At 48.0% G+C, this 64,528-nt stretch overlaps 1 protein-coding gene and 1 long non-coding RNA gene across 2 annotated transcripts; one reads left to right on the forward strand and one right to left on the reverse strand.

The window, feature by feature from the left end:
- The first annotated feature begins 1,022 nt into the window (after positions 1-1,022).
- LOC119976295 (cytochrome P450 2K1-like) lies at positions 1,023-32,276 on the forward strand. The gene is made up of 9 exons (XM_038816722.1): positions 1,023-1,262; positions 10,859-11,021; positions 15,169-15,318; positions 17,805-17,965; positions 18,978-19,151; positions 21,499-21,640; positions 24,549-24,736; positions 25,149-25,290; positions 31,876-32,276. The coding sequence occupies exons 1-9, from the start codon at positions 1,062-1,064 to the stop codon at positions 32,067-32,069; spliced, it is 1,515 nt and encodes a 504-aa protein (XP_038672650.1). The 5' UTR covers positions 1,023-1,061; the 3' UTR covers positions 32,070-32,276.
- Positions 32,277-56,020: 23,744 nt separating this feature from the next.
- LOC119976305 lies at positions 56,021-60,071 on the reverse strand. Its single transcript, XR_005462906.1, has 2 exons — positions 59,855-60,071; positions 56,021-56,707 (listed from the first exon to the last, which is right to left on the reverse strand). It is a non-coding gene; the product is annotated as an uncharacterized LOC119976305 (long non-coding RNA).
- Positions 60,072-64,528: the final 4,457 nt, after the last annotated feature.

A 64,528-nucleotide genomic window follows, 5' to 3' on the forward strand; every position in this document is an offset into this window, starting at 1 on the left:
CACTGCAATGCAGTTACTGTAAAAATCCCCTAGTCACCACATTCCGGTGCCTGTTCGGGTCACAGAGGGAGAATTCAGAATGTCCAATTCACCTTACGTCTTTGGGCACTTGAGAGCCGGAGGAAACCCACGCAGACACGGGGAGAATGTGCAGACTCCGCACAGACAGTGATCCAAGCTGGGAATCGAACCTGGGACCCACTGTGAAACAACAGTGGTAACCACTGTGCGACCATGCCACCCCATTCAGAGGGGCTGTTACGAGTCAACAAGGTGATTTTTTTTTTAACGCTTAACGATAGCTTCACGTTCATGTGACTGGCTTCATAATTCCAGATTTTTTTTACGAATTGAATTTAAATTCCACCAGCTGCCAATGTGGGATTTGAACCCATGTCGCCAGAGCATTAACCTGGGCTGCTACATTCCTAGTCCAGTGACAATATCACTCTGCCACCATCTTCCCTTACCTTTTGCCAGCTGCATCAGCTGGTAGGGCTGTGCAACATCAAGGCTGCTGTTCCTTCTTTGTCGCACGCTCCCCCCCCCCCCCCCTCTCTCTCACCATACACCATGCGGGCAACAACTAGCATGCCCAGGAGGAGGTGCTAGAGTTCCATCTGGCCTCTGGAGGTGGTGCGGTGAAGATAGAATCTTGTTTCACCTCATGTTTCAACGATTCATTTGTTGGCCTGTTCTGTGAGGGGTTAATTGAGCTTAAAGGTTTTTTTCTCACAATTCTATGGCAAAACTCCTGTGTCCTGGTTGTTATGAGATGGGCTGCCGTCCATTTGAGGGTTACTGAATGAGCGTGAATGACAGTGCAGTCAAAAGTCCAATGAACCTGCTTTGATAAGGCACTGAGGCAGTCTGAGGCAGTCCAGAGGGCAGGTACAAATTATACTTGGAATGTGACTGTTTCAGGATAGATGTTAGGGACCAATCAGGTCAGGTAGGAGCGTCAAATGCTTGCGTAAAGTCAACAGAAATCGATACCTACACAGGGAAAACATAAAGTAAAAGTATCGGACTGGTTAGTTTTCACAGACGATCAACTTGCAATGGTGCCGTTCAACTTGCTTCCATCCAGCCTCACCACCATTTTGCTGCTTTCTTCCCTACTTGTGATTTTCCTGATTTACCTCCTCGCCGGTTCAGGAGGCAGCCCTCAGACCAACTATCCCCCCGGTCCCAGACCCCTCCCCATAATTGGCAACCTGCACCAGTTGGATCTGAAGAGACTTTACAAATCCCTGGTCGAGGTAAGAAGGTTAACCAGCAACCAGGCACGGTGGACGGTGGTTCGCAGTGGGTGTTGAGGGTCTTCTGGAGCTAATTTATTTATTTAGAATGTGTTAGTTTAAATCCTCATCGTGCACAGGTACGTTTCAGTCCTTTAAGGAAAACCTTGACACGTTCCGGAGAGGAGAGGATATTTAAGGTTCAGATTATGGGCCTAGTTCACTTTATTCACCCACAATACTAACTATGGGCTGGTGGGACTGTTGGTTTGTGATCTTAGAACATAGAACAGTACAGCACAGAACAGGCCCTTCGGCCCTCAATGTTGTGCCGAGCCATGATCACCCTACTCAAACTCACGTATCCACCCTATACCCGTAACCCAACAACCCCCCCCCCCTTAACCTTACTTTTATTAGGACACTACGGGCAATTTAGCATGGCCAATCCACCTAACCCGCACATCTTTGGACTGTGGGAGGAAACCGGAGCACCCGGAGGAAACCCACGCACACAGGGGGAGGACGTGCAGACTCCACACAGACAGTGACCCAGCCGGGAATCGAACCTGGGACCCTGGAGCTGTGAAGCATTTATGCTAACCACCATGCTACCCTGCTGCCCCTTGTGGAATATTGCCAGCATTTATCCCAACGTTGGTCTCACGCTTTCTTTCCTCTCTGTTATTTTTTTTCTTTTTTGGAGTCAGTATGAATTATGGTTGGTGTTGGTAAATGTAAAGAATTTGTATTCCTCTGATGTCTTCAGAACCTCCCGTGGCCACAACAATTAATTAAGTACATTTAAAAAAAATAAATTTAGAGTATCCAATTTTTTTTTTTCCCAATTAAGGGGCAATTTAGCCTGGCCAATCCACCTAACCTGCACATCTTTGGGTTGTGGGGGCGAAACGCACGCAGACACGGGGAGAATGTGCAAACTCCACACAGACAGTGACCCAGGGCCGGGATTCGAACCTGGGACCTCGGCGCCGTAGTCCCAGTGCTAACCACTGCGCCACCGTGCCGTCCCTAATTAGGTACTTTTGAAGTGTATTCACTGTCATGATGTGGGAACGCTGCTGCCGATTTATGCAAAGTAAGCTGCCATAAACAGCCAAGAATGGACGATTCGATAATCTCCCTCGTTGGTTAAGCAAAGAAAGTATTATCCTGGACATTGGGGCTGGTTTAGCTCAAATTGGGGCTAGTTTAGCTCACTGGGCTAAATCGCTGGCTTTTAAAGCAGACCAAGGCAGGCCAGCAGCACGGTTCGATTCCCGTACCAGCCCCCCCCGGACAGGCGCCGGAATGTGGCGACTAGGGGCTTTTCACAGTAACTTCATTGAAGCCTACTCGTGACAATAAAGCAATTTTCTTTTTTTCATTTCATTTTCATTGTCCTCTTCATTGATGTAGCGCATTTACCTGAGGTGCAAACAGAGTCTTGGGTTAAATCTCACACCTCGGTACTGCAGTACCCCCACACCCATGGAGGTAGCTGGAGCCCATGACTTGCTGGCTCAGTGGTGGGAGTGCTACCATTGAGCCAAGGGTGGGGGGCAGTGTACGAGGTTGTACCATCCGATGGTTAGAGTGAGTATTGATAAGCTCCTGGCTTCTTCCTCACTTTTCTTTGTCCCGATTTAGTAAGCTGAGAGTTGGAAATCACCCATGGATCCAACATTTTACTCGGTTTTCTCTGACAAATGACTGCAATAGAAATTGTTCAATTTAAGACGGGTTCCAATTTAAGTCTTCCACTTGTGCCAAGCGTTTGTTACAGGGATTGCCCGCTGGGAGTGGGCTTCCAATGCTGTTAAACACAGAATGGTTAAGCTCCCTTGCTTTGCGTAATCTTTCCAGTGTCACTAGTTTGGTTTGCTCCAGTTGAGCTTTTCCTCACCTCAAGGGGTTGGCCCATGTTGTTGCAAGGATATTCGATGTCCGTCAGTACCCCACCTGCCTCTCAGGTGAGGCCAGAGGGTGAGGCTACCCAACAGGCATCACAGCTGAGCTCAATGCTACCTCCACCTGATGCCACCGCAGACACATGAACAAACAAAAATAGGAGCTGAAGTAGGCCATTCAGCCCCTCAAGCCTCCTCCGCCATTCAATAAGATCATGGATGATCTGTTTGTGTTGTGAGTTCTACATTCATCATCTACCCCAATTCCCTTGCCTGACAAGAATCTACTTACACCTTAAAAATATTCAGTGACACTGACTTCTGAGGCAGAGTTTTAAGATCGCACAGCTTTTTGAGGGAAACAAATTCTCCTCAGCTCTGTCCGAAAAGAGCGACACCTAATTTTAAGAGTTCTGGACTCACCCACAAGAGGAAACATCCTTTCCATGGCTATCTTATTGAGACCATTCAGCATATTTTATACTTCAATCAAGTCACGGTAGCATGGTGGTTAGCATCAATGCTTCACAGCTCCAGGGTCCCAGGTTCGATTCCCGGCTGGGTCACTGTCTGTGCGGAGTCTGCACGTCCTCCCCGTGTGTGCGTGGGTTTCCTCCGGGTGCTCCGGTTTCCTCCCACAGTCCAAAGATGTGCGGGTTAGGTGGATTGGCCAGGCTAAATTGCCCTTAGTGCCCTAAAAAAAAAATAATGTTAATGGGGGTTGTTGGGTTACTGGTATAGGGTGGATACGTGGGCTTGAGTAGGGTGATCATTGCTCGGCACAACATTGAGGGCCGAAGGGCCTGTTCTGTGCTGTACTGTTCTAAAAAAAAAAGAAAAGTCACCCCCTCACTCATAGAACATAACACAGAACAGGCGCTGGAGCCCTCGATGTTGTGCCGAGCCTTGTCCGAAACCAAGATCAAGCTATCCCACTCCCTGTCATTCCGGTATGCTCCATGTGCCTATCCAATAACCACTTGAAAGTTCCTAAAGTGTCCGACTCCACTATCACAGCAGGCAGTCCATTCCACACCCTAACTACTCTCAGAGTAAAGAACCTACCTCGGACATCGCTCGGCATGGTAGCATTGTGGATAGCACAATTGCTTCACAGCTCCAGAATCCCAGGTTCAATTCCGACTTGGGTCACTGTCTGTGCGGAGTCTGCACATCCTCGCCATGTGTGCGTGGGTTTGCTCCGGTTTCCTCCCACAGTCCAAAGATGTGCAGGTTAGGTGGATTGGCCATGATAAATTGCCCTTAGTGTCCAAAATTGCCCTTAGTGTTGGGTGGGGTTACTGGGTTATGGGGATAGGGTGGAGGTGTTGACCTTGGGTAGGGTGGCCTTTCCAGGGGCCGGGGCAGACTCGATGGGCCGAATGGCGTCCTTCTGCACTGTAAATTCTATGATAATCTATGAGTAAAGAACCTACCTCGGACATCCCTCCTATATCTCCCACCCTGAATCTTATAGTTATGCTCCCTTGTAACAGCTACATCCACCCCAGGAAATAGTCTCTGAACGTCCACTCTATCTATCCCCCTCGTCATCTTATAAACCTCTATTAAGTCGCCTCTCAGCTTTTCCAAACTCGAGCGGAAACAAGCCCATAAGGCAATCTGCCCAACTAGGTATCAATCCAGTAAACCTCCCCTGAACTGCTTGCGACACATTTACACCCTTCCTTAAATAAGAGGCTGGATTCTCCACTTCGCCAACTGTACATTGCTTGGTGCCGGCATTCCCTCTTCCCACCGCTTATCAATGGGTTCTCCCATTGAAACCAGCCCACACCACCTGGAGACCCACCTGGAATCCAAGTTGAGAGTCTGAATGGCCTTCAGACAATGACCAGGCTGGTTGACCATCCTCCAGATCAGCAGAGCGTCATTCGGTTAGTTGAATTCTGGCCAAGGAGAGCAAAACTGCACGAGATGTGCCCTGCATAACTGAAGCATAACATCCTTATTTTTATGTTCAGTTCCTTGTTTATCTGTAGATGCCAATTATGTCTTGGATCATCCGCAGTTCAACTCTCTAAGGCAGCGATCCTTAAGCAATCACCAGTCTCCAAACCATATTAACACATACCAGAGGTTGAACTCTGGAATAAACCATTTGATTCGGAATTCAAGTTGACTTCTTTTTGAGGAGATCACACTTCTGACTAAAATTAAATATTACCAGAGGACAGTAAAGGGGAACTTGGCCTAAGAATATCGTCACCAATCACCAAATTAACCCAGGACAGATTATTCCCTTATGGAAATGACGGCCAGATTAGCAATGGATGTGATGTGATTAAAATGGGAGGAAGGACCTAGAAGTGAGTGAAGGTGCAGTGGGTTAGACTTACCCTTCACCTCTGGCACTTGTGCTCAATCCCAGCCAGGAACTGAGAGTCTGAATGGCCTTCAGACAATGACTAGGCTGGTTGATCATCCTCCAGATCAGCAGAGCGTCATTCGGTTAGTTGAGTGCCATTGTGAGATCTACGGTTTAGATGCTCACTGCTTGAACTAGCTGAGCCACCAGTTCGACAGGAAGAACTCATTACGCTTAATCCAAACTGTATCTGACTCAGAAATACCCCAGGTAAATGCCCACAATGTGAAAGTCCTTCATTTCCCAACAGTGACATCACTCACATTTGAAGGCAATAAAATTAATAGTAATTCGAAAAAGAACTGTTCACTCTACCTTTGATGCCTGTGTTTCCTGCAAAGCCTTTAATCATCCATTCTTCTTTTGAATCACACATCAGACTGAGCCCCGCTGCCCTTTCTATACATGTACAGATCAAAGAAGAACAGCGGCATTCTTTGTAGTGTCCTCATCAATATTTATCCCTCACCAATATCAGCACAAAATATTCATTTCCATTTGGTGGTATAGAACTTGAATATTGCTGAAAAAAAGAGACATGTCGAAATTTTCTGTCTTTCACTCATCAGGACACTTCATAAGAATATCAGTATAAGGGGAAAACAACAATTTATACTGCGTGATAAGAGTGTTCTGGTTTGTTGGCAGGTGGACTCTGATTGGTAGGACCGTTCACATGGAGACTGCACCAACTGATGGTGACTGACAGTTAACTGTCAAGCATTGTTTGAAATTAAATGATTTTTTTTGATTGGGTGATTATTTGCGGCTCATTCAAATATCTATCCAATAATTTGTCTTGTTGTTGTTTGAGTGGCCTTGCTGTGCACAAATTGGCTCCTGCATTTCCCTACATTATGGCAGTGATTATATTTGGAAAGTGCTTTGTTGGCTTTGACAACACCTCGGGCTGTGAAAGGCACCATAGAAATGCAATTTATTCTCTTTTTATATCATCCATGATATGCACATCTGTTCTCCTTAACCAGATAAACTGCTGACCAACCAACTTCCCTTTCTTTTCCCATTTTACTTCACACTGTAGCTGGTTCCTTCTGTTCAGGTATGGTTCCTCGCCTTTCAAAGAAGCATTATCACCCCCACTCTCAAAAAACACCTTCAATCTCTTGTTACCGACAGGAACGGGGTGAATTTAAACAGCACTAATTTCTCCTCTCACCACCTGTACACAAACAGAAAGATGTTTTGACCTGTTACCCTCTTTATAAGCAGCCGCATATTTCCCAACCCCCTTGGTTACCTCACAAATTGGCTCCTACAAACTTGAAGTAGGATGAACTTAAAGGGTTAGTTTATTTTCCCACGTTAAAATTGAAAAAGGAGGGTTGCCATGTCACCTTCACACTCTAAGTAAAGAGAGGGATATGGAACTGAAATATTTACAATGTAGAGACCTGAAATGTTGTTCCACATGGAATCCAGAGACTGAATCAAAGTGCAATGAGGTGTTCCTTCATAGAGATTAGCAGGATGAAAAACAATGTTGTACAATTTCTTTTTCAGGTGGTATTGAACTCACAAGATGAGATAGGCGAACAGAGATGAATCAATCTTGTAAATGATTGCACCAAGCAGAAGTAGTGTCTATGGTGCTAGATACTCAACCTGGGCCAGAGCTCCTTTGGTGTGCCCTGCTAGCCAAATAGAACATACAGTGCAGAAGGAGGCCATTCGGCCCATCGAGTCTGCACCGACTCACTTAAGCCCTCGCCCCTTAACCCAATAACCCCTCCTAATCCTTTTTGGTCACTAAGGGCAATTTATCATGGCCAATCCACCTAACCTGCACGTCTTTGGGCTGTGGGAGGAAACCAGAGCACCCGGAGGAAACCCACGGAGACACGGGGAGAACGTGCAGACTCTGCACAGACAGTAACCCAGCAGGAAATCGAGCCTGGGACCCTGGCGCTGTGAAGCCACAGTGCTAATCACTTGTGCTACCGTGCTGCCCAAACAGCCGACTGAGATTTTCAGTTCAGTAAGGCAGCAATCCTAGTTCCACAAGCCAGAGGCTCATGTAACATGATTTCCACTTCTCCACCACCTTTAACAAAAAGATGTGTATCCAGGGGCTGGAATACAGTTTGGTCTTCAGGGCTACTATTAGGCATTAAAATGGATATTCGAGAGGCCATTGTCCTAGTAGACAGTCTGTCCCCACTGGCAAGCCTAGCTTATCAAATACAAGAGGCCTTTGATGTTGGAGATCCCTTTGACATTGGGCTGTGCAGTCCCTGGGTAATTATTAGGGGCTCCTCAGAGATAACGAGGTATGAGATTTCTGAAACAGCAAGTGACTTCTTTTGTTCTGGGGTCACAGACAGACACTGTTTCAGCTATTTTAAAGATCATTTACAGTTTTTACATGTGTATTTTATAAAAAGTACACAGGGTGAGGTCTTCATCATTCACAGGCTCCACTTTTCAAACTACTGTCTCAATGGCACAGGTTGGGCCTATTGGCATCAGCTGTGCTCTATTATTTTATGATTTCCAGTACACTTTGTGCTCTCCACAGTTCTCGATTGTGCTGTTGCTTCCCAAATTCATGACGATATTTTATATAATTCCACGTTTGAATATGTCCAAATTCAGCATTGAAATGGAGCAGTAACCAAAGATACAAATGGCACCCAGTCTGATCACAGACCATTCTTCCAGTATCCTAGCCCAAAACCAAGTTCTTGTTGACCAATGAGGTGCTTGATGCCTCAGTACCTCAAATTTAAAATGTTCCCTGAATGGTCTCCTGTTTCCGTACCTGTGCATCCTCTTCCGAGGATCCAACCCACTCCCACTGCACTCCAGGGGCGGAATTCCGGCCCCCCACGGCACGGTCCCGCCACGCCACCGCGGCACCCGCATGCAATTCTCCCCCCCCCCCCCCCCCCCCCAAACCAGCGCGGCGAGAATCACAGCTGGACGCTCGGAGAATCGCCGCTCGCCGTTTGCAAAAGGCGAGCGGCGATTCTCGGGCACGGATGGGCCGAGTGGCCGCCCCAGCACGACAGGTTCCCGCCGGCGCCGTCCACACCTGGTCGCTGCCGGCGGGAACTAAGCGGGAACGCTGGGAGGGGGCGGCCTGTGGGAGGGTGAGGGGGGTTCCTGCACCGGGGGGGGGGCCTCCGTTGGGGTCTAGCCCGCGATCGGTGCCCACCAATCGGTGGGCCGGGCCTCTCTAAGGGAGGACATCCTTTCCTCCGCCGCCCCGCTAAATTCAGTGGCCATCTTCTTGTGGAGCGGTCTCGGGGAGGACGGCAACCGCGCATGCACAGGTGACTTAATTTACGCGACGCCGGCCGCTTCATTTACGCAGCGCCACTTTTTACGCGGGGCCATGGCCCAGGGCATGTAGCCCCCCCCCCCCCCCCCCCCCCCCCCCCCCCGGGGTAGGAGAATAGGAGGCTGGGAGCAGGCTCCGACGCTGGAGTGAAACTCTCCGGTTTTCACTCCGGCGTCGGGACGTCGTCTCCATTTTGGAGAATCGCGCCCCACATCTCTGAATCTGGTCTCATGTGCATCCCCTCCCTTTGCCTCACCTTCAGGTACCTACAATTGCCTCTACTCCATGTTCTGGGTTTCTTCCCTAAACCTTTCCCTCCCTGTGGTTTTTAAGAACTTCCTTAAGATTTGGGCCTTTTGGCCAAGCTTTTTATCTCCTCCACTGAATGGTTATTCTTTTGGCTTTATGATCATATTTTCATTGTATCTTGGAAACTCTCGAGCCTGCTCCGCCATTCAATAGGATCATGGCTGATCCGACATTCCTCATGTCCACATTCCTGCCCTTTCCCCATAATCCTTGATTCCCTCAGCCTTAAATATACACAAGGACTCTGCCCCCACAACTCTCCATGACAAGGAGTTCTAAAGACTCACAACCCTTGCCCCATACCCTCGTAAATTTTAATTTCCCAACTCCCCCCCCCCACCCCCCGCCTATTATTTCTTGTTGGACATTTCATTCCTGAACAGGCCCCTACACAAAAAAAATACATATTTTGATCTCTCCCTCTGGAAGAACAAAAGAATTGAGTTAAGAAAAATATTGCTCATGTCATTCCATGGGACGACTATTGATCTCCAGGCACAGGAGCACCAGGGGCAGTGGGTGGGTGGGGGGGGGGGGGGGGGGGGCTGGAATCGTAGAGAATATGAAATCTGTAGCTACAAGTGAGAGATTCGAGGAAGCCCTGTGGAACATCAGGTCTGCCTTCCTGAGTTTGATTTTGGCTTTTAGCCCAGTATGAATCACAAGTTTTAACTCAATCTTTTGCTGATTCCTATAATAATTGGAATGCCTCAGTTCACAGATCCTCTCTTGACAATTGAGCAGAGCAATGAAAATATTAGGAATCACAGGTTAAATCCAGCAATCCTACACTTCCACCAAGGTGCACATTCAAAGGGATCGATAGGTTGGTGATGGGAGTAGAATAATAATTAATAATTCTAGAATCCAAGTTCTCTCAGGCATGGCGTCTGAACAAAGGGCTTCATGGTTCATGGCAGTCATCTATTAAGTCAGCGGTAAGGTAAAATATTTATCCTTACATATAACTGGATAGAGTAGAGAAACAAGCCTTTCAGCCCAATTGGTGAATGTAAAGTAAAAACCTCCTCTCACCTCTCTTCCTCTAACCCTATATGCTAATCCATAGAATCTATCGAATCCTTATAGTGCACAGAGTCTGCGCCAACCCCAGGTAACAGCACTTTAACCAGGCCCACTTCCCCGCCTATCCTAGTAACCCCACACATCCATCATGACCAATCCACCTAAACTGCACATCTTTGGACACTAAGTCTAAACGATGTGCAGGTTAAGTGGATTGGCCATGCTAAATTGCCCCTTAGTGTCCAAAAGGTTAGTGGGGATAGGAGAGGGGCGTGGGCCGAGGTAGGGTGGCGAGGTGGATTGGCTGTGTCAAATTTCCCCATTAGTGTTCAGGGATATGTTGGGTGGGGTTTTGGGGTGTACGTCAGGGGGCTAGGGCTGGGGTTGGTGGGCCGGGTGGCCTCCTTCTGCACAGTAGGGATTCTAAGGGGCAGTTTAGCATGGCTAATCCACCTAACCTGCACATTTTTGGATTGTGGGAGGAAACCGGCGCACCCGGAGGAAACCCACGCACACACGGGGAGAACGTGCAAACTCTACACAGACAGTCAGCCGAGGCTGGAATTGAACCCGGGTGCTGGCGCTCTGAGGCACCAGTGCTAACCACTGTGCCACTGCGCTGCGAATGCGACAAACTACCTGCTAAGTGGTGGACTCTGCTTGTTTCCTGTCTTTGCAGCTGTCAGAGAAGTACGGCTCGGTGTATTCGGTGAGGCTGGGTCCAGAGAAAGTGGTGGTGCTAGCCGGCTATGAGACAGTGAAGAATGCGCTCATCAATCACGCTGACGTATTCCTCGGCAGACCTGATGTGCCGATCATGAACGTGCTGAAAGAAGGATCCGGTAAATTCCTGCTATCTGCTCTTGACCATGTGACAGGAACCTCCCTTGACATTGAGGTGCAAGGGAATAGTCCCCCTACCGGCTCCTCATTTTCCCAATTGAATTTCCCCATTACTTTGGAAATACTTAACCAAATACTTAACCAAATTAATCACTTCCAACTTGCAGATTAGCTGGAGAAGTAAACAGGGAAAGTGATTTATTGCAACAGTAATACAGTGCAGCCTGATTATGAGACCATTAGCTGGCTAGTCAACGACACCTGTCTTCTCAGTAAATCATAATCTTCACTAAGTGGAAAAAAGATACAATAACACCAACATGTCTGTGTTAGTCATCAGGAAGTGTGAATAACATTGTGATCAGAGCGCAGCATGCAAATCCCAAGTTTTATCAAAGTGGAACCAAGTGTACTTTGCGTAAATATGAAGGCAATAACAGCTGCAGAGAAACTACCAGCTCAATTTCCAGGGGTCAGTGAATGTGACCTCCTTGACAAGATGCGTGATAACAGCAAATTACTGCGGATGCTGGAATCTGAAACCAAAAGAGAAAATGCTGGAAAATCTCAGCAGGTCTGGCAGCATCTGTAGGGAGAGAAAAGAGCTAACGTTTCGAATCCAGATGACTCTTTGTCAAAGGTGATTGGTTTGGGAACTGATGGGTGGAAGTTAAAAGTAGCATGATGGTGGGGACCGTGCGGGGCAGCACGGTAGCATGGTGGTTAGCATAAATGCTTCACAGCTCCAGGGTCCCAGGTTCGATTCCGGCTTGGGTCACTGTCTGTGCAGAGTCTGCACGTCCTCCCCGTGTGTGCGTGGGTTTCCTCCGGGTGCTCCGGTTTCCTCCCACAGTCCAAAGATGTGCGGGTTAGGTGGATTGGCCAGGCTAAATTGCCCTTAGTGTCCTAAAAAATATGGTTAATGGGGGTTGTTGGGTTACAGGTATAGGGTGGATACGTGGGCTTGAGTAGGGTGATCATTGCTCGGCACAGCATCGAGGGCCGAAGGGCCTGTTCTGTGCTGTACTATTCTAAATCTAATTCTAATATGTGGAGTGTAGGCTTTTCACAGTAACTTCATTGCCGCATTAATGGAAGCCGACTTGTGACAATAATAAGGATTATTATTACCAGAAATTGAGATTCATGGCCAGGAATGAATAATCCTGAAGAATAATAAAAAAAAAAAACAGCCCTAAAAATAAAGAGACTTGTAATTTTATAGGAATTTATCATGTACACGTTTGAATCGTTCTTGTCTTGACGGAAAGCTTGGCCGTTTCATTTGTGCCCAGCAAGATCCTACAGCCAACCATCCAACTGGATGGAGAATCTGCTTTAGATCTGCTTTGTTGAGAGAGGTTTATTGACCAGGGCACCAGATGAACTCCTGAGATATTTAACCTCTGGCTGAACCAAAGGACAAGTCAGACAGGATCTCGGTTTTGATGACTCATGCAAATGACGGAAATTATGCTGCACGGCCGAAATTGTTTCCAAGGAGCTTCCAGCTCGGGGGTGGAGAGGCCATGAGCAGGACCAAGTCAAACTTGAGGGAATTTCGACATTCCATTGAGTTCCCTCCTCTTCCAAGCATCCGCAGTAAGAAGAAAAATGAGTAAAATAGATCAAAACGTCCTTGATAGAGGATGTAATAATAGAGCATTTAGAAATACATATTATAAGCAAGCAGAGACAGCATGGCGTCATGAAGTGGAAATCACGCCGAACAAATTAATCAGATATCTTTGAGGTGGTAACAAGCAGGATAAATAAAGGGAGCCAGTAGATGCATTATACTTGGATTTTCAAAAGGCAATTGATAAGGTACCACACAAAAGGCTATTTAATAAGAGCAGAGCTCATGGTGTTGGGGACAGTATGTGAGCATCGATAGAGGATTTGCTAACTGGTAAAAGGCAGAGAGTGTTGGGATAAGGGGGACATTTGAGGATGGCAAACTGTAACTGATGGAGGGCCACAGGAATCAGTGTTAGGCCCACAATTATTTACAATGTTTCATAATGACTTGGACCAGGGAAGCAAAGTACGATTGGCAAGTTTGCAGATGACACAAAAATAGGAAGGCAGGTGGTGAGGATAACAGAAAGGGTTTACAGAGAAATATAGGCAAATTAGGTGAGTCAGCAAAAACGTAGCAGACGGACGTAATGTAGGAAAATTGAAGTTATACGCTTTGGTAGGAAAAATAAAGGAGCTGAATATTATTTCAATGGAGACAGTCAGCAGAAAATGCAGCACAGAGGGGTTTGGGAGTCCTCGTACATAAATCAAAAAAGGTAGCATGCAAGTTCAGCAGGTTATAGGTGTTAGCTTTCATTTCAAAGGACTGGAGTATAAAAATAAGGAAATCTTGCTAAAACTATACAAGGTCACACCTGGAATACTGTTAAGAATTGTGGTCTCCTAACCTAAGGAAATATATACTGACGTTGGAGGCAGCCCAGAGAAGGTTCACTAGTTGATCCTGTGTATGGAGTGATTTTCCTATGAGGAGAGGTAGAGTAGATTGGACCTGTACTTATTGGAGTTTAGAAGAATGAGAGCTAACCTTATTGAGAGATATACAATTCTCAGGAGGTTTGACAGGGTCGATGCTGAGAGGTTGTTTCCTCTTGCAAGAGAGTCTTGGACCAGAGGGCATAATCTCAGAGTAAGGCATCGCCCATTTAAGACAGAGGTGAGGAGGGATGTCCTCTCTCAGAGGGTAGTGAATCTATGGAATTCTTTACCAGAGAGCTGTAGATGCTGGGTCATTAAGTATGTTCAAGGCTGAGATAGACATTTTTAAACAAGGCAATCAAGGGTTATGGGGATAAGGCGGGAAAGTGCAGTTGAGTAAATGTTGAAAGTGGCGAATTGGGTGTCAATAAAGCGGGTTAATGGCGTTCAGCTTCTTAAGTGTTGTTGGAGTTGCATTCATCCAGGCAAGTGGAGAGTATTCCATCACACTCCAGACTTGCGCCTTGTGCAATAATAATAATCTTTATTGTCACAAGTAGGCTTACATTAATACTGCAATAAAGTTACTGTGAAAACCCCTAATCGCCACATTCCGGCACCTGGGTACACTGAGGGGGAATTCAGAATGTCCAATTTACCTAACAGCATGTATTTTGGGACTTCTGGGAGGAAACGGGAGCAACCGGAGGAAATCCACACAGACACGGGGAGAACGTGCAGACTCCGCATAGACAGTGACCCAAGCAGGGAATCGAACCTGGGACCCTGGCGCTGTGAAGCAACAGTGATAACCACTGTGCTGCCTTCAGGTGGCTGACAGGCTTTGGGAAGTCAGGAAGTGAGTTACTCGCCACAGAATTTTGCGACCTGCTCTTGTAACCTGATTCCCATTGACTCCACTTTAGCTAGGGCCCCTTGATGCCTTGATGTCAAGGGTAGACACTCTCACCACAAAGGTGAACAGCACAGAAAAGGGGCATTTGCCCCAAAATATATTGCTGAGCCACACACAAGTTTCCCCTGAGGACATTGGGCTAGTTAGAGTTTTTATTTGTATCCATTTGAAGGTGATGCAATGCGATATATCCCACACATTGGACTTCCTTCGAAAATGCCCAAAAAAGTGATTTAGTTTCTCTTTTATGATGAGGATAACTGACGTGACTTAGCTTACAAATGGGAAAACTGCGAGGGAAGAGATTATAATGTAAACGGATAAAATATAGAAACAGCGGAGAACTGGCATGCAATGTGGGAGGACTCTGCGGGGGGAGGGAGGGGGGGTTGTGTTCAAGATTACATTTTTTTTACTCAGTGAGTGGTCAGTTGTGCGACCTGGTACACTTTGCCTGAAAGAATGGTGGAAACAGATTCAATGGCAACTTCCGATAGCAAATTGGAAATATTTGAAAAGAATAAATGTGCTTGGCTAGAGGTAAAGTGCAGGGGAGTGGGACACATTGGACAGCTCTTCAAAGAACCATCACAGAATGATGGACAGAATGTGCCCCCTTTCCCGCTCCATACAATTCTGTAGGTGATAATGGGAGTGTTCCTGTCACACCAGTACACAAAACTTGGCATCCGCTGCCCTTTGACCTCTCCAGCTCACTCAGCAAGGACGCACACCGGTGATGAGCTATCTTTTGGGTTGTCCTCTAGGTGTCGTATGGTCCAATGGGGAACCGTGGAAACAAATGCGGAGGTTCATGTTAACGACCCTGCGAGATTTTGGAATGGGAAAGAAATCTATCGAGGAAAAGATCATCGAGGAGGCTGGATTTCTGGTGAGAAAGATTGAATCATACGAAGGTGAGCCTGCGTGTTAGCTCAGCAATACAGTACGACCGTTCAATGTCATCACACTTCAGACACTTTAAAGTTCCTGCCATACTCTCATGCTCATGCCAAATCTGGGAAATAAAAAAAACTCTAGTAAAAAAAGGACATGTTTTTCTCTCTGTGGTAGTTAGGAAGGGTCAAGTGACCTGATTGCCCAATGGGGAATGACCGCGGTGACATGAGGGAGGCACGGTGGCACAGTGGTTAGCACTGCTGCTTCACAGCGGCAGGGACCTGCCTTTCATTCTGGGTTACTGTCTGCGTGGAGTCTGCACCTTCTCCCTGTGTCTGCGTGGGTTTCCTCCGGGTGCTCCGGTTTCCTCCCATAGTCCAAAGATGTGCAGATTAGAGGGATTGGCCATGATCAATCCGCAGGGTTAAGAAGATAGGGCGGGGAGTGGGCCGAGGTAATGTGCTCTTTTGGAGGGTTGGTGCAGACTCAATGGGCTGAATGGCCTCCTTCTGCACTGTAGAGATTCTATGGACTCCTCGTACTGAGAATGAAGATATCGATTATAGTGCTTTTACATAGTTTGAATTTATAATGAACCCATCATCGTTAGCTAACTAACTTTTTTATGAAGTCACAGAGAGTCCACACCGAGTTATATCAAAGAAACTTAGGTTTACTTCCAACATGCAGATCCCGGTAGTTCACAACCAGGCCAGTGATGAACTAGCTGACTTTATATACAACATAGATTGAGTTTCCCCCGCCCCCTAATGGGGAGTTTGTAATCCACAAGGAAGACGGGGAAGATAATCATTACCATCCCAGTTATTGCATTTACTACACTTTCCCTGCGTCTAAAACCATTGAATCAACTAGTCAGCCAGGAAGGACTCTGTGCCTGGAAGATCAAGCCTATCCGATTTTAATAATCGTTTAAATTGATGAATATAAATCATGTGAGTTCCACTCAGGGATAAACCCCTCTGCCCACATTTGTTCTTTCCTTGCTCTGGCTGGATCTGTGTGACTCAGTCATTCGAGGTGGAGAAAGGGGAGATAGGCCACTCTGTAAGAAACCATTCAACAGGAAACAATTCACGTTTTATGTGGAGCCTGAACCATCGGAAACTATTGCAAGGTGTTTCACAAGTGGCTTTATCGAGCCACATGAGGAGATACCAGGAGAGATGATTGAAAGGTTTGTCAAAGGAGGTTGGTTTTAAGGAAAATCTGGGAAGGTGGAAGGAGCGACAGAGATATTTAGAGAGGGATTTCCAGAGAGATTAGGGGCTTGGCAGCTGAAGGCACAGGTATCAATGGTGGAATGATGAATAATAGGGTGCACAAGAAGCCAGATATGGAGTTCAAATTGAACGGAGTCACAAAGGATAATGAACACCATTGGGAGATGTGGTTAGGTGACAACATGCTTCTTCAAAGCTTTATATTGATTACGGGATTAAGTCGATATTGAAGTAGAATCACAGAATAATACCGTTCAGAAGAGGCCCTTTGGCCCATCGAAAAGTACCTGACCTGCCTCCATAATCCCATTTAACAGCACTTGGCTCATAGCCTAGAATGTTATGCCGTGCCAAGTGCTCATCCAGGCAGTGCATTCCAGACCATCACCACCCTCTGGGTAAAAACATTTTCCTTCAAATCCCCCCAAACCTCCTGCCCCTTATCTTCAACTTGTGTCCCCTTGTGACTGACCCTTCAACTAAAGGGAACAGCCGCTCCCTATCCACACTGCCCATGCCCCTCACAATCTTGTACACCTCGATCAGGTTGTCCCTCAGTCTTCGCTGCTCCAGCGAAAACAACCCAAGCCTATCCAGCCTCTCTCCATAACTAAAATGTGCCATCGCACGCAACATCCCCTGGTGAATTGCCTCGGCACCTGCTCCTGCGCAATCAGATCCTTCCTATAATATGGCAAACAGGATTGTACACAGTACTCCATCTGTGGCCTCACCAAAGTTCTATACGTACTACTCCACCATGACCTCCATGCCTTTGTAATATATGCCTCAAGTTCCACAGTTGTGAGAACTTAAGTTATAAGAAATAAGTTGATTGGGAGAAAGTGAGGTGTAATTCCAACTTTCACTTAGCTATGATGTGTTTACCTAAGCGTGTGTTTGTGCACGTGTGTCTATGTGCATGTGTGTGTGTCTATCTGTGTATGTATCTATGTGCATGTGTGTGTGCATATCTAAGTGAGTGAGTGTATATATCTAAGTGTGTGTATCTAAGTGTGTGTGTGTGCCTGTGTATGAGTAAGTGTTTGTGTGTGTATGAGTGGGTGGATGTGTGTGTGTATTTGTGTCTGTATGTTTGCGTTTTGTTTGTGTGTGAAAAGGCAACGAGTGAAGGAAAAACAACGCAAAGAAGCAAAAACGGGGAAGGTTTGGAAACACTCGCATGAACTCCGATTCTAGAAAACCTCTACGAACGACTAATATTTATCTGTCCGCACTCCGCACCTTCATGTCCACAGATCAGCCATTCAGCACCGATGTCATTACAAACTTTGCTACAGCCAATGTCATCTGCTCCATAGTATTTGGAGACCGGTTTGATTATGAGGACAAGACATTTCTCAACATCGGAAACATGGTTCATGAAAGCTTTCGACTGCTTGGCAGCCCCATGGTGCAGGTTAGTTCAGCAGCTGGCACCTGTGGGAATGTCATGATCCACAGTTTGCTATCACACTTCCACCTGCCAGAGAGCTGGGACTCCCCGGCCTGAAAATAAAGAAAAGGGGACTGAATTGAGAAGGAGGAAAAGCATTTCTCTGGCTGCCAGCTTGACTCGGTTGCCAAAGTCAAATCGCCTTGATCAGAAATATAGGGTTTCGAGCAATCATGTCAGATTTACATTAAACGCACGTTGAATAGAAATGTAATTAAACTGTGCAGTGCGGGGAGAATTCTGCATTGCTGGAGATGATTGGCTCATTTCTCATTTGGTGAAGGTGTAAGATGGATGATATTGGTTTAGCCATCCTATTATACAACACGCTGTGGCCATTCAAACCAGTGGAGGAGAGAGGCGAGTGGGGTGTACAACGGGTGGTCGATTTGCCCATTTTACACTGTCAATTTCCACTTTACAGGTGAACCGAGATCTAATGGAATGGCAGAACTGGCTCGAGTGGCTGAATGGCCTAACTCCTGTTTCTGCGATCCCACTAATTAATCCGGTGCGATGTTAAATATGAATAATAATAATAATCGCTTATTGTCACAAGTAGGCTTCAATGAAGTTACTGTGAAAAGCCCCTAGTCGCCACATTCCGTCACCTGCTTGGGGAGGCTGGTACGGGAATTGAACCCACGCTGCTGGCCTTGTTCTGCATTACAAGCCAGCTCATTTGAATAGAATGAATTTGAATAATTTGAATTATTGGATGCAAGAATTTGATTAGAACAGGAGTGTTAACCCATTTAAAGTAAGTGAGTTAACGATTTTGTTAAAAGAATAATCTTGATCCAATATCATAATTTTCAGTCTCAGGTGACTTCAGATCACATTTGTTGCAAATTATGTTTTAACATCTCTTGCTTCCCCCCCATACCATTATTTAGCTTGGCAACTATCACCGTTGCTCACACTGAAATATCTGCCTGCTACTGATCTACTGATGGTTCAATATAATGTTTGGCAGGTGTTTAATGCCTATCCATTTCTGAGGTTCCTACCTGGCAGTCACAAAGAGATTTGCAAACAATTTGAGATGCTGAAGACCTGTCTGAAGGACATCATTGATGTTAAGCAACAGGAGCTGAATGAGAATGACATCAGGAGCTTCATTGATACGTACATTGTCAGACAGCAAGAGGTAGGGTCGTAATGTGCATTCAGGAATTATAAAGAAGCTATTGCAATGATAATTAACACCTCGTTGAGAGTGGGCAGCACTCACGTCGGAGCCAGGCACTCCAGAGACCTGCACACATAATCCAGGCTGGCAATCCTAGCAGACGGGCGGCACAGTGGCACAGTGGTTAGCACTGTCGCTTCACAGCTCCAGAGTCCCAGGTTCGATTCCCGGCTGGGTCATTGTCTGTGCGGAGTCTGCACGTTCTCCTCATCTGCATGGGTTTCCTCCGGGTGCTCCAGTTTCCTCCCACAGTCCAAAGATGTGCAGGTTAGGTGGATTGGCCGTGCTAAATTGCCCTTAGTGACCAAAGAAGGTTGGGAGGGGTTAGTGGGTTACCGGGATAGGGTGAGTGAGGGCTTCAATGGGTCGGTGCAGACTCGATGGGCTGAATGACCTCCTTCTGCACTGTGTGTTCGATGTATCACCTCAAATCAAAGCCTTCTGCTTATATCCTGAACCATTCCCATTAGAATACTTTCTCTCTGTATCTCTCCTGAATACGACCATCAAATCCCGGCTGCTGTAAGCGGAACAAACTTTGACAAAGAGTCACCTGGAGTCGAAACGTTAGCTCTTTTCTCTCCCTACGGATGCTGCCAGACCTGCTGAGATTTTACAGCATTTGCCCAGTCTATTGATGTAACATCATCTTTCACCCCTGGAAGCAGGTTAATTAAAATACCCTGTGGCTAAATTGCCCTTAGTGTCCGAAATTGCCCTTAGTGTTGGGTGGGGTTACTGGGTTATGGGGATAGGGTGGAGGTGTTGACCTTGGGTAGGATGCTCTTTCCAAGAGCTGGTGCAGACCCGATGGGCCGAATGGCCTCCTTCTGAACTGTAAATTATATGTCTAACTGAGGGAGCGCTCCACTGCCAAAGGTGATAAACTGGGGGCCCAATCTTCCCTCACAGGAGGATACAAAAGATCCCATTGCAATGCTTACCCCTGCGGCCCCAAAGTTTCACTCTTCCGCAATTTTGAATGTTAAACTTTCACCCTCCCTATGTTGTTTCCAAGTAGAATTTAAAAACAAAAATTATTTGAAGGGGTCTGGACCAACATTTGTTACACATCTCAAATTGCCCTTGAACTGAGTGGCTCGCTGGGCCATTTCAGGGGGAATTTAAGAGTCAACCACATTGCTGAGGGATCTGGAGTCACATGTCAGCCAGACCAGATAAGGATGGCAGATTTCCATCCCTTAAGACATTAGTGAACTGGATGGGCTTTCACAACAATCGATATTGGTTTCACGGTCATCATTAGACTTTTAATTCCAGATTTTTATTGCTTTCAGCACTAATCTAGTAATGATAGTCATAAAGTGAAAAAGCAAGCAATGATATTTTTTAAACACTCCAGGCATTATTTTGAATGATTAAAGGGCAGGAGCTTTAAATGCCTTGACAGGTTAACAATTACCTTTGACAATTCATTTTGACACTTTTTACAGTTCCAATTAGCTTGACAGTTAATGGTTTATGCATCTTTTATGCATATTTAAGCCTACTTATAACAACACGAAGGGGCATCTGACCTCTCCCGAAGGATACCTTTACTCTGGGACTATCATTACTAGATTAGTCCCACGTGACTGGATTTCACAACCTGCCACAACCACAGTAGTGTGCCTTCCATTTCACAGTTTAATTGACAGCTCCCAATGCTTATAAATTCTTTGAAGTGGCATTATGAATTCTAATGTGTGCTATTAGAAGGAATGCTTGTTTTATAAGGGATTAAGCACTTGAATGAATGGCTTATCTTTAAAAGGTGCCCCAGGGCCATATCCAAAGGCCTACCCCTCCCTTCCAAAAGGATACCTTACCTACACTCCTCTCCCAAAGGACTCCACAAAGTTCAGACCTGCCCATGCCAGATCTAACATTCCTCAGCCACCACATTTAGACTTGAGTGGAGATAGCTGCTGATTTGTCAGGACAGCTGCCTCCGTGACCCGTTCTCACTCATGTCGAAAATGGTAAGAGTTGTGCTGGGAAGTGGGACTTTGGCCCCATTTTCACAACGAGAGAGAGAGGCTTTCCACCATTGGAAATATCCAGGCCATCACCTTAGACTCTGGCAATCCGCACAGCAGCACAGGAGTATTGGAGATTACAGTGTCATCTCTCAACTCCAGGGTAATGGCATCTGGGATCATTTACACAATTGGGGAATTAAAAGGAAGTTCGCATTTCAGAGTAATAGTAATTGGGAATTGTAAAAATTGTGCACTGCAGAGTAACAGAAAGGGAGCATTGAATATTCTGATCTCGTTCTGTGACCCTCCATTTCCTTTTCAAGGAGGCGGGAAACCCAGACACATATTTTCATGAGAAGAATCTACTGATCACAACAAGTGACCTTTTCATTGCTGGAATGGGAACTGCAGCCACCACCATTCGCTGGGCGCTTTACATCATGATAAAATACCAAGATATCCAGGGTAAGAAAGAATGTCCAATGCCCCTCTCAGTTTTCCCAGCTCAATTGGGCATTTGTCTCTCCTGACCTCACTCTGTCGCACCAATTGATTTCTCACAGCGCCTAAGAAGAGGCTTCCTATCTTTCCCACACCCTCGACAAAGAGGCGGAATATCTCCTTCGTCAGCCAGATATTAGACTTTCAATAGCTTTCGACAAGCTCACACTTGGCAGATTACTATATAAAGTTAAAGTGGAATTGCTGGTCGTGTATTGAGATGGATAGAAAATTGCTGAGCAGACAGGAAGGAAAAAGATAAATACACACCAGGAAGGGACAAACAGAGAAGGGGTTTCATTGTAGAACATAGAACGTACAGTGCAGAAGGAGGCCATTCGGTCCATTCAGTCTGCACCGACCTCACTTCCACCCTATTCCCGTAACCCAATAACCCCATCTAACCCTTTTGGACACTAAGGACAGTTTACCATGGCCAATCCACCTAACCCGCACATCTTTGGACTGTGGGAGGGAACCGGAGCACCCAGAGGTAACCCACGCAGACACGGGGAGAACGTGCAGACTCCGCACAGACAGTGATCCAGCGGGGAATCGAACCTGGGACCCTGGAACTGTGAAGCCACAGTGCTAGCCCCTGTGCTGCCCACAAATGTAAGGTTTTTTTTCTTTTTTTAAATAAATTTAGAGTACCCAATTTGTTTTTCCAATTAAGGGGCAATTTAGCGTGGCCAATCTACCTATCCTGCACATCTTTGGGTCGTGGGGGTGAAACCCACGCAGACACGGGGAGAATGTGCAAACTCCACACGGACAGTGACCCAGGGCCGGGATTCGAACCCGGGTCCTCAGCGCCGTAGGCAACAATGCTAACCACTGTGCCACCGTGCTGCCCAAAATGTGAAGTTAAAGTCCATGGAATTGTGGGTCTTGTCTTGAGATGGATAGAAAATTGGTGAGCAGACATGAAGGAAAAAGTTGGAATAAATGGGTCTTTTTCCGATTGGGAGGCAGTGACCAGTGGGGTACCACAGGGATCTGTACCTCGGCCCCAACTGTTGAACTCGATCAGCCATGACCACAATGAATAGCGGAGCAGGGCCGAAGGGCAGAATGGCCTCCTCCTGCTTCTGTTTCCTCTGTATGTTTTCGATGTATATTTGAAATGCCGCCCAAAAAACCAACACCGCCTTTGCCAATCCTCAAACTTCGAAGAACCCAGATAAATGCACACCCGGAAGGGACAAGTGGAGAAAGGGTTTCATTGTGAGGGCAGGCTGCATAGACCACACTTACCTTGAGTTTTAGAAGATTAAGAAGTGATCAAAATTGAAACTTTTAAAAGGATTAAAGGGCAGATAGATTGAAACTTTCTTCTGCTGCGGTGGGGGTGGATCAGAACAAGAGAGAGAACTTTGAAATTTGAGCCAGGCCGTTCAGGGCTTCTTCACACAGAGTCTATAAATCTATAATTCTCCCCGCCCAAAAGGTTGTCCACGTTAGGGTTAATGGAACCAAAGCTTGGTGGATGGAATAATATTTTTGAAATGAATTCTTGAGATGTGGGCGTCCCTGGCTGGGCCAGTATTTGTTGCCCAACCCTAATTGCCCTTGAACTGAGTGGCTTGCTCGCTGTGTGGATCCGGAGTCACATGGAGGCCAGACCGAGCAAGGATGACAGATTTCCTTCCCTGAAGGACATTAGTGAATCAGATAGGTTTTTACAACAATCGCCAGATTTTATCATTAGACTTTTAATTCCAGATTTTTTTTTTTACTGAATTCAAATTTCATTATCTGCCATGGTGTGTTTTGAACCCAGGACCTCACAGCATTACCCTGGGCCTCTGGATTCCTAGTCCAGTGACAATACCACTAGACCACCGCCTCAGCATTTTCAGATCAGCCATGACCTAATTGAATGGTGGGAGAAGCCTCAGGGCCTAAGTGGCCTCCTCCTGTTGCTGTGTTCCTACAAATACGGAGTGGGGTTTTCTCTCGGCATGTTTGTCGGCCGCTGGGGATTTGCCCTGAGTGGGACTGGAAGACCTTGCTGGCAGGAAGGGCGAGAAAAAACTACCCACGGTTCCTGTTTGGCTGGCCCGAAGTAACTGGAAAGCTCCATACTTCCTTCAGAAGAATAAAGTTGCAAATTCTGGATATTTGTGATGGGTCAAACAGCATCAGTGAGAAATGAATCTATCAGCTGTAACTTTTCATGATGCAAAGTCCACACTCAAAACTTGGCAGGTCGCAGGCCATGGGTTGGTAGAAACCAGGGCTTAGGGACTCGGTGTGCATAGGGATAGAATTTAACCAGCAATGAACAAATAGTGGCATAGATAAGCTTCCTGCTTTCCACCATCTTCGACCATATCCATTGTGGCTTCCAGGGCTATACTGAGCCAACTGGGACGAATATCACCCCCCTCCCCCCGCAAACCGCCCTCCATTGTCAATCCCACCCATTCCACCCATTGCTCTGAGCTATATGGTTCATCAGCAGGACCTAGAGAGGTTTGCTCAGTGGGTCGAGTCAAACCCAACACCTCGACATCAGATGTGCTATGGAGCTGAATTGAGCCACACCACATCAGGAGCAGCAATGATGGAATGGAAAAAGACTGGGAGGTAAAGAAACATCAGCACATTTCTAAAAGCCAGCCTATGGATTATACTCTCTACTGCCAAACAATGATTTACGTCAGGATTATTGCTTTTCTCTTCTCTGTGTAATCTGGATCATATAAGATAAACATGTTTTGGGGGGCAGTGAAGAATGGGAGTTAAGGCAACGTTTGTCCATTAGACCTTCCCTTACACATTCAGTAGGTGAGATAACAGCCATCAGATGTGATACCACCCGATTCACGCTGCCCTCATGCCACGTTTCTACCTTTTCCTGTTGTAGGGAAAGTTCAGGAAGAAATCGACCGAGTGATCGGATCAGAGCGATCTCCCAGGATGGAGGACCGGAAGCATATGCCCTACACTGATGCAGTTATCCACGAGGTTCAGAGGTTTGCAAACATTGCTCCTTTGGGCATCCCACGAACCACGACCGTGGACATCAACTTCCAAGGATATTTTATCGCTAAGGTAGGGAGAAGTAAATCTATCGCAAGTAAGAGTTACTTTGACCATTTGCAGGATAAAATGCCCCATCGTGTTACAGCATTCAGAAGGCTTAACGCAGATGAATCGGTAACCGTATTATCAAACATGAATTAAAAAATCATGCCCATCTGCCCAAACGTTCTGCTCACTTGACCGGCGAGCTGCCTGCGGACCCCCGACTGGCGCTCACAGCTCAACGGTCTCAGTTCAATAATCGTTGATGGCTTCGGGCCTACCTGGTGTGGTGCTGGGACCATTCTCTATTTGCCATGGTAGCACAATTAATTTTCGCCCCTGTGTCTCTCCAAGCTTGCCTCTTTCGTTAACAGGACGGTATCAAAGAAGTACTGCATCGTAAGTGAGCGCCAGACAAATGTTTTCCTTTTCTCTGTAGGGAACTTACATCATTCCTTTACTGGCCTCGGTTCTTTATGACAAAAGCCAATGGGAAAAGCCCGATGAATTCAACCCAGCCCACTTTCTGGATGCCAATGGCAAGTTTGTGAGGAGAGATGCCTTCATACCTTTCTCTACAGGTAACTCATTGGGAAGCACTTAACAAAAATGAACATTTGTGAATAGTTTGCATTTATCTACATCGCTGACACTTTTTCATTAAAGGGCCTATCAGCCCGTTAAACCTGTTCTGGCATTCAATTAAACCATAGCTGATCTTGTATCTGCACTTTTAATCACCTTGGTTCCCAAAGCCTTAATACCCTCGCCTAATAAAAATGTTAGTCTCAATTCTGAAATCTTCAATTGACCCATCGTGTCTCGGTGGGATTTTGGGCGAGAGAGTTCCAGACTTCAACTTATGAAGTACTTCCTGACATCTTTGAACAGCCTTACTCAATATTAAAGTTATGCCCACTTCCAGATCCTCCCCAAGAAAGGAAAATAGTTTGGCTCTATCCACCCTTTCAAAGTCACGAATCACTTATCCCGGCTCACCAATCGGCGGGCCAGCCTCTCTGGCTGGGGGGCCTCCTTTCTTCCGCGCCGGCCCCTGTAGTCCTGTGCCATGTTGCACCGGGGCCGGAGTGTTGAAGGAAGCCACATTGGCGCCGGTGCCACTGCGCATGTGCGTGTTGGCGCCGGTGCCACTGTGCATGTGCGTGTTGGCGCCGGTGCCACTGTGCATGTGCGTGTTGGCGCCGGTGCCACTGCGCATGCGCGGACCCCGCGGCGCCCAGTTCACGCCGAGATCGGCAGCTGGAGCGGTGTGAACTGCTCCACTACCATGCTGGCCCCTTGTAGGGCCCAGAATGGCTGATCCTGAGGCCGTGTTGACGCCGTCGGGAAACGCAACGGCGTTTCCGACGGCGTCAACACTTAGCTTCAGGATCAGAGAATCCCGCCCAATATTCCAGATGAGGGTCTCGCCAGACCCCTGTAGAATTAAAGCATAACTTCCTCTCCTTTTGTATTCCAGCCTCCCTCGAGATAAAGCCTTGCACTCTGATCGCATTTTCAATTACTTTTTGTATCCGTCTTCTGGCTCGAAAAATGATTTGTGCATTCGAATTCCCAAATCTCTCCACTCCTCTACAGATTAGAAAGCTCTCTAAATAATTGCGTTATACATAGGTCTCAGAGGCTCCTCAGTACTATATTGATTTGATTGCACTCATGTTGTTTCTCTGCAATTTCTTTCCTGCCACCACTTATCTTTTCATTTCTGACGTATGTATTACATAGTGTTTACAACACATGAACACTGGCGTATGTCGGTGTTTATTCTCCCTACAAGCCTCCCCTTCTTACTCTGTTTACATCAGCAAACCCCCCCCCCCCATCAAAGTCTCCTTTTATTCCTTTCTCCCTGCTTTCCTTATCTAACCCTCCCGTTACCTGGGGCCACTTGGAGTTGACAGAACATTTTAACCTTATCTCTTGATTTTACCATCTCCTCACCCCCTGCAGCGAAGGTGTGCTCCTTGGTCCACTCCACCTTTGACAATTGGTTTGATTTCCCGAAGAGAAAATCACGAACCACATCTCGCGATTCTCGGTTTTCCTTGTGACCGCCGTTTCTTATTAGTGCGATCTTTCCTCATGGTGTATATTAGCTGCTTTTCTATGGGTGTCAATGCCAACTGGCCAGTGTTCACTGGCGAGCTGATTGGCAATGGAACGATCATTGGAGCCGGCAGTGTAGATGATATAATGGGTGCTCTATCTAAGGGCCGGTGCAGACCCGATGGGCTGAATGGCCTCATTCTGCACTGCAAATTCTATGCTATTGGGCGAGATCTTCCAGCTGTTCATGCCGGTGGGATTTTCCAGTCCCATTAACAGCACATCCCCACCGCTGGTTTCCTGGCGGCGAGGGGTGGATTCCATGACAGTGGTGGGACCAGAATATCCCACAGTCGGCCAATGTCGGGCCACCTCCAGTCACCGAGAAACACGCGCAGGGAGGCCATAGAATCTCACCCATTGTCACTTAATTGGTAGTTCAGAGACCCAGGTTAATACTCTGGGGACCAGGTTCGAATCCCACAATGGCAGATGTTCACAATTGAATTCAATAAAAAAGTCTGAAATGAAAAGTCGCATGATGACCGTGAAACCATTGTCATAAAAATCCATCTGGTTCACTGGGGGAACTGCCGTCCTTGACTGGTCTGGCCGACATGTGACTCAAAGTGGCTGACTCTTAAATGTCCTCTGAAATGGCCTCGCACGTCACTCTGTTCAAGGGCAATTAGCAATGGGCAACAACTACTGGCCTTGCCAGCAACACCCGTATCCCATGAAAGAACTTTAAAAAAAATATTCCGGCTGATTTCTGCAGTTCCCCTCCTTGGGACATTGAACCCAATTGCCCACTTGGGCATCACAGGGATTAGTGCCCTGAATTGTGATGTGCTAACTTAGTATTAACCAGTGTGGGATCTTCCTCGTGTTGATTATTCTGTGCCACACTTTATAGAGCCCCCAGTTGAAGATCTACAAATATAAGGACATTAAAGAAAAGGCCGCTTCTCCATCCAATCCGCCCCTCAGGTTTACAGGCGCAACTGGTGATTAAGAAAGCGAATGGAATTTTGTCCTTCATTGCTTGGGGGATGGAGTTTAGGACTAGGAAGGTTTTGCTGCAATTGTATAAGGTGTTAGTGAGGCCACACCTGGAGTATTGTGTTAAGTTTTGGTCTCCTTATTTGAGAAAGGACGTACTGGCACTGGAGGGTGTGCAGAGGAGATTCACTAGGTTAATCCCAGAGCTGAAGGGGTTGGATTACGAGGAGAGGTTGAGTAGACTGGGACTGTACTCGTTAGAATTTAGATGGATGAGGGGGGGATCTTATAGAAACACATAAAATTATGAAGGGAATAGATAGGATAGATGCGGGCAGGTTGTTTCCACTGGCGGGTGAAAGCAGAACTAGGGGGCATAGTTTCAAAATAAGGGGAAGTAGATTTAGGACTGAGTTTAGGAGGAACTTCTTCACCCAAAGGGTTGTGAATCTATGGAATTCCTTGCCCAGAGAAGCAGTTGAGACTCGTTCATTAAATGTTTTTAAGATAAAGATAGATAGGTTTTTGAAGAATAAAGGGATTAAGGGTTATGGTGTTCGGGCCGGAAAGTGGAGCTGAGTCCACAAAAGATCAGCCATGATCTAATTGAATGGCGGAGCAGGCTCGAGGGGCCAGATGGCCGACTCCTGCTCCTTTTCATAGAATTTACAGTGCAGAAGGAGGCCATTCGGCTCATCAAGTCTGCACCGGCTCTTGGAAAGAGCACCCTACCCCCTACCCAAGGTCAACACCTCCACCCTATCCCCATAGCTCAGTAACCCCACCCAACACTAAGGGCAATTTTGGACACTAAGGGGCAATTTAGCATGGCCAATCCACCTAACTTGCACATCTTTGGACTGTGGGAGGAAACCAGAGCACCCGGAGGAAACCCACGCACACACGGGGAGGATGTGCAGACTCCGCACAGACAGTTACCCAAGCCGGAATCGAACCTGGGACCCTGGAGCTGTGAAGCGATTGTGCTATCCACAATGCTATTGTGCTGCCCCTAGTTCTTATGTTCTTATGTAATTGTGATACCGCCTGTAGCACAACGTACAAGGTGATAAAAAAATTGGTTCAGGAGACCACTCTGATCGATTTGATGCAGTATCTACATTTTGAAAGACCTGACCTCCAGCCAGACACAGGTCCAGCTCCCACATGCAGGAGTTCACCAATCCATTGTCCGCAGTAACCTGTTCCTGAGATCCACTGTTCCCTTGGAAACAACCTCTTTACATCTGACCTAGATCTGGCCTTACACAACTTAAAATTCTAGCCGCTGGTCCTCCCTAACCTGCCAACACTGCCACCTGGAGCTTCCCCTCCAAGTCACTCCCCATCCTGACTGGGAAATATATCGGCCGTTCCTTCAGTGTCGCCGGGTCCAAATCCTGGAGCTCCCTCCCTGACAGCACGGTGGGTGTACCTACACCTCAGGGCCTGCAGCGGGCTCCTTCTTGACCACCTTCACAACCACCTTGTCACGGGGCAATTAGGGTCGAGTCAGAGACCCCCACATCCTGGAAATTAATTTTTAAAAGAACGCAATATAGAACATAGAACAGTACAGCACAGAACAGGCCCTTCGGCCCTCAATGTTGTGCCAAGCCATGATCACCCTACTCAAACCCACGTATCCACCCTATACCCGTAACGCAACAACCCCCCCCCCTTAACCTTACTTTTATTAGGACACTACGGGCAATTTAGCATGGCCAATCCACCTAACCCGCACATCTTTGGACTGTGGGAGGAAACCGGAGCACCCGGAGGAAACCCACGCACACAGGGGGAGGATGTGCAGACTCCACACAGACAGTGACCCAGTCGGGAATCGAACCTGGGACCCTGGAGCTGTGAAGCATTTATGCTAACCACCATGCTACCCTGCTGCCCCACCGTAATATTCCCTCACCGTCTTACAAACCTCAATCAGCTCAAAATTATACAGTTCTTTGAAATGTATGGTACCAGTTGTTTTAACCGATCTTAATGACAAGATCTCCTCCATATTAGGGAGACCAGGAGCAAGTTGAATGACCACTGCACTAAATACCCCTTTTCAGTCCATGTGACCATGAGTTCCTGACCCACCTGCCATTTTAATTGTGCACTCCATCCTGACCCTTCTGTCCCCACCCTCCCACACTGTTCCAATCAAGTACGTCACATGCACGAGGGACAACACCTCATCTTTCAATGAGGTACTTTAAAACAGAGGCTCTCAAATATTTTTATCCACTGTCCTCCATGAGAGAAGGCCCCGCAGACGACCTACCAGTCCGAGTTTGCCCACTTTCACTTACTATTGCAAAATAATAATAATAACAAATAATAATCTTTATTATTGTCACAAGTAGACTTACATTAACACTGCAATGAAGTTACTGTGAAAATCCCCTCGTCGCCACATTCCAGCGCCTGTTCGGAGGGAGAATTCAGAATGTCCAAGCACATCTTTGGAACCGTGGGCGGAAACTGGAGCACCCGGAGGAAACCCACGCAGACACCCAAATAACTCACCCAAATTAATGAGAATGTAATAAATTTATGTGCATTAATTTTTCAATTAAATATCATAAGATAAATTATTCATTCAAGTGAGAAATAGAAGTACAGACATTTCAAATTATAAACATTAATAGTAGATGCAAGCACATTTATTTGAAACATTCTAGTTATAAAATAATCATAAATATCTTTACCTGTGAAACTAATCCATACATCAATATTAATCAGACAAAATTAACAGTGAACTTGAATTTTCTTCTAAAACTACATTTTTGTTGCTTGTGCTCATTTTGATTCATGATGTACATGCAGGAGTCCATAAGACTATAAGATATAGGAGCAGAATTAGGCCATTCAGCCCATTGGGCCTGCTCCGCCATTCTATCATGGCTGATCTGGTCCTTATTCCTATCCTCCTGCCTTCTCCCCATAATCCCTGATCTCCACATTAATCAAGACATCCCCTTATTAATCAAGAACACCGGATTTGTGCTTGAGCTGCTGACACTTACAGACTACAGGCCAAGAGCTGGATGGTGAAATCACACAGAACAGTTCTTTCTTAGAACATAATAATAATCTTTATTATTGTCACAAGTAAGCTGACATTAACACTGCAGTGAAGTTACTGTGAAAATCCTAGGGCAGCACGGTAGCACGGTGGTTGGCACAGTTGCTTCACAGCTCCAGGGCCCCCAGGTTCGATTCCTGGCCTGGGTCACTGTCTGTGTGGAGTCTGCATGTTTTCCCTGCGTCTGCGTGGGTTTCCTCCGTTTTCTTCCCACAGTCCAAAGATGTGGAGGTTAGGTGGATTGGCCATGCTAAAATTGCCCTTAGTGTCCAAAAAGGTGGGGTGGGGTTACGGGTTTAGGCTTGGGTACGGTGCTTTTTCCAAGGGCCGGTGCAGATTCGATGGGCTGAATGGCCTCCTTCTGCACTGTAAATTCTATGGTATAGAACTAGGAAAGAAGTAGGATTAGGCAATTTAGCCTCTTGAGCCCGCTGCACTGTTCAATGCAATCGCGGCTGGTCAGCTTGATTGTGTAAAATTGGCCACAATTTTAAGTTGTGTGAGGTCAGATCTGGCTAAGACACCATAAGGTCATTTTCCAGAAAAGAGTGGGCGTCAGCTGAGTGTTGAGGACAGAGTTCTGGCCTGTTCTCTCCTCTGCCCTCATGGGGTCCACATGGGGTTTCACGCTTCACAAACTTACTGCTTTACAGACGTCGAAACTCAACAACTTCAGACGATAGCCATAACTCCAATATGTCGGTGATGACTCTGCTGTTCACTGAAGTCACTCTTGTCTGCCACCCTGAGCTCCCCCTTTGTTTCCTGCTTCTATACTTATTTTTTTTTAAAGTTGCATTTCCAAACTTTTACAGCTCCGACGGAAGGTCAGCGGCCTCAAGTGAAAACTTTGGTTCTCTCCACAGGACGTTGGCTGGCCTGCTGAATATTTCCTGAATTTTCCGTTCCTGACCTCCAGCGGCGGCAGTATTTTACCTCACGGATGTGTCTGTGTCGACAAGGCAGCTGTTAACACGCCTTCTTGTTGCTTGCTCTGCTCCAACAGGTCGCCGGATTTGCCCGGGAGAGACACTGGCCAAGGTGGAGCTCTTCCTGTTCTTTGTGGCTTTGTTGCAGAAGTTTGACTTGCATTCCCCACCTGGAGTGACCGGATTGGACCTCACGCCGGTCGTCGGAGGGATATTGAATCCAAAGCCTCACAAGGTGTGCGTTAAACCTCACGTCCACCGTCAGTCCTAACATTCTCATAACAGAGGCCGATTATATCGAAGACTTTGATGATTAATAAGGTTTTGTTCCAAACATATCCGAGATATTGATGCCACAGACGGACACTCTCAACTTAGTGCAATATCCCCCTGTTGCTACACTGTGCTTTGTATCCGTTTTATCCTGACTAGGTTAACTACCAGACTGCAGAATAAAATGGAGTATAGTTGAAAAATATTGCATTTTAATGTGTCATCCTTAAAATCTTGTTCAGAAAATTGATCTGAAATTTCCAATTCTGCATGTCTACCGCAGCAGCCCTTTAACTGCTGCTCGCTGAGCCAGTGGTTGAATTTGCATTAATATTCCGACTGAGCTGACCAACATTTCAGTACAAGGTATTCCAGCCCATCCTCCTGCCGCTCCCGCCAATTCTGCTGCCCTCGCTGGTTCGTTTTGGAAGTCATCGGGGCGTCTTACTCTTAATGAGAGATCTGGCTGGAGGTAAAGAACCTTTTTTGAAGTAACCTTTATTTACATATTCAACACTCGGACAGAGACACTGTTCCGCTCTCAGATTCTCCTCATTCTCTTTCATTATCAGTATTACATAGCTCCTTGTGAAGCTGCTCAGTGTTCGAGCTCACCCGTTACCCTACACTCCCCAACCTTTCTACCTTAATTAGCAATGACATTTTAAAACCTTTCATTCTGCTCCAGCATTCCAAAAAAAGCTGCACACTTATTTTTAATGGAGAGATCTTTTGCAATTTCTGCAGCAGGAGAGACAAAAAGTAGCATATTTATATAGAACATAGAACATACGGTGCAGAAGGAGCCCATTCGGCCCATCAAGTCTGCACCGACCCGCTTAAGCCCTCACTTCCACCCTATCCCCATAACCCAATAACCCCTCCTAATTTTTCCTTTAGTTTCCAAATTCATGAGGTGGATTTTGACTCTATTTAAATGCTGCCTGTCTGACGGCGTGAGGGCCCCACACCGACCTGCAGCAGACTGCCCGCAAACCGCAAAACACACTCATCGATGTTCTTTAAAGTTGCAAATAGGGCTCTGGGTCACAATTGTTATTTTTGCCTGGGATCGCATTGTTGCCTCATGGCACCGAGGTCCCAGGTTCGATCCCGGCTCTGGGTCACTGTCCGTGTGAAGTTTGCACGTTCTCCCCGTGTTTGCCTGGGTTTCGCCCCCACAACCTTTCGCCCCCACAACCCAAAGATGTGCAGGGTAGGTGAATTGGCCACGCTAAATTGCCCCTTGATTGGAAAAAATGAATTGGGTACTCTTAAATTTTTTTTTTCTTAAATTTACCTGAGATCTCAGTAGTGGGAGCAATCAGGCCATTGCGCCAAAACTTGTACAGTCCAAACTGAGGGGCAGGAAAGGCTCAGGAACGTCTTTACAAATTTTAACAATCTTCCTTAAATGGGAATGGGAAACACACCAGGCCCCTTGAGGGGTATTAAGTCTCTTGTGCCATCTGCAACTCACCAAGACTCCTTCAACAGCACCTTCCAAATCTTCAACCTCTGCTACCTAGAAGGACAAGGGCAGCAGATACCTGGGATCACCCCCACCTGGAGGTTCCCCTCCAAACCTCCCATCATCCTGACTGGGAAATATATCACTGTCGCCAATATATTTGACATATTGATATGCCGATACACTGCCCGCTGAGGATCTACAGACTGCATTGGGCCAGACGGGAGTGGAGCTAAGTACGTTGTTAAGCATGGCACTGGACCATGCGAAAGTGATTCACCATCTAAGAATCTGCAGAGCAATAGAGAGGACAGCATAACATAATCACATTGAAGTTATAACCATTAAGAACCTTTTTGGAAGTCAAAAAGCCCCCACTGTCTTCTATAAGTGAAAAGGTGCTTACTGGGAACTTCTCTTATTTATTCATGTGGAGGGTGGTGATAAAAGGGGAAATGAGGTCAACGGGTGCCTTGTTTTTTTTTAAACTTTCACATCATGTCATGGGTGACATGGTGGAACAGTGCTCCCTCACAGCTCCAGGGGTCTGGGTTCAATTCCGGCATCAGGTGACTGTGTCAAGTTCACTTTCTCCCTGTGTCTGCGTGGGTTTCCTCCTACAGTCCGAAGATGTGCAGGTTAGGTGGATTGCCATGCCAAATTGTCTCTTAATGTCAAAGGATGTGCAGGTTAGGTGGATTGGCCGTGCTAAATGACCATTTATTGTCCAAAGATGTGCAGCTTAGCTGGGGTGATGGTGGGGGTTGGGGGGAGTGGGCCTAGGTAGGGTGCTCTTTCAGAAGGTTGGTGCAGACTCGATGGGCCGAATGCCCCCCCTCCCCCCCCCCCCCCCCCCCCCCCCCCCCCCCCCCCCCGCACTGGAGGGATTCTATGGTTTTGTGGTCACACTGAAAGGCTGGCAGCAGTTTTCCAGTCTGCATCATTGCACAATAGAAGCATAGCTAAACGTCACAAAGGCAGATACCAGGACATGTCACGGGTCATGCATTTGAGGTCATTGACTTGTACAGAAAATGCCATCTAGTAAACATCAGTCATTGTGCGAGGAGACACGCTTGCTCAACTTGAAAACCTCCCGTCCTTGGCGGATATGGTCCCAGGTTAAGTGAAACGTTCCGGGGGGGGGGGGGGGGGAATTCCAGATCTGGGGCCCAGGAAACCAAAGGTGCGGACACCAATGGTGGAATGGTTAAAATTGGGGATGCAGAGGCTTCAGAACGGGAGATAGCTCAGAGGGATGTGAAGCTGGAGGAGGTTATAGAGATAGGGAGGGGCGAGGCCGTGGAAGATTTGAACAGTAGATTTATGAGGATGTTGCCAGGCCACGAAAATTGCAGCCATGAGGAAAGATTAGATAGGCTGGAGTTGTTTTCCTCACAATAGAGGAGGCTGAGGGGAGATTTTACTGAGATAAGGCTCCCTATACAGCACCAGTACCTACTAGAAAGAGGAAATACCACATACCTGGGAGTTCTCCTCCAAGCAAGCCTTGCAGCTACAGCAAGCAGTTAGGAAGGGAAATTGTATTTTGGCCTTCATTGAAAGAGGACTTGAGCACAGGAACAAGGCGGTCTTACTGCAAGCCATATAGGGCTTTAGTGAGACCACAACTGGATCATTGTGCGCGGTTTTCATCTCCTTAGCTAAGAAAGGATATACTTGCCACAGAGGGGGATCAGCGAAGATTCAGCAGACTCATTTCTGGGGTGGCAGGATTGTGGTATGAGGAGAGATTGGGTTGACAGGGCCTGTATTCACAGGAGTTTAGAAGAATGAGAGAGAGTCTCATTGAAATATATAGAATTATATTTAGGGCAGCACGGTAGCACAAGTGGCTAGCACTGTGGCTTCACAGCGCCAGGGTCGCAGGTTCGATTCCCTGTTGGGTCACTGTCTGTGCGGAGTCTGCACGTTCTCCCCGTGTCTGCGTGGGTTTCCTCCGGGTGCTCCAGTTTCCTCCCACAGTCCAAAGATGTGCAGGTTAGGTGGATTGACCATGATAAATTGCCCTTAGTGTCCAAAGAAAGGTGAGGAGGGGTTATGGGGATAGGGTGGAAGTGAGGGCTTAAGTGGGTCAGTGCAGACTCGATGGGCCAAATGGCCTCCTTCTGCACTGTATGTTCTATGTTATGACTGGGCTCGACAAACTGGATTCAAGAATGATGTTTCCTCCGCCTGGAGGGCCTAGAACAAGGGGTGAGAGTCTCTGGTACAGGGTAGGCCATTTAGTACAGAGATGAGGAGAAATGTATTCACCCAGAAGGTGGTGACCTTGTCGAATTCACTACTTCATAAGGCTGTGGAGGCCAAATTACAGAAATTGTGAGGTGCCTGGATAGAATGGATGGGAAGGGCCTATTAACCTTAGCAGAGGTGTCAGTGACTAGGGGGCATAAGAGCCGATAAAAGGGGAGGGGAGCTGATAAAAATATATTTCACCCACAGGGTGAGGGTTGTTGGGGTCTGGAACCCACTGCTTGAAAAAGGAGAAGAGGTAGAAACCCTCTGGATATTCACCTCAAACGCCATAACCTGCAAGGCTACAAATCAAATGCTGGGACGTGGATTAGGCTGCGTGGCTGGTTTTTAGACAGGCACAGACAGGACAAGCCCAAGTGGCCTCTTTCTGTGCCTATGATTCTACGATGATCCTAAAATTGAGCATTTTGAACTTGAGGCATCGTCGGCCCACAAGTCAGTGTTGGCACAAGGGGTGATGAGGGAATGGGACTTGGCGAGAGATAGGAGATGAGCAGCAGAGCGTTGGGTCAGCCCAATTTCATGGAGAGTGGGAGGTCAGTCAGGACTGCGATGGAATATTGGAGCCTGGAAGCGACAGAGGCAGGGACGATGATCATGCGCTGAGGAAGAAAGGAACGTCACATGGCCGATATTTTGTTGTCTTCCTGGAATGTTTCACTTAACCTGGGACCACATTCGCCAAGGATGGGAGGTTTTCAAGATGGAGAGAAAGTGAGGTGGTTTATTCAGATCCAGATCCAAAGTTACAAACAAATTGCTTCATCCTCAGAAAGTGGCCAGGAAGAAGGGTGGATAGTACAAGACGTGGAAAAGTTCCCCTCGTGAATTCAGCCTTTTCAACTGAGTTTTGGGCTGGTGTAATTATTCAAGCAGGGAGGAAGGGATAAACTAGGCAACTATAGGCCAGACAGTCAAACCTCAGTGGTGGGGAATCTATCGGAAGTAATTCTGAGAGACAGAATTAATCTGAATTGGAGAGGCAGGGATTAATCAGGAACAGTCAGAATGGTTTTGTTAAGAGGTGATGAGGTGTGCAGATGAAGGCAATGCCTCTGACATGGGGGCTGGATTTCCAGTACTGCCCGCTGGAACAACGCCACGGACGAGACGCCTAGAATAGAGAACTCCATTGACCTCGGGAGGGATTCTCCAGTTGCTGGGAAGGTGCGGCCGGAGAATCACACCCATAGTCTTCTTGGACTTCAACAAGGAGCGACGATCAGAGCCCAATGGGATCCAAGGAAATTTGACCAGCTGGGTCGAGAATTGGCTGGGTAGCAGGAAGCAGAGGGTGATGGTGGAGGGTTTTTTCCTGACGGGAAGATGTGTCCAGTGGGGTCCCGCAGGGATCAGTGTTGGGGCTCTTGCTATTTGTGGTTCATATAAATGATTTAGATTTGACTGTGGGAGGGTAGATCTGTGAGCTCGCGAATGACACAAAAATTGGTGGGGTGGTAAATATTGAGGAGGGTAGCCTTAGATTACAGGAGGATACAGACGGGCCGGTCAGATAGGCTGATCAGTGGCAAATGGAATTCAATCTGGATAAGTGTGAGGTGATGCACTTGGGAAAGACAAAGAAGACAAGGGAATACAGGATAAATGGCAGGACCCTGGGAAGCACCCAGGATCAGAGGGACCTTAGTGTGTATGGACACCGGTCCCTTAAGGTAGACAGGTGGATAAAGTAGCTAAGAAAGTAAATGGTATATTTGCCTTCATTAGCCGAGGCAGAGAGCTTATGGGCAGGGAAACTGCTGGAACTCTACAAAACGTTGGCTAGGCCACAGCTGGAGTATTGTGTCAATAGCTGGGATCCACATTATAGGAGGGACGTGATAGCACTGGAAAGGTGGAGAGGAGATTTACCGGGATGTTGCTGGGCTGGGAGTTTTAGTTATGAAGCGAGATTGGATAGACTGGGGTTGTTTTCCTTGGAGCAGAGGAGGAGGGACATGATTGAGATGTATGAAATTATGAGGGGCATAGATAGAGTAGACAAGAACAAACTTTTTCCCTTGGTGGAGGGGTCAATGACTACGGGGCAGAGATTTAAGGTAAAGGGCAGGAGATTTAGAGGGGATATGAGGAAAAATCTTTTCACCCAGAGGGCGGTGGGAGTCTGGAACTCACAGCCTGAAAGGTTGGTGGACGCAGAGACCATCATAACATCTAAGAAGTATGTAGATGTGAACTTGGGGTGCCAAGGCATATGAGGTGGTAGGCCAAATGCAGGAAAATGGGATTAGAATAGGTGGTTGTTTCTGACTACGCGGACGCGATGGGCAAAGGGCCTTTTCTGTGCTGGAGACCTCTATAATTCTGTGCCTCCAGTTCACACTGCCGAGTATGAAGTATTTTACTTGGGCAGAGTGAAGCAGTGCAGTATATTGAACTCAAACGGAGAATAAATCAGGCAGGGTGAATCCATTCCATTAATCGCCTCCCCTTCATAATCCTAAAATTCCCACTTGTTTGAACCCATGTCACCACATTCTGCCCCTGCAGGTAGAATGAAACAATCGCAATGATTTTATTTCCAGCGCACCAGTAACATTGGTGCTGTTGATCACTGCATGTTTGCATTGTGTCACAGCTTATCACCGAGCAAATAGGGTGAAATGCTTTATCTGGGACGTGTGGTTAATGAGTAGAAGATGAATGAATTCTTCTCAAAATGCTGACACAAAAAGAGGCTTTGTAGTGTTCCTCGTTTGTCAGTGTTTTCCAGTGATGGGGTGCAGAAACATTCAGGCTGGCCAATCCAGGCCAATGTGTAGGTTCCATTCGAGGCTCCTTCAATCTTTCCTCATCAAAATCTATCATCGTACCCCTCTATTCCTCTCATAAGTTCATAAGATATAGGAGCAGAATTAGGCCATTTAGCCCATCGAGTCTGCTCCGCCATTCAATCATGGCTGATATTTTCTCATCTCCATTCTACTGCCTTCTCCCCATAACCCCTGATCCCCTTATTAATCAAGAAATTCCCACATAGACATGAACACCATTTCTCCCTCATATTCGTAGCTAGCTTCCCTTTAAATGCATCGACACTATAAAAATGCATCTGTATCATTCACTGAACCTGTTCCTTCTGCTAGTGAGTTCCACATCCTCATCGATATTTTGTTGACCAGCAGGCTTTGCAGTTCGATCTTGACTGGGCCCATTGTTGTGACTCAGGTGAAAGAAGGTCAGCAACATATTACATCTCTGCCGAGTTTCATTTCCATTGAAGTTAGCCAGGGCAGCAATTCCCGCCCAGAATGGGAGCGTGGAGGTGCCTGCACGGGATCAATCTAGCCGTGCCTGTCGTGCGTGGTAGCATGGAGACCTGAGCTGAGCTTGGTGAGATCCTCCCTGACTGCCTGGGTCCAGTTGGATGATGGTTTCGCCATGGACTGTACGCCAATCTGGAGGGAGCTTTGACTGAAATGCCTGCGAGAGCTCCAATCGGACCAGTTGACATGTTCTGAGAGGCTGCAGTTGTTAGGATCCTGATGGTGGTGCCCTGACCCTCTGACCTCTGCAGCGCTTGCAGAGTTGGACCAGCAGACCCGTCAACGCTAAGTCTTGTCAGAATTATAGAACCTTACAGTCCAGAAGAAGGCCATTCAGTCCATCATTCCTGTGCCAGGTCTTTGAAAGAACTATCTAATCAGGCCCATTCCTTTACTCTTTCCCCATAACACTCCCATAGCCTTAAACTTAGGAGCCCGTGTGCCTGCTCTATATTTTAAATCAGGACCGTTATCTGATCTGAGCTTGGTTACTCTTTAGATTGTTGACTCTCTCAGCTTTTTAAAAATGTAATCACTCAGGAGGCGTGGGCGCCACTGGTAAAGCCAGCATTTTTTGCCCATCCTTAATTGCCCTTGAACTAAGCGATTTACCACACTATATCAGAGGGCAGCGGGGGACTGGATTCTGTTGTCTGTGTAGGCCCAAACAGGCAAGGACAGCAGATTTCCTTCCCGATAGTACACTAGTGAACTAAATGGGTTTTGTACAGCAATTGATGAAAGTTTCATGGTCACCGCTGTTGTAGGTTCTTGCTGTACAATGCCGTCAGCTTATTGAACGCACCTTCACAGGCACCTGTACCACGATTGTCAGTCAATAGCATCCATCACATATACTCGAGCTCTCCTATCAGGAGAGATTTATGGTTAGAATGGCAAATTATCTAATTAAAACATATTAAATTCTTAGAGAGCTCGATAGGATAGATGTTAAGAAGCTGTTTCCCCTGGCTGAGAGTTTGAAACGGGGGGGATATAGTCTCAGAATTTGAGATCGGCCATTTAGGACTGAATAATTTTCATTCAAATGTTTTTGAGCCTCTGGAATTCACTACCCTAGAGAACTATAGTGACTGAATATATTGTAATGAGTGGAGAAATTGTTATATATCAGATTTCATATTTGTGGCAGTAATGTTATTAAAAACTCTGGTTTGAAATATATACAGATAGTGTGTCAACTAAAGCTGCAATTAAGGTGAGTTAATTATAGACTTTAACCACTTGGCTACAGATAAAAGGCTAATCGAATAGTGTGTTGATTGCTGGAGATTCCCTGGAGTGTAGATAATTTATGATGGAGTGGTTTTTAGTCCTAACGAAGAAGGTTATGGAACCTAGTGGGTTACAGATGATGAAAGGAATAGGAGGTTTCAGGTCTGTTTCGAGTTTTGCAGTTTGTTATTGGATTTTAAGTTGAACAGCAGTTTTTGATAAATGCTATTAGATTGATCAGAAAGGTCTGACACGACAGAGGTGTACTAAATCTGCTCTTGAAAGGGTCTCTCCAAAGATCTGCATAGATGAGCAAGTAAGCCGGTTTGTTAACTTTATTTATATGTGGCATTTGAACTGTATTGGAATGTTTAATTAGAATTCGTGCCAGGTGTAGATAGTAAGTTCAAGTTTTTCCTTCTGTTTATGAACGGTGCAACTGATCATTGCAAAACTATTTATTTGATGTTAATGTGGTTAATTCTGTGTTTGAATTCAAGTTTGTTTTAACATAAAATATACCTATTAGTCATCATTTCAGGGTGAGGGATCCTTTTCTCACAGTTTTCCAAATTAAAATTGTTTGGAGTTTTTCGTCCAGTAGCCTAACAAAACTTGGGGTATGGTCCGAAATCCGAACAATATTCAAGACTGAAATTGGGCATGAAGGATTTATAGTATTGGGGGAGAGGACAGGAAAGTGGGGGTGAGGCAGAGGATCAGCCATAACCATACTGAATGGTAGAGCACCTTTGAGGGGACGATTTCTTGTGCCTATTTCCCATCCAACTCATGCAGAACTATACTGCGTACAAAAAGATGAACTCACTGTAAAAACTAATCACAATTCAAAACACTCAGAGGGTCAGGCAGCGTCTGTAAAAAGAGAGAAGGTGAGATCTGGAAATGTTAGTCTAACACTTTGAGTGGGGATTCTATGTAATCGCTTGGAATGTTTTTGAGTCATGGAAGTCGCAGAACCCCAACAGTGCAAAAGGAGGCCATTTGGCCCATTGAGTCTGCACCATCCCTTCGAAAGAGCGCTCTACCCATGCCCACTCCTCCGTCCACTCCACCCTATCCCCATAACACCATCGATAACCTTCATATCCCTGAACACTAAGGGCAACTTATCATGGCCAATCCACCTAACTCATACATACTTGGACTGTGGGAGAAAACCGGATACCAGAGGAAACTCATGCAGAACCGGTGAGAATGTGTAAACTCCACACAGTCACCCATGGCCAGAATTGAATCGGGGTCCCTGGAGCTGTGAGGCAGAAATGCTAACCACTGTGCGACCACTATACCCCATCAAAACATTATTCTCCATTGACTTCAACAGAACGGATAATCAGGGTAAGTGTGAAATTGTCAGTCTGTGCATTCCAGACCCTAACCACTCGCTGTGTGAACCTGCCTCCACCACACTGTCAGACAGTGCATTCCAGACCCTAACCACTCGCTGTGTGAACCTGCCTCCACCACACTGTCAGTCTGTGCATTCCAGACCCTAACCACTCGCTGTGTGAACCTGCCTCCACCACACTGTCAGACAGTCAATTCCAGATCCTAACTACTCGCTGTATGAATCTGCCTCATCCACACTGTCAGACAGTGCATTCCAGCCCTAACCACTCGCTGTGTGAACCTGCCTCCACCACATTGTCAGTCAGTGCATTCCAGATCCTAACCACTCGCTGTGTGAACCTGCCTCCACCACACTGTCAGACAGTGCATTCCAGATCCTAACCACCCGCTGTGTGAACCTGCCCCCACCGCGCTGTCAGACAGTGCATTCCAGATCCTAACCACTCGCTGTATGAACCTGCCTCCACCACACTGTCAGACAGTGCATTCCAGATCCTAACCACTCGGTGTGAATCTGCCTCCACCACACTGTCAGACAGTGCATTCCAGCCCTAACCACTCGCTATGTGAATCTGCCTCCACCACACTGTCAGACAGTGCATTCCAGATCCTAACCACTCGCTGTATGAACCTGCCTCCACCACACTGTCAGACAGTGCATTCCAGCCCTAACCACTCGCTGTGTGAACCTGCCTCCACCACATTGTCAGACAGTGCATTCCAGATCCTAACCACTCGCTGTGTGAACCTGCCTCCACCACACTGTCAGACAGTGCATTCCAGATCCTAACCACCCGCTGTGTGAACCTGCCCCCACCGCGCTGTCAGACAGTGCATTCCAGATCCTAACCACTCGCTGTATGAACCTGCCTCCACCACACTGTCAGACAGTGCATTCCAGATCCTAACCACTCGGTGTGAATCTGCCTCCACCACACTGTCAGACAGTGCATTCCAGCCCTAACCACTCGCTATGTGAATCTGCCTCCACCACACTGTCAGACAGTGCATTCCAGATCCTAACCACTCGCTGTGTGAACCTGCCTCCACCACACTGTCAGACAGTGCATTCCAGCCCTAACCACTCGCTGTGTGAACCTGCCTCCACCACACTGTCAGACAGTGCATTCCAGACTCTAACCACTCGCTGTGTAAGATATTCCTCATGTCGTCATTGCATCTTTTTGCCATTCACCTCAAATCGGCAACTTCTGGTTCTCTATCCCTCGACCATAGAAGCATAGAATTCCTACAGTGCAGAAGGAGGACATTCAGCCCATCAGGTCTGCACGGACCATCTGATAGAACACCCTACCTAGGTCCACTCCTTCAGCCTACACCCATAACCCATAACCCCACCTAACCTGCACATCCCTGGACACTAAGGGGCAATTTAGCTTGGCCAATCCACCTAACCTGCACATTACTGGACACTAAGGGGCAATTTAGCTTGGCCAATCCACCTAATCTGCACATCCGAGACACTAAAGGGTAATTTAGCTTGGCCAATCCACCTAACCAGCACATCCTAGACACTAAGGGGTAATTTAGCTTGGCCAATCCACCTAACCAGCACATCTCTGGACACTAATAATAACCTTTTTGTTGTCACAATTAGAGGGAGGTCTCAAAGTGACGTGCTGACGCCGTTGCAATGGCGTGCTGCGTGCTCCTAGGTGACACTGATTTGGAAGGTGCGGAGCACCTGAAAAACAGTGCCGATGGCGATTCGGTCGCAAACGGGGATTCTCCGCCCGATCACCGGATACGATTTCAGCGTCGGCCAATGGAGAATCCCACCCTTAATGACTCAGTAACTCACTCACACTTGTCATGATATGCAAACATGCAACCAATGAACACTCAGAATAGGACACAACCAATGGGCAGTCAGGACACTCAGAGGTAGCATCACCACAAGGGGGCATGACATAAACACTATAAAAGGGACGAGGCACTCACGCCCTGCCTCTTTCCACAGACAGACTTAGACTGGGTTGATCAGCAGCATCACACCCCAGCACGTGGCTTAGAGCAAGCTGGTACAGTTAGACCGAGTTTCTACAGTTAGATTAGCAGAGAGTCGAACTCATTTGAGAACTGTGTTAATAGTTCAATAAACGCGTTGAACTCATTTCAGAGTCTGGAGCATCCTTTAGTTGAGACTGCATCAAGTAGCAGCCTGTGTTATCTGAAGCAGCAAAACACAACAACACTCCCACCGAAATGAGGTACAGATGAAGGTTAAAAACAATACTTCCAAACATTAAATGGATCTCGGTCTCTCTTTTGACACAGGCCTCTTATTTTGTCGTCATGTAGTTACATTGTATTATGTGAAAGCTTCATAATTGTATGGATGGCTCCCATAGTCGACCTGCAGGTGGCTGGTTTTCCCAGGTAAACCTGGAGGTGGAACCAGGTGGGGGTGGGGGAGGGGATGTTGTTTATTCCTCTTTCAGGGGTGAGGCTCGGCCTAGCCTGTTTGACACATTGGTGGAGTGGGCAACGGAATGAAGAAAGAAAAAGGCTCTCACCTCCCTTTTTTCTTAGTGTGGCTGATTCCATCAGTTCGATGGCTGCGCTCGCTGGTGTCTCTCGGCCTGGGCAATGGCATTATGCCTGCTTGTGACGGTTTGCTATATTTTCAACTGGGAGTAAAGATGGCCACTGTGTCATCTGACCCTGTCACAAATACCAAGTCCTCCTCCCATCTGCTGTGGTGGATTCCCCACATTAAAGTTTCGAAACAGTCAACAGGCACGATTTAACGAAATGGGAACAAAGTCCCAAAGCGGGCGTGTTTAGCCGCGTGTTTCCCAGCGCTCACAAAGCCAAGGATCACAACACTACAAAACTGCACTTGAGTTTGATAGGAATCCTTCGCGGGGAACTTAGTGTGGGAGGCCAGACAAAGCCCCATTGTCTGCTTTGAGGGGCTCCATGCCAGAGCTCCTCAGTGTATCGAGAGATCGGGATGCCATTTTAAAATGGCGTCCTGATCTCAGGAACCCCATAAGCGACCCCCCTCTCTGAGCCCAAAGCACTATGGGAGGGTCCCCAGGCATCTCCCAACTGCACAGGGCGCAGTCCGGCCCGATCACCACCCAATAAAATATGCCAACCTGACAGTGCCAACCTGGCACCCTGGCAGTGCCCCTTCCAGCACCAGGCTGGCACTGCCAGGATGTCCAGGTGGCACCATAAGACCGTGAGACATAGGAGCAGAATTATCAATGCCAGAATACCACACTTCATAAAGGGCATGCAGCCGGGTGCTTCCCATCCCCTGGGAGACCCCCCATGAGTGCCATTCCATACTCATTTGTGGAGACCAGCACTGAACGGCGTTCGCCCAAGATCTCCGAGGCAAAGGAAAATGACCCGCCTCAGGGGATCTGCACGTTAAAGTGGGCCCATTGTCCTGCTCTAATATGCAGATTTGCTAAGATGTGATCCCGCTCACAATGGGCAGGGTTTATATTGCAATGTCTTGCAAGATCACATTAGGTCTCACAAGGCGATACGAGCAGTGTAGATCCCAGGATCTCCCGGCTTTTATCGACCATGTTGTACTGCGGCAAGCTACCTTTCGGGCACAGCGCGGCTGTAACATCACGCCAATATATTTGTGGCCGACATCAGATTTAACGGCATCTATTTACATTTATTGAGGATTTATTGAATTCCAGATATCTTACATGTCTGAGAATGTATCCTCCTCTCCTCACAAAATAAGAGAGAATAGTGAAATGCACAAGAGAAGTTCATGTAACCTCAGGGATCATTTTGGCTTGCATTCCATTTAAAAAAAATGTAACCTTTAAAATTCAGTTTTCCCAATTTGTAACACTGATGTGACAGATTGCCATGACAAGCACATCCTTTATTTTATATTGCCATTCTTTGGTCTCCCTCCCAAGATGCATCATTTCACAATTTTCGGCATTTAATTCTCTCTACCACATGCCCACTCATTCCACCAAGTCTGTCCCCACCCTGCTCGCAGTTTACAATCCTTCCCAGGTTTAAGTCATCTGAATTTTCAAAGTGCGTTCCTATTTTTAGATGTGCGAATGTCTCCAGGGGGCCAGGCTGTGAAAAAACGCAGATCGTCGGAAAAGCAGGATCACCCGGCAACTGGCATCGTGAGCTCACGGAAATCGTACGGTCAGGAGGGGCGGCGTGAGAAACGACCTGCTCGTGACAAAGTCTGTTCACGGCTAATGTAAAACCCCCAGCCCATTAGCCTTCCCAAGCCTGTTGGCACCAGCCTGTGATGAATCGTGCTGATGTTCCTGCTCTGAGAGCTCTCTCGGTGTGATTACCTGATAGAGGTTGGATTCATATAAAGCTTTCGAGCGAGCTTCGTGCTGTTAAGGCGCGCACTCTTTAATAGCATTTTTTTGTTGTGATTTCGAGAAGTTGTCAGAAACAAACATTTTTGACACTGGCCTGTCGGATGATTTGTGTTCAGGACTTTGCAATGCAATTAATTCCTATCATTCGCACAGTGGTAAGTGTGACATTTTCCGCTCATGCCATTCTCTTGTCAATTAGATTTGAGTCTAAAACATGCTTTCAACAAGGCTTATCGAGCCTGATGATTGATTGCTTATCTGTGTGTGTGTCACTCAGAATAATAGCAGGCATATCTCATTCACGAGAAATAAATTTGGGGAAGTATTAGTCGAACGCAGAGAAAGTTAGGGCCATTCTTTATTCAGCACTGCTCGTCATCGCTGATCGCACTCCAAATTCTCCTCCTGCAAATCCTGGTCCCCTCCTTACCTCCTCCAGCCCGACAATCCTCTGAGACCACACCCCTCTAATTTTGGCCTCTTGAGGATACCCATTTCCCATCATTGTAACATTCAGGGACTTGCCTTCAGCTGCCCAGGCCTGCAGTTTTGGGACTCTCTTAGGAACATGGGAACAGGAGTAGGCCCCTCGAGCCTGTCCCGCTATTCAATGAGATCATGGCCGACCTGTGGCCTAACTCCATATACCTGCCTTTGGCTCATATTCCTTAATATCTTTGCTTAACAAAAATCTATCTCTCTCAGATGTAAATTTAACTGATCTGGAACCAACTGCTGTTTGCGGAACAGAGTTCCAAACCTCTACCCTTTGTGTGTAGAAATACTTCCTAACATCTCTCCTGAATGGTCTAGCGCTAATTTTTAAACTATGCCCCCTAGTCTTACAATCTCCAACCAGTGGAAATAGCTTACCTTTATCCACCCTGTCTTTCCCTGTTAATATCTTGAATACTTCGATCAGATCACCCCTCAGCATTCAAATTCTAGCGAAAACAGGCCTAATTTAAGTAATCTCTCCTCGTAACATAACCGTACACCTCTCTACCTCACTTTCTTCCATCAACTCATAGAACATACAGTGCAGAAGGAGGCCATTCAGCCCATCGCGTCTGCACCGACCCACTTAAGCCCTCACTTCAACACTTTACCCTTAACCCAATAACCTCTCCTAACCTTTTTGGACACTAAGGGTCATTTATCATGGCCAATCCACCTAACCTGCACATCTCTGGACTGTGGGAGGAAAATGGAGCACCCGGAAGAAACCCACGCAGACACGGGGGAACATGCAGACTCCGCACAGACAGTGACCCAAGCCGGGAATCGAACCTGGGACCCTGGCGCGGTGAAGCCACAGTGCTAACCACTGTGCTACCGTGCTGTCCAACTCACTTGTTAGAATTTGACTTGACCAAGTCTTTGGTTGCCATCTGTCCTAATATCTTAGGATCATAGAATCTCTACAGAAGGAGGCCATTTGGCCCATCGAGTCTGCAACGACCCTCTGAAAGAGTATCCCATTCCCTAACCCTGAAACCCCAACTAACCTGCACATCCCTGGACACTAAGGGGCAATTTAGCGGGGCCAATCCACCTAACATGCACCTCTTTGGGCTGTGGGAGGAAACCGGATGCTCTACATCACGAACCAGCTGTCCAACCATCTGAGCTACACCGGCGCCAAAATCTTTTGGTTGACAAGTATTTACAAGTTCCAGATTTGAAATAAACAATCAATTACCGTTTGTGGAAGAGAATTCGAAAAATTCTACCATATCCTTTGTAAAGAAGTGTTTCCCACTTTCATTCTTGAAAGCTCTAATTTTTGGATTATCGGCGGGAACTTCCTGTCCCGTCCATTGGCGAGATTTACCACTGCCGCTGAAGTCAATGGACTTGGTTGGCTCACCGTGTACACCACAGCGAGGTGGGAAAAATGTGGCTTACATCTCTGAGTCATTGACTTCCCAACCATGGTCTACCCACCTGCTCGCTTTAATAGATTGAAAAGTTCAATCAAATCCATTAGCCAAATTTCATTGCAATACTACTTCATAGACTTTGACAGCACAGGGGGAGACCATTCGGCCCATCGTGTTTATGCCGGTCAACAAAGATCTGACGACACTAATCAAATTTTTCAGTGCTTAGCCAACTTGGCCCAGCACAAGTTAATATCTAAATACTGATTAAGTTACCAGTGTTTCTGACAGGCAGCGAGTTGCAGACACCCACCACCCTCTGGGAGAAATGTTTCTTCTCAACTCCTCTCTTAGCCTTCTACCTCCTACCTTAAATCTATGCAGCCTGGTTAATGACCTCTCTACCCGATCCATGCCCCTCGTAATCTTATACTGCTCTATCAGGTCCCCTCTCAACCTCCGCTGCTCCAAGGAAAACATCCCCAGCCTATCCAATCTTTCCTCACAGCCCAGGCAGCATCCTGGTCAATCTCCTCTGCAATCACATCCTTCCTTTAATGTGGTGACCAGAGCTGTACACAGTGCTCCAGTCGTGGCCTAACCAGCATTTTATACAGTTCCAGCATGACCCCCCTGCTCTTGTTTTCTGTGCCTCGGCTAATAAAGTCAAGTATCCCCTATGGATTCTTTAAACATCTTATCTACCTGTCCTGCCACATTCAGGGATCTGTGGACCTGCACTCCAAGGCCCCGAGCTTTGACAAAGAGTCATCGGACTCGAAACGTTAGCTCTTTTCTCTCTCTACATATGCTGCCAGACCTGCTGAGGTTTTCCAGCATTTTCTCTTTCACTCCAAGGCCCCTGTGTACTTCAGTTAGTTCCAAGGTCATACCATTCACAGTGCAATCCTTGGCGTTGCTGACCCTCCCCAAGTCCATTGCTTCAAACCATTGGCGGAACAGTTCGTGCCTCAATACTCTTTGTGTCTTTGGGGATGGTGAAAACCACCAGTAAATTGATCGGAGAAGCTCTCCTTAGCAGTGGGCAGCGCGATGGCGCAGTGGTTAGCACTGCTGCCTGCGGCACTGAGGACTTGGGTTCGAATCCCGGCCCCAGGTCACTGTCTGTGTGGAGTTTGCACATTCTCCCTGTGTTTGTGTGGGTTTCACCCCCACAACCCAAAGATGTGCAGGTTAGGTGGATTGGCCATGCTAAATTGTCCCTTAATTGTCCCTTAAATTGGGTACACTAAATTTATTTTTAAAAAGAGCTCTCCTTAAAGCGGAGAAATGTAAGAGAAGATTGGCTAAAAGTTTTGATGGAGTAAATAAGGAAAAACAGTTTTCAATGGCAGGAAGGCTGATAACTGGAGGAGGCTGTTTTGAAGTGATTGGTGAAAGACATTAATTTGTTATGATTTGGAATATGCTGCCTGAAAGCAAACTCAATAATAACCTTCAAAATAGAAACGGATAATTACTTGAAAAGGCAAAATATACAGGCCATTGGGAATGAGAAAGAGGGGACTGGGATAAATTGGTTGGTGCTTTTGAAGAGTGAACACCGACCTGATGGGCTGAATGGCCTCTTTTTGTGTTGTACTGTTCTACGATTGTGACAGAATCCTCCTGTGACAATGCAACTTTCCCTCAGTACTGAAGGAGGGACATAGTTGCTTGCGAAGTATCACAAAATTACATAATTGTTAAGATGCAGGAGGAGGCCATTTGGCCAATCGTGTCTGTACCAGCTCTCCAGACGGGCATCGTGATCTAGTGCCATTCACCTGCCTTTTCCCTGAACCCCTGCACATTGTTTCTATTAAATAGTCAACCCTCTTGAAGGCCTCGATTGAACCTGCCTCTACCAACCTTCCAACCCCTGCATTCCAGACACGGGGCGAATGTACAAACTCCACACGGACAGTGACCTGGGCCCGGGATCGAATCTGGGTCCTCAGTGCCGTGAGGCAGTAGTGCTAACCACCCCCACGGTGCTGCCCCTGTTTCGCCCTATCTACTCTATCTAGACACCTCATGATTTTAAACGTCTCTATCAAATCTCCTTTTAGCCTTCTTCTCCAAGGAGAACAGTCCCAACCTCTCCAATCTATCCTCATGACTGAAGTTTCTCATCCCTGTAGCCATTCTTGTAAAACCTCTCCTGCATTCCCTGTATTGGGTTCACATCATTCCTAGGGTGTGACACCCAGAGCTGTACACAATACTCCAGCTGAGCGTCAGAAAAGGTTCATTGGGCTGATTCTTTGGAAGAAGCGGTCGGTCTTATGAGGAACGGTTGAGTAGATTGGGCCTGTACTCATTTGAGTTTCGAAGAAAGATCAGTGATCCTATCGGAGCATGTACAATTCTGAAGGGGGCTTGACAGGGGAGATGCTGAGAGGATGTTGCCCCTCCTGCAGGAATGCAGAACGAGGTGGTGCAGTCTCAAAATTAGGGGTACCCCATTGAAGGTGACAGAGAGGAGGAGTTTCTTTACTCCGAGGGTCAGTGATTGGAACTCTCTTCCTTCGAGAGCAATAGAGGCTGCGCCACTGAATACATAAGGCTGAGTTAGGAAAATTTCTGATTGACAAAGGAGTCGAGGGTTTTGAGGATCGGCAGGAAGATGGAGTTCAAGCCACAATCAGACCAGTCTTATTGAATGGCGGAGCAGGCTCAAGGGGCCGATGGCCTACTCCTGCTCCTAATTTGGTTTGTTCTTACATACTATTCAACTAATTACCTTGGAGAATATTGAGGATCATAGAGTCCCTACAGTGCAGAAGGAGGCCATTCGGCCCATCAAGTCTGAACTGACCCATTTACACTCCCCCATCCACTCCGCCTTGTCTCTGTAACCCAGAACCTAACCTGCATAGCCCAGGACATAAAGGGGCAATTTATCATGGTCAATCCACCTAACCTGCAGATCCCAGGACATAAAGGGGCAATTTATCATGGTCAATCCACCTAACCTGCAGATCCCAGGACATAAAGGGGCAATTTATCATGGTCAATCCACCTAACCTGCACATTTGGAGCATCCGGAGGAAACCCACCCAGATACGGGTAGAATGTGCAAACTCTACACAGCCAGAGGCCGGAATTGAACCCTGGGCCCTGGCGCTGTGAGGGAGCAGTGCTAACCACTGTGCCACCATTGAAAGGAAAATAAATGAAACAATATAAACGAGAAAGTAGTGGATCTGGTGACGAATTCAAGGAAATTGAAATAACAGGGTTGTCATCTTCAGGATTCTCAGGAGGCTGTGAATGTGACTGAACTCATTTGTGTAGAAATCCCAAAGGATTGTGCGGAGCGTGAGATTTAGGGGTGGATTCTCTGCCAGCGGGAACACTCAGTCTCCAGAAGGGAGAATCCCGCCCTTACACTCCACCCGACGATGCCAACATTAACTTCAGGGGAGTGTGAAGTCAGAACGATGACAAAGTATCTGCCCTGAACTTCCCCATTTCCATCGGTACATTGGAACACAAGTTGGCCATTTAGCCTATCAAGCCTGCTCCCCCATTCAATAGGACCATGGCTGATCATCCTGTGTGACAACAGATCGTCTCTTGGCTCTTTGGCCAATATCCATGGACACTTTGCTGGGGATCCAAAGAGGCTGAAGACTCTTTGGCCATTGAGATGCTTTTCATCATTATGACCTCTCAATGAAATAGGCTGGTTAAGTAGACAATTTAATGTGTTAATAATGAGTTGAGAATCGTAGTCTTCGAAGAACAATTTTCCTTTTACATGGTTCTCTGCTCTTGAAGGCATTGACACCTGTCTTCGATTCAGTCTTACTTGTTTAGTATTTATGCTGAATGATATTCAACTGTTGGAGGCCATCCTTATCGAACCTAATTGTGTGCATTCTTTCTGCAACACTATCTTACGGGGATCAAGAGCGGGAATCCAACTTTTATATCACCCCCATCCCCACTTCTCCTTCCCCAATCCATGACCCAGACTATTCCTGCAGCTATTATTTGTCAATTCACCCCAGGCCAGGTCTACGACGGAACCCCACAAACCTCTACCACCTGCAAAACAAAAGGCAACAGACAGCTGGAGGTTCCCCTCCATGTCACTCCCCATCCTGACTGGGAAATATATCGGCTGATCCTTCAGTGGCGCCGGCTCCAAATCCTGGAGCTCCCTCCCTAACAGCACGGTGGGTGTACCTACACCTCAGGGACAGCAGCGGCTTCAAGAAGGCAGCTCAGCACCACGTTCTTGAGAGCAATAATGGGCAATAAATTCTGACCTTGTCAGGAAGCCCACGACCCCCAAATGAGTAATAAAAACAAGTGTCCTAATTGGTTCGTTCGAGCACCGTGACTTGTGATTCTGATCACATTATCCACTACAAGAGTGAGAACAGCCTTTGGTCCTATTTGATTTTGGTTTGTGTCTGCCCATCACCACCAAGGTACAACTAAAGCCAGAACATAGAACATAGAACAGTACAGCACAGAACAGGCCCTTCGGCCCTCGATGTTGTGCCGAGCAATGATCACCCTACTTAAACCCACGTAACCCGTATACCCGTAACCCAACAATCCCCCCATTAACCTTACACTACGGGCAATTTAGCATGGCCAATCCACCTAACCCGCACATCTTTGGACTGTGGGAGGAAACCGGAGCACCCGGGGGAAACCCACGCACACACGGGGAGGACGTGCAGACTCCACACAGACAGTGACCCAGCCGGGAATCGAACCTGGGACCCTGGAGCTGTGAAGCATTGATGCTAACCACCATGCTACCGAGAGTTGGACTTACAATGAAACACACTGTGCCTAGGCACAGGGCCTGACCAATAGGGGGGCCCCATGTTGCCGGGTGTCTGTGGACAGTTCTTAAGCACCAATCTGTACCTAACAGCTCTGCATTTGCTGATAGGCTCAACAAATTCAAGTGAGCCGACCAGCAGGCAATGCAGAGCGACACGAGGCTCTAATTGAGTCCCCTAAGTGCGGGAAAGCACTGATCTGACGATGTTGAGGTGACCAGGAGGGAGAGAGGCAGCAGCTAAGATGGAGATCTCCTGAGTTTTTGCAAAAAAGCAACAAGTTTCTTGATCTTGAGCCTGGGTTGAGGAGGGCAGGCCGCAGCCAGGCGGCCAGCAGCGAGGCAAGGGCCAGCAGTGAGGAGAGCTGGGCAGGTGAGGCCAGAGCCGAGCATCCTGAGTCAGCAATGAGGTGAGGTCACTGAGAGGAAAGGGGGCGACTTGACTCCCGGTCAGGGCTGAGGACATCTGGGCAGGCCATAGCCAGGCAGCCAGCAACGAGGTGAGACTACTGGGGGAGGTGCAAAGTGGGGCAAAACTAGATGGGGGGCGGGCAAAACTGGGAGAAGGGACAAAGCTGGGAAGGGGAAAACCTGCGATGGTAATAAATTTGGGGGACAGGATAAGACTGACAATGAGGGAGAAGGACTGGGAGGGGGTAAAGTTGAGAGAAGGGACAAGCTGGGAGAGGGAACACAGCTCGAATAGAGGTAAAATTGGGAGAGAGAGGATAAAGTTGAGGGAGAGATATCATTGGGAGAGAGGGGGGGAAATTGGGAGTGGGCAAAGCTGGAGGGGTGCAAAACTGAAGAGGGGGCCAAACTGGGAGAGGTCAAAACTGGAGGGAGGAAAGCTGGAGAGGGAGAAAAAGCTGGAAGGGGGGCAAAGCTGGAAGCGGGCAAAGCTGGAAGGGAGCAAAGCTGGAAGGGGGCAAAGTTGGAAGGGGGCAAAGTTGGAAGGGGGCAAAGCTGGAAGGGGCAAAGCTGGAATGGGGGGCAAAGCTGGAAGGGGGCAAAGCTGGAAGCGGGCAAAGCTGGAAGGGGGCAAAGCTGGAAGGGGGCAAAGTTGGAAGGGGGCAAAGTTGGAAGCGGGCAAAGTTGGAAGGGGGCAAAGTTGGAAGCGGGCAAAGCTGGAAGGGGGCAATGTTGGAACGGGGGGCAAAGCTGGAAGGGGGCAAAGCTAAAAGAGGGCAAAGTTGGAAGGGGGCAAAGCTGGAAGCGGGCAAAGCTGGAAGGGGGCAAAGCTGGAAGGGGGCAATGTTGGAACGGGGGGCAAAGCTGGAAGGGGGCAAAGCTGGAAGGGGGCAAAGTTGGAAGGGGGCAAAGTTGGAAGGGGGGCAATGTTGGAACGGGGGATAAAGCTGGAAGGGGGGCAAAGCTGGAAGGGGCAAAGCTGGAAGGGGGCAAAGTTGGAAGGGGGGCAATGTTGGAACGGGGGATAAAGCTGGAAGGGGGCAAAGCCGGAAGGGGGCAAAGCTGGAACGGGGGGGCAAAGCTGGAAGGGGGCAAAGCTGGAACGGGGGCAAAACTGGAACGGGGGGCAAAGTTGGAAGGGGGCAATGTTGGAACGGGGGGGCAAAGTTGGAAGGGGGCAAAGTTGGAATGGGGGGGCAAAGTTGGAAGGGGGGCAATGTTGGAACGGGGGGGCAAAGCTGGAACAGGGGGCAAAGCTGGAACGGGGGCAAAGTTGGAACGGGGGGCAAAGTTGGAAGGGGGGCAATGTTGAAACGGGGGATAAAGCTGGAAGGGGGCAAAGCTGGAACGGGGGGCAAAGTTGGAAGGGGGCAAAGCTGGAAGGGGGGAAAAGTTGGAACGGGGGGGCAATGTTGGAATGGGGGGGGCAAAGCTGGAAGGAGGCAATGTTGGAAGGGGGGCAATGTTGGATTGGGGGGGCAAAGTTGGAACGGGGGATAAAGCTGGAAGGGGGCAAAGCTGGAACGGGGGGGGGGGGGGCAAAGCCTCGAACCGGGGGCAAAGCTGGAACAGGGGGGCAAAGTTGGAAGGGGACAAAGCTGGAAGGGGGGCAATGTTGGAACGAGGGGGGGAAAAGCTGGAAGGAGGCAATGTTGGAAGGGGGGCAATGTTGGATTGGGGGGGCAAAGTTGGAACGGGGGATAAAGCTGGAACAGGGATAAAGCTGGAAGGGGGGCAATGTTGGAACGGGGGGGGCAAAGCTGGAAGGAGGCAATGTTGGAAGGGGGGCAATGTTGGATTGGGGGGGCAAAGTTGGAACGGGGATAAAGCTGGAACAGGGATAAAGCTGGAAGGGGGGGCAATGTTGGAACCGGGGGCAAAGCTGGAACGGGGATAAAGCTGGAAGGGGGCAAAGATGGAACGGGGGGCAAAGTTGGAACGGGGGGGCAAAGCTGGAAGGAGGCAATGTTGGAAGGGGGGAAATGTTGGATTGGGGGGGCAAAGTTGGAACGGGGATAAAGCTGGAAGGGGGCAAAGCTGGAACGGGGGGGCAAAGTTGGAACGGGGGCAAAGTTGGAAGGGGACAAAGCTGGAAGGGGGGCAATGTTGGAACGGGGAGCAAAGTTGGAAGGGGACAAAGCTGGAAGGAGGCAATGTTGGAACGGGGGGGGCAAAGCTGGAAGGGGGCAATGTTGGAAGGGGGGCAATGTTGGAAGGGGGGCAATGTTGGAAGGGGGAAAATAAGGAGAGGGAGCAAAACTAGAAGGCGGACTTTTACAAGTTAAAAAGCATTAAAGCAATTGACCCACGATCAATTTGTGTATTTTTATGGCGCCTTTGCGTTCTGTGAGGTGAGGGTGGGCGGAGTGTGATGTCATTGGGGAGGGGCATTGCATCGTTGAGAGAGGGGTGTAACATCACTGGGCAGAGGGCTGTGACATCACGGGGGAGGGGGGGTCAGGGGGCAAAGGTGAGCACCAAGTGTAAATCCACCACAGGGATGAAAGCTGAAACAAACTAACTTTGCCTTTCACTGAAGGATCCAGGCGGTGCTGACTGATACTTGTACTTGCTAAAATGTCAGCTCTCTCCATTGCTAATTTGCATTTGATTGCTTTTTGCGTTTAAACGTTTGGTAGTGTTGAGTCATTTCTGTTGCTGCGGGCGCAAGCCTCCTGGCCAGGCCGTTATTGTAAACGGGAATTGGTTCTCTATTGACGCACCTGGCTCAATAAAGCTCAAAGAAAATATAAAATAAACTGCCTGCCTCAACTCAAATGTGGGCAGCACATTTGCATAAAAATCAAGCAATCAAATAAAGATATGATTGTGTCGATGCAGGCAATACGCAACAGGCTCTTCTTTTTAATATCATAGAGAAATACATGCTAAAGAGGAGTTAGGTTTTATTTGACTCTTAGTGTTCGGGCTAGGCGTATGAAGCACTTAAACAATGGTCATAAAGGAGTCTGCCGTTAATATTCCTCGAATTCATCCTCCTCGCTTTGCGGCGTGACATTATCCTTCTTGCAGCTGTTAATGTTTCCTTGCTTTTACTGTTCATTGTTGAAAATTGCTGCAATAATCACCAGGGAACTGTTAGTTTATTTTCCCCCATGGCAGTGGGTGGAGTGTGGAAGTTGATTCAATGTACAAAGTGAGGAGTCCGGGTCAAGCCATTGACTTCTAACACACACAGAGTTTGTGAAAGAAGAATGGGCTTCCCCAGGAGACTATCTGTGCATTAATTCTAGGCGCTAAGCATCATATAAACGGGGGGCCCTTTCCAGCTCTTGACAGGCCGCAGAGACCGTATCCATGGTTGAGGCGTCGCCAGGCAGCAGATTCCAGGCCTCCAGCAGGACACAGTTCACACCACACCCAAGCCTCGCTCCTACAGCAAGTGCGACGTCCAGGTGAGTGACAGAAGATGGAGCGTGCAGATGAAACCTCTGGAGCAAAGTTGGAAAGAGGAGGAAGGGCTCCACCTTGGCCAAAGTCTCTCCAGCACAAATCCTGCGACCTGCACAGTAGAGGGAAGGAGAACTCATGCAGTCTTACTCAAAACACTCGGCTTCTTCAAGCATATCGAGCTAGAGGGGGTTGGGGGGTGGGGGGGGGGGGGGGGGGGGGGGTGGTCTGTCACGATAACAGTGTGATTGTGGTATTAGTAGAAGTGCAATCTATTTTTGTGTTAGAATAGGAATGATGATGGGGCAACTACCGCCCCCGAGCTTCCTTCGCCAGATCTAATGTCAAGATGACCACAATGTGCCACCTTGCTATTATCCACTGGGAGAAGCTCCAATCCCAGAGCAGCCCACCCCACTCCAGTATTAGATACAATATTAGATACTCTGTTCTACATGGGGCCGTGTAAGGGTAGGTTTCAAATGCCTTGTAGCTGTATGTTTACGCTCTGAAAATGTGTTAGTAATAAAGTTAGTTTGCAGCAATGGTCATCCTGCATCATAAAAACAATGTGAGGGGGGAGGGATAGACAGAACGTATATGTCTGATTAGAATCATAGAATTTACAGTGCAGAAGGAGGCATTCGACCCATCGAGTCTGCACCGACCCTTGGAATGAGTACCCTATTAAGGCCTCCACCCTATCCCCATAACCCAGTCACCCAACCTAACCTTTGGGCACTAAGGGACAATTTAGCATGGTCAATCCGCCTAACATGCACATCATTGGACTGTGGGAGGAAACCAGGGCACCCGGAGGAAACCCACGCAGACATGGGGAGAACGTACAGACTCCACACAATAAGTCACCCGAGGCTGGGATTGAACCCAGGACCCTAGAGCTGTGAGGCAGCAGTGCTAACCACTGTGCTACCTTGCCACCCATGGCACCTTGCAGCATCTTACATGATCTCAGGATGTTGGTAAAATGCTTTACGGCCAATTTAGTACTTTGGACACACTCCTGCAGGTTAGGAAACTCGGCAGCCAATCTCCCACATAGAGCAACGTGAGCAGATCAGAGGGATAACAACTGGCCAGGAACCTCCTCTGCTTTGTTTCTTCAGAGTAGGTATTTTATATTTACCTCAGAGGACAGATGTGGCTTTTTTTTTAAAAATTCATCCATGGGTTTTTTTGAGCTGGGCTAGTATTTATTGCTAATGCTGTACCTTTGCAGTGGGCATTTTCTAATAGTCACATTGTGGCCCTGGAATCACACTCAGGCCATACCAGGTCAGGTCGGTAGACTTCCTTACCTACAGGATGTCAATGAACCAGATGGGTTTTTACAACAATGGTGGTCATTGATTTTAAAATTGAATTCAAGTTTCACCATCTGCCATGGCAGGGTTTGAACCCGTGTCCCCAGGTGCATTGCGTGGGTCTCTAGATTAGCAGTCCAGTGACAATCATCTTTCATATTGTCACAAGTTGACTTACATTAACACTGCAATGAAGTTACTGTGAAAATCCCCTAATCGCCACATTCCGGCGTCCGTTCGGGTCACTGAGGGAGAATTCAGAATGTCCAATTCACCTAACAGCACATCTTCTTGGACTTGTGGGAGGAAACCGGAGCGCCCGGAGGAAACCCACGCAGACACGGGGAGAATGTGCAGACTCCGCACAGACAGCGACCCAAGCCGGGAATCGAACCTGGGACCCTGGCGCTGTGAAGCAATTGTGCTAACCGCTGTGCTACAATGCCGCCCATATATAATTACATCACCACCTCTGATCTTATAGAAACATTTAAAATTATGAAGGGAATAGATAGGATAGATGCGGGTAGGTTGTTTCCACTGGCGGGTGACAGCAGAACTAGGGGACATAGCCTCAAAATAAGGGGAAGTAGATTTAGGACTGAGTTTAGGAGGAACTTCTTCACCCAAAGGGTTGTGAATCTATGGAATTCCTTGCCCAGTGAAGCAGTTGAGGCTCCTTCATTACATGTTTTTAAGGTAAAGATAGATAGTTTTTTGAAGAATAAAGGGATTAAGGGTTATGGTGTTCGGGCCGGAAAGTGGAGCTGAGTCCACAAAAGATCAGCCATGATCTAATTGAATGGCGGAGCAGGCTCGAGGGGCCAGATGGCCTACTCCTGCTCCTAGTTCTTATGTTCTTATGTTTAATGCCTCCTCTGACATGTGGCCCCTCATGGCAGGGTACTCAGCACTTCACTGCGATCCTTGTGTTCAAAGTCTGTGGGAGCGGGTGTTGAACCTTATGATTCGGAGGCAAGTGAACTGCCCACTGGGTGGGTAAGCTGGTGAAACGGATCGGCTGCCCATCAGCAGTGCCTACCCAAGTTAATGGAAAGAAAGCTCTGAAGGGTTCTGTAATGGGAGGGCGAGGCTGGACGTTACCCCAGATTGATTGGGCATCATTTAGCTGCGTTTGCTTGACTCCCAGGCATCACCAGAGTCAGTGAACTGCCCATCGATGTTGAAGCTGAATGGTCTCAGAATAAGGGAACACTTGCCTGGCTGGCAGCAGCCTCCAGAACTATTCGTGTGCCTACACTTACTGCTTTACTCTGCAATATAATGTGTCCTTGGAGGAGAACGATTATTATCGCAAGGACAACATCTCAATGGTGGAATCCACAGGTCACAAATCCCAATATCGGGGTGAGTAAGTTCACCGGGAGGGATAATCATAACCTACATAGGTAATCATTTATCTCACTCAGGGGTTAGCATTGAGACGTCTGCACATTACACCAGGACATGTGTGGATGGGTAATGGTGGCGGCCCAGTTTATTGTAAGGTAACCCTCACGAGTTCTGCTTACACATCTGTCTCCAGATGATAATGTTGTATCTCCACTCTGTCCTCTTGGAGAACTGTCTGAAGTAGTGGGCGAGTTCTCAGGCTCATGACAACAGCCTGCACTGTTAACAATAAGGTGGTGGTGGTGCTGGGTGGGGGCGGGGGGCTGGGGTGGGGGAGACACAGAAGAGAGTGTGTTATGGGCCCTGTTGACCCAAAGAGTGAGTGGACAAGAGGCACCCACACTCCACCTGGCAAGAACATCCCACTGGGTGTCAACATTGAAATCTAGCGATCGCCAGGAATGGTTTGAACCCTGAGCTGTCGGGTTCAGAGGTCGGAAGGTTACCACTGCCCGCTGCCGCCTGCTGAGGGATGTTCCAAGACTGTGAAGAGGCCCTTGAACGGGTGCTGAGCAACTCACCTGCAGAGAAAGACACGAAGGCATCCTTGTTCACACACCTCCCCTCGACATCCAGAAAGTAAGCCAGGTTGAACTCACCCAGCTTTTCCCATTGGGAAACACGGAGGTCAGCAATGGAGGAACACACGATCCCCTCGGGAAAGGTGGGGGGAAAGAAGGGAGCCTGGGCCTGGCGACAAGTTCCTGGTGAGGCTCACATGGTTACCAAGCTGATGATCCCACAGTGGGTTGCTCCGTTGCTATGGTGATGTGACAGCCCTGCCATTGCTGTGATGTCACTGCTTAGATGCCATTTAAGATGCACCCCTAGCCAAAAGGTATTTTTGACTGTGGTGTTGTTCTGGATTCCAGACCATCTCAGAGGGGCTGGTTTAGCTCACTGGGCTAAATCGCTGGCTTTTAAAGCAGACCAAGGCAGGCCATCAGCCCCAGAGGGCCTTACCAGGTGGAGAGGGGGGGGTGAAGGTATGTTCCCTGGGGTCTGCCCTAGGTTGAGGGTGTTCGAAAATGGGTGGTGGTGGAAGTGGGAGGGGCGGGACGACCAGGGCAGGCCAGACAAAATGGCGCTCTGACTCAAGTGCGGCTCAGATGGAAAGAAATCCCGAGCCCAAAAAAACAGCAAAGTGCCGTTTAATAGCAGCATCTGCCAAGAAAGACCACAAAATACCTCCAAAACTGGACATAGATTTTCTTTCCATTGAATCGCACCAATGTTTCAGGCCTAGTCTGGCGAAAGGCCACAGATAGAAGGGTGAGGGCGAGGGGTCAAAGATCACAGACTGAAATGACTGAATTCAATGATGAGTGAAGAAGGCTGTCCAGTGCCTAATTGAAAGATAAAGTGCTGTACCTCTGGCTTGCGCTGACCTTCACGAGAACAGTGTAATTGAGTGGGGACAGAGGTGGGAGCAAGGCAGAGAATCAGGATGATAGGTGACTGGGGATCAAGGTTATGCTTGAGCGTGACTGAGAGGAGGTGTCCCACAATGCATGCACAAAGTCTGTGCTTGGTAACTTTCATGTTTCTCAATGCTTCTCAGTGAGAGGTCTTTATTGAACTGATGTCTGCCTCCAGAGGCAGCCGCATGGCGTTGTCACACGACAATGGAACGCCAGATTTTCTAATACATTTCTAAACCCAAACAGTCACCCCAATGTAGTGTGGGACCACAACCTGAGCAGAAAATACCATATACTAATAGTGAGAGAAAGACAAGTGGATTGCTATCGTACCTGGAAGAAATATTTGGGGCCTTGGATGGTGAGAAGGAGTAGGTAAAAGGGCAGGTGTTGTATCTCCTGAGCTTGCACAGAAAGCTGCTTTAGGAAAGAGAGAGGGTGTTGGGGGTGACTGAGAAATGGACAAGGGGGTCGCAGAGAGGAATGGTCCTTTCGGAATACTGAAAGGGGAGGGAAGATGCATTTGATGGAGACATCACACTTGAGGTGGCAGGAAAGGAGGAGGATGACCCTTTGGAGATGGAACGGGTGGAAGGGGAACCCTATCATGGTTCCAGAAGGAGGGAAAGGAAGAGGGCATAAGTTCAGGAAACGGACAGAGTCAAGAATCACGGTGGGGAGAATCCTCAGTTGAGGATTCCCTCCAGCAACGCTCAAATCTCAAGAACGAGTGAAAAAAGTAACTATTTCCCTTTAAAATATGCCAACGGGGACTTCCGGTTGCGGCTATGACTAGCTAAGCCGCACATTTGGAAGCTCCTGCAACAAAGGTGTTTTTGGGCCAATTGGAGGGCCCCAACGGCGCTGAAAAAACGAATCCCGGTGGGGGAAGGTCCCCTGAGGAGAACTAGACCGATTTTATGGTCGGTACCCGGAGTGGAGCGGCAAGAAAAACGGCAGCAGCTCCCCAAAAAAAGCGGGGGAAGAAAATCAAAATGGCGGCCGGCGGTGCACCGGAGGAGTGGAAGAAATGGGCGGAGGAGCAGCAGGCCGCTCTCCTCCGTTTTTTCACGGAGATGAAAGTGGAACTCTTAGAGTCCATGAACGCGACGGCCACCAGGTTGGTGGGAGCCCAGGCGATCCAAGAGGCGTCGATTAAAGATCTGCAGCAGGAGATGGCCGCGAGGGAGGAGGAGGCCACAGTCATCGGGGCAAAGGTGGAGGTGCACGAGGCACTCCACATGAAGTGGCAGAGCCGCTTCGAGGAGCTGGACACTCGGATGAGGAGGAAAAATTTGAGGATCCTGGGCCTGGAAGAAGGCCTGGAGGGGTCGGATCTCCCGGGATATGTGGCGGAGATGTTGAGCTCCCTGATGGGGGAAGGGGCCGGTCCGGCGCCCCTGGAATTGGAAGAGGCATACCGGGTCATGGCCAGGAGGCCTAGGGCAAACGAGCCCCCGAGGGCGGTGCTGGTGCGGTTCCAGCGGCTAAGTGATCGAGAGAAAGTCCTGAGGTGGGCTAAAAGGGAGAAAAGCAGCAAGTGGCAGAACTCGACGGTAAGGGTGTACCAGGACTGGAGTGCGGAGGTGGCAAAGCGGCGGGCCCGGTACAACCGGACAAAGGCGGTGCTACACGCGAAAAAGATCAAATTTGGAATGTTGCAACCGGCGCGCTTGTGGGTCACCTACAAGGACCAACATCATTATTTCGAGTCCCCAGAGGAGGCCTGGACCTTTGTACAAGAGGAAAAGTTGGACACGAACTAAAACCTGGGAGCACCGGCGGTCGTAGCCGCCGGGGGACTCTTGATTGTGCAAGTGGCCCTTTTCTTTTTCAGGCCAGGTCGGAACTGGGTAACAGTTTCGTGGAGTGTTTGGGGTGTTTTTTCTCGAACGGTTGACTTTTCTGAATATTTTGAAGGTTTCGAGTTGTTGGGTGTTTCTGTATATTTGTACTGTTGAAATCTCTATTGTGGGTCGTTGGCTTCTTATGGGGTGTTTTTTCCCGTTTCCAATTTCCCTTAGTTATTTACCCCTCTTACCCTTTTTCTTTGGGTGCTTGGGGGGGTTTTTTGGTTCTTTTTTTTTTCTTTTCGGGTTATGGTTATCTGCGGTTATTTATACTGTTTGATGGAGGGTGATGGTTGGGCACACTGTTAGTTGATAGTTAGTTAATTATTTTGTTATTTAAGTATGTAGTTAAGTATTTATGTATTTAGTTGCCATTGGGTATTTGTATTTATATCGTTAAGTTGGGGAGACGGGACGGGGGGGAGCGGGTTGATTATGCGGGTCTTTCTCGGGGGTGTTAAGGGGATCTTTCACGGGCGCAGATGGGGTGAACCGGGAGGAGTCGGAATGTGGCAGGAGCAGCCGGGTCAGCGGAGACCAGCTGACTCTCGGGAGTACGATGTGGGGTACATCGCGGCTAGGAGGGGTCCTAGCCAGGGGGGGCGGGGGGGGGGAAGGGGGGGGGGACTGGGGGGGACACCGGGTTGCTGCTAGAAAGACCAGGGACGAGAAGGGGAGAGCCGGGGGGGGGGGGGGGGGGGGGGGGGGGCCATCGCTATGGGAAGCGGGTCAGAAAAGAAGGGATGACCCGGGGCGAGCAAGGGACAAGACATGGCTAATCGACAGGGAGTAGGGACGGGTCGCTCTGCGACCCGATTGATCACGTGGAACGTAAGGGGGCTGAATGGGCCGGTCAAAAGATCAAGGGTCTTCTCACACCTGAAGGGACTGAAGGCTGATGTAGCAATGCTGCAGGAGACTCATTTGAGGGTAGCAGATCAGGTCCGCCTGAGAAGGGGGTGGGTGGGACAGGTGTTCCACTCAGGCTTGGATATCAAGAACCGGGGGGTGGCGATTTTGGTGGGAAAGAGAGTGTCGTTTGTGGCGGCAGAGGTGGTGGCAGACAAGGAGGGCAGGTACGTGATGGTGAGGGGTAGGCTGCAGGGAGAGAGTGTGGTACTGGTAAATGTGTATGCCCCGAACTGGGACGACGCGGGTTTTATGAGGCGCCTGCTGGGCCTCATCCCGGGACTGGAGGCAGGGGGCCTGATCATGGGAGGGGACTTTAATACGGTGTTAGACCCTGGGCTGGATAGATCGAGTTCCAGGACGAATAGGAGGCCGGCAGCGGCAGAGGTGTTAAGGGGGTTCATGGAGCAGATGGGAGGGGTAGACCCATGGAGATTTGGTAGGCCTAGGGCGAGGGAGTATTCTTTTTTCTCCCACGTCCACAGAGTGTACTCTAGGATCGATTTTTTCGTATTGAACAGGGGGCTGATACCGAGAGTGCAGGACACGGAGTACTCGGCCATTGCGATATCGGACCATGCACCACATTGGGTGGACGTGGACATGGGGGAGGCGCGGGACCAACGCCCGTTGTGGCGCCTGGATGTAGGGCTGTTGGCGGACGAAGAGGTGTGCAGAAGGGTGAGAACGGGCATTGAGAACTATCTGGGTACGAATGACACAGGTGAGGTGCAGGTGGGGACGGTCTGGGAGGCCTTGAAAGCAGTGATTAGAGGAGAGCTGATCTCCATAAGGGCACACAGAGAGAGGAAGGAGAGGCAGGAAAGGGAGAGGCTGGTGGGGGAGCTCCTAGAAGTAGATAGGAAATATGCGGCGGCGCCAGAGGAGGGGCTATTAAGGGAGCGGCGTAGCTTGCAGGCCAGGTTCGACCTACTGACCACTAGGAAGGCGGAAATGCAGTGGAGAAGGGCGCAGGGTGCGGCGTATGAGTACGGGGAAAAGGCGAGCAGGATGC

The sequence above is a fragment of the Scyliorhinus canicula genome, chromosome 13, assembly GCF_902713615.1.
Source record: "Scyliorhinus canicula chromosome 13, sScyCan1.1, whole genome shotgun sequence".
In the NCBI taxonomy this organism is placed as follows: Eukaryota; Metazoa; Chordata; class Chondrichthyes; order Carcharhiniformes; family Scyliorhinidae; genus Scyliorhinus; species Scyliorhinus canicula.

Coding starts and splice junctions, on each gene's coding strand:
- LOC119976295 (XM_038816722.1), top strand. CDS start 1,062: ATGGTGCCGTTCAACTTGCTTCCATCCAGCCTCACCACCATTTTGCTG. Junction 11,022..15,168: donor CGTGCTGAAAGAAGGATCCG/GTAAATTCCTGC, acceptor GTTGTCCTCTAG/GTGTCGTATGGTCCAATGGG. Junction 24,737..25,148: donor AAGGATATTTTATCGCTAAG/GTAGGGAGAAGT, acceptor TTTTCTCTGTAG/GGAACTTACATCATTCCTTT.